This window comes from Chenopodium album, chromosome 14, assembly GCF_948465745.1.
Source record: "Chenopodium album chromosome 14, dcCheAlbu1.1, whole genome shotgun sequence".
NCBI lineage: Eukaryota > Viridiplantae > Streptophyta > Magnoliopsida > Caryophyllales > Amaranthaceae > Chenopodium > Chenopodium album.
The window spans coordinates 45,252,752-45,324,840 of record NC_137847.1 but is presented as its reverse complement, the minus strand read 5'-3'; the positions used below and the strand labels follow the sequence as shown (position 1 = coordinate 45,324,840).

Here is a 72,089-nt window from a genome sequence, read left to right as displayed (position 1 = left end):
CGCTGCCTCCACGACAGGACACACATTAGGAGTTGGGATAAACACAGCATACTTAGAAAACCGATCTACCACCACCATATAGATTTCTGCCCGTTCACGTTGGGAAACCCTGAAATAAAATCCATCGACACCGAAACCCATGGTTTCTCTGCAATGGACAACGGTTGCAACAAGCCTGCCTTTTTGCGACACTCAGTCTTATCTAACTGGTACACATGACATGGCTTCACATATACCTCCACTTACGCCTGCATTTTAGGCCAAAAATAACTACATTCTAACAATGCTTGCGTCCTTTCCCTACCAGGGTGTCCAGCCCAAACAACATTATGGACCGATCTCAACAATTCTTGACGCAATTTTCCCGATGGGACATACAAACGCCCACCTTGTGCTAGCAACAACCCGTTCTCTATCCAAAACCTTCGCACAGAACCTTCTTTCACTTGCTCACATAACTTAATATATTCCACATTGTCCTTGCACTCATCCCAAACGCGCTGTGTGAAGTCATATTGCACACTAGTTAGGGCCGAAAACACTTCTTGCGTTTTCCTACTAAGTGCATCTGGCACACTGTTATGCCGTCCCGGTTTGTGCTGCCAAGCAAAGTCGTACTCTTCGAGAAATTCTATCTATCGAGCCTGCTTTGGCGACAACGTATTTTGTGACTGAAAGAATGTATTCGCCACATTATCTGTTAAAACTGTAAATTTTGTACCCAACAGATAATGGCGCCACGTACGAAGGTAATGAACAACTGCCAGCATTTCCTTTTCATGTGCCGAGTATCTCTCCTCTGCTTCTTTGAGCTTTCGACCCTCGAAAGCAACAGGACGTCCGTCTTGGACCAGGACCCCACCAATGGCCTTGCTTGAAGCATCAGTGTGTACTTTGAACGCTTATCAAATTCTGGAAGTTTTAGCACTGGTTTGGATGAAATTGCCAACTTCAAAGTCTTGAAAGCATCCTTACACTTGTCTGACCACGCCCATACTTGACCCTTCTTCAAAAGATCAGTGAGTGGCGACACCTTTGGAGAATAGCCCTTAATATATAAACTTTCGATAATAATTGGCTAGACCCAAAAATGATCGCAACTTTGGGACAGATTTGGGCTGCTCCCAATTAACAATTGCCTTCACTTTATTCTCATCCATCCGAGCTCTACCCTTGCTAATTTTGTGACCAAGGAACATAGTCTCGGTTCTAGCGAACTCACACTTTTCCTTTTTCACATATAACTCATACTTCCGTAACTGTTCGAAAACCAACCTAAGATGATTAACATGTTCATCTAAACTGTTCGAATACACAACAATGTCGTTTAAATAAACGACACAAAAACTATCAAGATACTCCTAAAGAACGTTATTCATTAAGTTACAGAAAGTAGCCGGGGCATTGGTTAGCCTAAACGACATTATAAGAAATTCATATGAACCATATCTAGTTACACAAGTAGTTTTGGGCTCATCACCCTCCTTAATTCTAACTTGCCAATAACCAAAACATAAATCAAGCTTAGTAAAATAAGTAGCCTTTGACAATCTATCAAATAAATCTTCCGTCCTAGGAATAGGATACTTATTCTTTACCGTAACTTTGTTCAATGCGCGATAATCGACACACATCCTCATCAATCCATCGGCCTTCTTTTGAAACAGCACCGAAGCGCCGTATGGAGCCTTAGATGGTTTGATAAATCCAGTATCCAACAACCCATCAAGTTGTTTGCGCAATTCGGCCAACTCAGATGGCCCCATTCGATATGGTGCCTTATAAGGTGGCCTCGTACCGAGTTCCAATTCGATGGCATAATCCACCTCGCGCCTCGGTGGAAGCCTTTTGGGCAAATCTCAAGGCATCAGGCCTTCGAATTCCTTTAACAAAACAGCAATTTCATTGGGTACTTCGACGACTACATCCTTCTTCATTTCAACAAAAGCAGCCAAGAATGTGGGTTCCCCACGTTTAACACCCTTCTTAACCTGTATGGCTGACAATAAACTATCAGCCGAAGTAACACTTGCAGTGGATAACCTACCAGGGACAAAGCAAGGATATGCTTCATCGGTTATCATAATACCACCTAAGTGGGGCGCCACCATACACTTTGCCTGCTTGAAAAATTTGTTTCCAAGGACCAACTCATAGTCGTCCATTGCCACAGCAAGCAACTCAACCTTCCCTTTCCATGCCCCCATCTTGACATGGACATCCCTCACGATACCAACGGAATCTGCAGCGGCAGAGTTCATCGTCTTGATCATATGTGAAGATGGTTGAACTTTCAGTCCCAACTTCCGAACTAGCCCACCTTTCAGAAAATTATGGGTGGCACCAATGTCTACCATTGCCCACATCTCTGTATTATTCACAGTGACCCTACAATACATAAGGCCATTGACCGGTTCTTTTTGTTCACCCTTTATTGCACCCAATAACTTCATTATATTCATCCTTGGTGCAATGTCGTCTTCTTATTTTTGTTCCTTTTCCAAGGAATCCTCTTCATCACTTGATTCTTTGACGGAAGGTGGATTCTAGGTCGTTGGAAACTAAAATTCCTCCAATTAAACTAAATTTATGACCAAACCTACACCTAGTTTGGGTCGAACCACTAGGAATGTGGGGAACTTTGCTACGGCTAATGTCAAGCTACTTCGAAAGGTAAGATGCTAGTGTAGGTTATCTAATTCAACAAATAAAACCAAGTAAATCAATATATCAAGACACTAGGGATTTAGGATCCACATGTACTTGCAATGGACACACACTAATTGGGTTGGAGACGAGTATTGCAAGGGAAGATAGACAATGCAATCAAAAGAGCTCGACAAGCTATCTCCTAGAGGTCTAGCTAGCGCCAACTACGAAAGACTCTAACTAGGAACGTAACTAACCAAGCTCACTCGACAAATGCGAGCTACAAATCAATTGTCCGTATCAAAGTAGACTTACAATTCAATCTAGTATGACAATTAAAGTTATCTACTCTTTAACTAATCACACACATGCACAAAATCAATCAACCAATTTAATCACAATGCTAAATCAATGAAAAACCCTTAATTAGCTATGATCCATCACTCAAACATGCTTCACCACATCCCTAGCAAGTAAACTACTCACAATCCATGGAAGAAGTCAAGATCAAAACTAAGCAATTCAACAAATTCATCATCATCATTTCAATCTAAAAAATTCAATCAACTAATCAATAAACTTGAACAATCAACAAAACAATTGAAATCAAAAGCTAAAGATTGTATTAAAGTAAAAGAAATCCTTACAAACTTTGATGATTCAAAGGAAATATGCTTAGAATCAATCATCAATCATCAACCATGAGTTTCTCTCTTTGAAATATGATCTAAACTATTCTCCAATTCTTCTCTAATGAAAATCTCTAATCTCCCAAAATTCTCTAACCAAAATCTCTCTATAAAAATAGAAGAAAAATCTATATATAGTAAATCTAACAAAGAGAAGTTGGTTAGATCGTCCAAAATAGACACGTACAGGCGCGACCTTCTTCAAGAAGATGCGCGGCCGCGCAAAAAAGGGTACGGAACAGGGGGAGCAACAGGCGCGGCCGTGCCACCACACTACGCGGCCACGCCATTGTCGCGCGCGCCTGCACCTGGGAGTAGGGCAGCTCTCTTCCCCTTTAACTTGACGCTCCTTGTGCGCTCCACTTGGTGTGCTTGATGAACACAGAACATGGCAGATTCCAAACACCTTGACGGTGGGTTCAACACCAAAATTGGTGCCCCCACGGCTTGAATGCACGGGCTAAGGAAACTTGGAACTTGCACATCTCCATACTTGGGCTTAAAATAGAAGACACTAAGCATCCCAATCAATTCAAAACCCGGGAAAAAACCTCGGGAATCCTTGGACAACGATCTTAACCTGAAAATGAAAGAAAACAAACAAATAAAAGGGAAAAAGACAAAATAAACCATGAAATACACGAAAATGGAAAACCAACTAAGGAAAGTACAAACTAAAGAAATAAAGAGCAAAACTAAGGAAAAATGAATGAAAAGAGCTATAAAAGCAATCTAAAATCACCCTAAAAGAGAACAAATGAGTGCCATAAATGACACTCATCAAATTCCCCCAAGCTAAACTTTTGCTCGTCCTCGAGCAAAACCAAGCAAGCAAAAGAGGGATGAAAGACTTATTCAAAAAGGAAAAAGAAAGACATGAGAAGAGAATATACACTAAGGCTCACTATCGTAGGAATCACGGTTGTTTTTAGCTATAACAAGCCCTTTAAACCCCAAAGTCGCCTATGAGGACGAGTGAGGTCTCGTAAAGGTTTACTAAGAGCTTAACCCATAACTCTCAACAAACAAACATGAGGCAGATCACAAAAGTAAAAAAAATTAAAAGAAAAGTAAAATCAAAACCTTTACGAATTGGACTTTACAAAATGACTATACTTCAAATGAATAAATAACTTTCTTAAGCAAATAAGGGTATGCACGTTCTAAGATATCCGAGGTTGATTGAAACATAGAATATGCTAAGCGTAGAGAACTAGCAATCACAATCCACCTTCATCCCATTCAATCTTACTGCGTTCTCCCTACTAGTCTCAAATCTCCCTCTAGTGAGCATCTCAATATTTCCTCGAAGGAACCAGAAAAGAACATATTTTAGGCTACTCGACGTCTTGACTATGTATTCCCTCTCCACAGGCTATAACTCATAATTCCCTCCCCCGATATGTGACTCAACCTCTAGGTTAAAAGGACTTTCAAAGGTTGTAACATAAGGGCAAAAAGGGTGAGGATAGGCTTAAAATTTAGAATTTGGTGGTATTCCTAATTAGTGAAGCTAAAGGGTGATCAAACCTTCTCCTCATAACTAAGTAATCACCAAACAAAAACAAACTAATATCCTCAAGCTTATTCAAAGCTATACTCACAATCATACATACAAAAAGCGTAAACGCTTCTCCCCCAAGCTTAAATGAAGCATTGTCAGGACAATGCTTAAAAGGGAGAAAAGATTCACATCAAAATATTTTTGCATTTTCTCATTTTTCACTTTTATATTTTTTTGCATTTTCCAAATTCATAACAATTGTCCTCGCCTCTTTTAACTATGGACGGCTTTTTCAACTTTGCACTTGAATATCCTTTGCTTTTTTAACTATGGATGGCTTTTTCATTTATTCACTTGCCATTTTCACAAAATATACAAAATATAAGCTTGCTTACAAATAAGAACCAATACCCAAACTCATATACCACAATTTCCAATAACATGATCATTTTCACAAAAACCAAAAATGGAACAAAAATGAAACAAAGGCTCAAAATTCTAAAGATGTGGCTTGAAAAGAAGGGAAAAAGGCTCAAATGGTTAGCAAGAAGGCAAATATAAACCCAAAAACCAAAAATAATGAAGACTTTCTTAGAAAAGAAAAATTACCACCCCGAAAAGATGTCTTTGTCCTCCCTAGATGGTTCGGTCTCGGTCTTGAGAATTATGAGTCAAGATTTTAGATTAGGTCCGCAATAGTCAAGGATCCATGCCGCTCATGTAAGTAAGTGTAGAAGGTTTGAAAAATTGTAAACCTCACATGGATGTAGAAAAAACTCACTATTGGTGTCAAATCGACTATAGGAAACAACTACCAAACATGCCACAAATAAGTAGATCGAATTGGGTTTCATGATCCCCCTAGTTCTTAGACACGCTACCTTAGCATATGCCATCCTAGAATCCAACAAGCATATTCTTAAACCATGTATACCACTACCAATTAGGAAGATGTTCATTCAAAAGCAAAAGTCCATTGGTAAATAGTCCAATTCACAAGAAAGATAACAAAAAGAAAAATAAAGCCTCAAAAACTTTATACAAACCAAAACCAAAAAGAAAGAGAAGAAAAGAAAAGGAAAGAAAAATAAAGAAAAGCAAAGAAAAATAAAGAAAAGTAGAAATCAAAGATAAAGGAATAGTAGGAAAATAAAGAAAGGAACAAAGATGTAAGTATAACACGTAATTCCCAATCGTCATACAAGTGATCAATTGACAACATCGCCAATGATCCCAAACACTCTAAGGTGTTACGAGCATACATTCTCGAACCGTTCAACTTCTCCTAAAACTAATCCTAATCTATGCATCCAAGAAAAGTAAAGAAATAAAAGAAAGAATATAAGAAGGATCTCACCGGGCTTCCAAGCAATGCGAATAAAAATAAGGCGAAAGATCAACCACCTTCATTAAGCTCCAAGAAACAATAGCATCATCGTCAAAGCCAAGAGAGAAGAAAATTAGAAAATAGACCTATGAACAAAGAAAACGATTAGCAACTTCAAAACAAAATAAAAGAAAGAGAAACTAAATAAAAAGAAACTACAAAGCAAAAATCAAGTTAAAATACCAAAAAGTAAGAATAAGCAAAGAAAACTAACGGAACTATACACTAAACTAGCTACTAATCACTTAAACTACAAGATTTGGATTTAAGGAATTTGGATTCAAGGGTTTTGGATAATAGGGCTTTGGATTCATAGGAGCAAACAACCATGCATCATAGAAATCATCACAACAACAACATTATCAAGAGAGAAAGAAAAGACATGGAAAGCTCATAAAAACAACAATCAAACACCATCAATAATAGACTAAGGTATGCAATTATCCAACATCAAGGCAAAAAGTAGACAAGGCAATGCACAACAACAATATTGGCCACCGTGACAAACCCCTAATAAAATAAAGTTCCCCCAAGCTAAACATGAATACATCTCAACATCCCATCAATACAAAGCAAGCATCACATAAAATAAGAGATGGAGGAAAAAGGCACAAAATAGGGAAACTAGCTACCACTCGGCCCGGCACTATCATGGTCATCCCCGTCATAGGAGAACCCGGATGGGGGACCATAAGGATCCCGTCCCCCGGTGTAACCGGGTGGCCAACCATAGTGCCCCTTGAAGTTGTCTTGTTGCCAAGGGGCAAGGGGAGTATATTGCTCGGGCAAAGCGAGCGGTAGTGGATGATCGGGGTGAACATAGGGGTAGTTAGGATCACCCCTATAATCGCTCCCACCGGGAACACGGTAATCGTAGTTACCGTGCTCATCGGGGAATGAGCGAGTCACGGTGTTGGACCCCGGGGGTCCTTGCCAATATGGGTACCCGTTTGATGGTATAGGACCAAGTTAGGCTGGAAAGTATGGGTAGTTAACCGCGGGGGAGACCTCCCTATGGTTAACACTCGCATCATATAAATGTTGTTGTTGGAGAAACATACCTTGTTGCATCTCCGAAATGCCTCTCATTTGGTGATAAATTGCCTCGAAGTCTTGGTCGTACATGCCTTCCAATCTAATTTGCATCCCCTTTATTTGTGCACTTAGAGAATCCATATCGGGGTTAGCAAATTTGTGATGTTGTTGTTCTTGATGTTGTTGTCGTGGTTGTCATTGTTGTTGTTGTAGTAGTAGTAGTAGTTCTTCTTCTTCTTCTTCATCATCATCTTCTTCTTCTCCTATCTCCTCATCATCATCACCATAGGGGAGGAGGTTACTCAAGGGTACATGCCACACATTAGGCACATCCTCTTGGTGGATAGAAGTTAAGGAGGGGTTAGGGAGATAGCACCAATTTTTGTTCTCCCTAAGCCAATCAAACACCTCATCATCTTCATTCTTGGCCAAAAATTGCACTTGCTTCAATTGTGCAATGTTGAGGTAGAGGGTGCTCGAACTACCCACCGGAGTACAAGAGGGTAAGTAGTGGTCAAGATGAAGGTTAGTCGTGAGCCTCGTAACCATAGAACCACAAAGGATTTCCCCGGACTCCCTTTCTTACAACCCCTTGCAATATCTCAAGAACATGTACCCTAAGTTCAAATGACCCCGGTACTCCTCTCTAGTAGCCAACCAAAGTATCCGGAGCTCTAATTGACTCATCTTTTCCAATTCTTGCTTATAGATTATCGAATATCCCAAAAGCGTATGAAGAACCCTTTTACGGTTGGAATACCTTGCTTATGGAGGCATACCAAGTAATGAAATCGCCTTCCCCCGATATATTATCCCACCAAGAAATTTGGTCATACTCATTCTTGAAGAAGAACTCTGGGTGCAAGACATCCGCCCCCGGATTAAGATCGAGTGCCGCATTAAACTCGGCAAGAGAAAGATCATGATGAATGTTGAAAAGTTGAAAATGGACCCAGTAGTTATCATCCTCTACCACCTCACATGAAATCGTAGCCAAAAATTCCAAAGTTGGCTCAAGGTAGATACGGTAACACGTGCTCCCAAAGGTGCTCATGCGAAGATTGCTAAACAATTCCCTCAAATCCTCATCAATACCCAATTTGATCATGTCTTGTTGAAATTAGTGCCGAGAGGGTTTAAGGGATCGGTTCTTTTTTAGTTTGGCATATCGAGCTTTTTGGATTAGGTCATTGATTTTTATCTTAGGCAAAGGAGTAGGTTGTCGTGTTTGGGAAGTAGAGGGGTTTGAAGAAGGTTTTTTATTGTGATGTTGGTTTTCGTTTCTTAGAGGAAAAGGCTCGAGCAAGATTCGACATTGTGTTTTCCCCAAATTTATCAACTCAAAATCCAATCAATCAACACCACAAACACCATAAAAATACCACAAAACACTTCCAATCACCAATATCACAACTCCTTAACCAATAACACCAATCACACAAACAACACCTTACTACCAATATTCAAAATTTTCAACTTCTCACAATCACCACCCATTAAACCAAATTTGCTTCACAAACATACAACATCACAATGTGAGTAAAAATCAATCAACAATCAACAAAAATAATCAACCAAATATCACATTCAATCAACAAATTCATCAAAACACATACTATTACTATTCACAACCATAAACAATCAAATTCTTGCAACAATATGATATAAAAATGTAAATAAGAGTTTAAGAAGATGATTATACCATACTAGAAGCAAGATTGAACAAGAATTAGCCACCAATTCCCACCAAACCGAAAAGCCCCAAATTTAGTCTTCAATGGAGGAGAGGGATTGGAGATTGAAAATGGAATAAAGTAGTATGATTATTGTTGTTAAGGATGAATTTGTAGAAGGAAAATGTTGATTTTTGATGGATTTCCGATGAATTGATGAAGAAATATGTGAGAAATAGAGGTAAGGTCTCGGTTCTTTAGAATGACAATGAGGGTCGTGCGTGCAAGAAGGAGGTTGAGGGGAAATGAGGGAAAGAAAGAAGAAAGAAAAGAAATAGAAGTTCGGCGCTGCCCAAGTGCGCGGCCGCGCGACTTGGATGCGCTCCCGCGCCCGTGTCTCGCGCGGCCACGCCCCCTCCTGACGCGCCCGCGCCACTTAAAGCTAGGGGCATTGGGGTCAACGTTATAGTCGACCGAGGAAGTGGGTACGCCATAGGTGAAGGGTGGAGGTGGTGGGTAGTGTGGTGAATGGTGATGGGGGGAATGGTCTTGGGGAGATTGGTGGGGTTGTGGTGAAGGGTGAGGTGGTTGAACCTCACCTTGACCGTTAATCTCAAAAGCATAAGAAGGCTTCCCCTTCTCAAATTTGGTCAAGGCGGGGTTGGGTAAGGTGAAGGCTTGGTCCCTCCTACCCGATTGTCGGTGGACTATCCACCAAGTGTCACCCCCCACGGGTTGCACCCAGTTTAGACTCCCTAAATAGGCTAGGTCCATGAGGTTTGAGCCTACAACTTTCCTATGCCCATCCGGGTTCCAACCTAGGTGTTTTTTGGCAATGTGGGTCACTAACCCCCCAAAATAAATAGGTGTCTTAGACCTACTTGCTTCGGTCGCATTGGCCGCCCTTTGGAAGTGATTGGCTATCCTATGGGGTATGTTCAATTTTTCAGCGTTAGGAATTACATAGGATGCCAATAGTTCCAATTCATCTCTCCTCACATTTGCCGGTTCAAGCCTCCCAAAAATAGTGAGGCCGGCAAATCTTTGCTAAAATTTTGGGACGGGATGTTGAATCCACGTCCCTTTGGCATGTTGGAGGTTAACCAAATCCTCCCCGGTTAGCCTCTTGTAGACCACGGTAGTGTGGTCTTGAGAGGGTTCAATTGGTTTATCCGATTTTAAATCAAACAACTTTCCAAATTCTTTAAGAGTTAGTCTCACATCGTTGTTTAATAATCGGAATTGTACATTAGTGATTAATGCATTCATTTTAATAACATTAAAACTTGAAATAAATTCTAATGTTAAATAGTCATACGTATCATGGCACAATTGAAAGAAACCACTCATGCTTATACCTTTGAACAAATTTTTCACATATTTATCTAGACCTAATCTAGCTAGTGTGGGATGATGAACAAAACGGGTTGAGATTACCTGTCGATCAATGAGGTTTAGCATCCTAGCCCGTTGCTCCTCCGAGGTGATGACAACCTCCTCCCATCCCGGTATTTGAAGGTCCGGGTTGACCGTTGGTTGTGGTGCCCTCGAACTTTCACCCCTTTGTGTCCTTGAACGCTTTGAAGCCATTGTATGTGGAAAATTGGGTATTTGGAGCTTTCTCTCTCTAAGGGTTTGAAGGAAGTATGAGAGAAAGTGGGAGAAAATAGGTGGAAAATGTAGAGGAAGGTGTGAGGATTAAGAATATGTAAGAAATTTAAGGTTTGGATGGGTGAATTTGAGGAGATCTTGGGTTGAAGGTGTAGTTGAAGGTTTGAAAATGGAGGTTTTAGAGAGAGAAAGTGTGAAGGAGAAAGAAGAAGTAAGGAAGAAAAAGAAAAGAGAAAGGGAGAAGGGGGTTTAAAACCCAGGATTAAACAGGCGCGCCTGATCGGGCGAGCCTCGCCCGATCGGGCGAAGGTGGTTCAGGAGGATTTGTAAAGTGCGCGCCCGATCGGGCGCGAACTCAAACTTGGAAATCGCCCTTTGCTCGTCCGATCGGGCGAGCTTCGCCCGATATTTCTTTTTGTGGCACTCGATTTCTCCAAAATTTCGCCCGATCGGGCGAAATTTCCCTCAATTTCTTCCCTGACTTGCGCGCCTGATCGGGACTCCTCGCCCGATCGGGCGAAATTAAGCTCCGATAAAATCAATATTGTGCGCCCGATCGGGCGTCTTTGCCCGATCGGGCGAAGTTTTCTGCATTTCTAACGGTAGGAGCGCGCCCGATCGGGCGAAGCTCGCCCGATCGGGCCCGTACCCAGGCCTGGAGCTTCTCTTTCTTTGCCTAATTTTTCTTTTTTTTTTTCTCTTGAAACCTCCGTACTTTGTGATCTAAAACCTGTACAAAAACACTCATAAAAGGTAAAATTCACTCTCTTCACCTCTCTAAGAAAAAGTAAAAATAAAAAATTAGTCTAGAAAGCAAGAAATACGGGTTGCCTCCCGCAAAGCGCTGGTTTATCTAGGTCCTGCACGACCCTCTTACCACAGTGAAACTCAGAGTGAATCGGAACCGCTTAGGTGAAGTAATTCAACTGCACCGATTGTAGCCCCCTCATGATATAGCTTGAGTCTTTGGTCATTAACCTTAAACTCGTTACCATGTTCGTCGAAAACCTCCACAGAGCCGAATTTATTGGCCCTTTTTACAATAAAAGGACCCGACCACCTTGTCCTTAACTTTCATGGGAAAAGTTTAAGTCGTGAGTTGAATAGTAACACTTTATCACCCTCCTTGAATTCTCTCGGGAGGATCATCTTGTCGTGCCACTTCTTCGTCTTCTCTTTGTAGACTCGAGCACTATCATAGGCCGTCAACCTAAACGCATCGAGTTGATTAAGTTGAAGTAACCTCTTTTCTCCCGCTAGTTTGGCATCTAAATTGAGCTCCTTAATAGCCCAATATGCCTTATATTCCAATTCGACCGGGAGATGACAAGCTTTGCCGTACACGAGTCTATACGGAGTAGTACCTATAGGGGTCTTAAATGCAATTCTGTACACCCAAAGGGTGTCGTCCAACTTGTCGCTCCAATCTTTCCTTGACTTTGCCACCACCTTTTCTAAAATGGCCTTGATCTCACAGTTAGAAATAGGGCTGTACACCGGTCCAAAACCGGACCGGACCTGACCCGGACCTGAATGGACCGGGACCGGAATCATTGAATTTTGAAGACCGGAGACCGGACCTGAATTAACAGGTCCGGTTCCGGGTCAGACCTGAACAATCAGGTCCGATCCGGGTTTGGACCTGAACAGACCCGATTCTTGATTTGTGTTTTTTTTTCCCTAATAAAAAATCTGCTGGACCTATTATAAAATTAAATACAAAAAAAAGAAAAAGTGATTTCAAAAATAAAATAAAAAAAAAAAGCACCAGCAATCAACATTAAATTTTGAAAGGAAAAAGTAGTAATATTACTCCAGATCAAGGCATAGGAAATTGATACTTCGTAGCCCCTCACAATCTCTTTAACTTGATAAACCATTTAACAATCAAAGGTGGGCTATCAATATATTAAATAGATCTAAATTTCTCGCACAATTTCATACTCCTTGGCGTGAAACTAGCAGCGGGTATCTGCGAGGACGATGGTTGCTTGTGAATTCATCATACACGCTTGAAGGTGGTTGCTAGCAGGGGTAGGCGGCGGCGATCGTGACCTCTTGGTACTTGATTAGGGTGGTTGCTCGTGAGAATACGAGGGTGGTGTGGTAGATTGGGTGTTGGTGTGGTGGTCTGGTGTGCAGATCTACTGCGTGAGGGGGTGGGTGTTGGCGTGGTGTCGGCTGAGAGAGAGAGTGAGTGAGTGAGGAGTGAGTTAGGGTTAGTGGGTTACAACTTACAAGAATGAAACTGACTTGTTTTCAAATTTTGGAATTTTTTTTTTTTAATAAAAAAACGCATTTTTACCGGGTTTCAGGTCCAGACCTGAAAACCCCGGGTTTGGACCTGATCCGGACTGGGACCGGAAACCTTGATTTTCAAGGACTGGGACCGGACCTGAATCTACAGGTCCGGGTCAGGTCCGGTCCCAACAGGTCCGGATCAGGTCGGTTTTCAGGTCCGGTCCTGTTTATGTACACCCCTAGTTAGAAACCTCAACTTGGCCACTAGTTTGGGGGTCGTAGGCTAAACCTGTCCTATGGTAGACACCATACTTTTTGAGGAGGGTGTCTAACTTCCGTTCATGAAAGTGAGATCCTCCGTCACTTATTATTGCTCTAGGTACGCCAAATCTTGGAAAGATGGTCTTCTTGAAAAGTCTGTGGACCACCTTGGCATCATTGGTAGGAGTGGCGATGGCCTCAACCCACTTGGATACATAGTCGACGGCGACAAGAATATAACGGTTCCCTTTTGAAGAAGGGAACGGTCCCATGTAATCAACACCCCAGACGTAAAAAATTTCAACTTCTAAAATTCCTGTTTGGGGCATTTCATGCCTCTGCGAGATGTTGCCAGTCCTCTGGTAAGAGTCACAAGCCTGCACAAAAATGTTAGCATCTTTAAACATCGTAGGCCAATAGAATCCCGACTCATTAATCTTGGCCACCGTTTTAGTGGGGCCATGATGTCCTCCATATGGTGAGGTGTGGCAACTAGTAAGCACACCGTGGACTTCCCATTCGGGAACACACCTGTGAAACAATCCATCTGCACACTCACGAAACAAAAAAGGATCATCCCAAAAATAATGTTTAACATCAGAAAGGAATTTCTTTTTCTGTTGGTAGGACAAGTCAAGAGGTAGAGTACCGCCCACTAAATAATTAGCAAAATCCGCATACCATGGGTGTCGCTCTACAACTGCATAGAGGTTGTCATCAGGGAAAGAATCATCTATAGGTAGAGAATCCTTACCCTCATCATACCTGATACGTGACAAGTGGTCTGCCACTACGTTCTCTGCTCCCTTTTTATCTTTGATTTCGATGTTGAAGTCTTGGAGCAAGAGAACCCATCGGAGTAGCCTTGGCTTTGATTCCGCCTTAGCTATCAAGTACTTCAATGTTGCATGGTCAGTAAAAACAATGACTTTAGAACCAACAAGATATGATCTAAATTTTTCTAAAGCATAAATAACAGCAAGAAACTCCTTTTCCGTAGTGGCATAGTTAACTTGAGCTTCATCCAAAGTTTTGCTTGCATAATAAATAGCATGCAAAACCTTGTCCTTTCTCTGTCCAAGCACGGCTCCTAGCGCAAAGTCGCTTGCATCACACATGATCTCGAAAGGAAGATTCCAATCGGGAGCACATATGATCGGTGCCGATATCAAAGCCTGCTTAATCCTGTTGAAAGCCTCAAGACACTCGTCAGTAAAAATGAAAGGAGCATCCTTGAGCAAAATCTGAGTCAGTGGTTTAGCAATTTTAGAAAAATCTTTGATAAAACGGCGATAAAACCCCGCATGACCCAAGAAACTTCTAACTCCCTTAACATTAACTGGGTGAGGTAATTGCTCAATCACTGAAATCTTAGCTTTGTCTACTTGTATGCCCTTATCAGATACAATATGACCTAGAACTACTCCCTTTGTCACCATAAAGTGACATTTTTCCCAATTTAGAACTAAATTGCACTCTTCACATCTTTTCAAAATTTTAGCGAGATTAATTAAGCATGAATCAAATGAGGAACCATACACGCTAAAATCATCCATAAATACTTCCATAATAGACTCTATGAAATAGGAAAAAATGCTCATCATACAACGTTGAAAGGTAGCGGGTGCATTACATAAACCAAAGGGCATTCTACGATATGCAAAAGTGCCATAGGGGCATGTAAAAGTAGTCTTTTCCTGATCTTCAGGGTGAATCGGAATTTGGAAAAATCCCGAATACCCATCCAAATAGCAAAAGAATTTATGATTAGCTAACCTCTCAAGCATTTGATCTATAAAGGGAAGAGGGAAGTGGTCCTTTTTAGTGGCGATATTTAATCTACGATAATCAATGCACATACGCCACCCTATTACAGTTCTAGTGGGAATTAATTCATTTTTTTCATTGGTTATCACAGTCATCCCACACTTTTTAGGCACTACCTGCACAGGACTTACTCATTTGGAGTCAGAAATAGGATAGATAATACCTGCATCAAGTAATTTCATAACCTCCTTCTTGACTACTTCCTGCATGTTGGGATTTAATCTTCGTTGGGGTTGAATGCAGGGCTTATAGTTGTCCTCTAGATGTATCTTGTGCATACAAAAATCAGGGCTAATACCCTTGAGATCATCAATACTGTACCCGATAGCCTTCTTATGGGTTTTGAGAACCCCTAGAAGTTGGGAAGTTTGTAGGTCAGTAAGTGCAGTACTGATGATCACGGTGTATAGTTCCTGTTCATCAAGAAAAATATATTTTAAATAAGAAGGGAGAGGTTTTAGCTCAGGTTTCTTGACCTCTGCAGGTTTTGATTCCTGAACTAAATTTACTACCTTCATTGTTTCCTTGGGGCTTAACTCTTTTAAGGAAAGAGCCTTTTCAATATCTTGTACTTCATTACCCCAAACGCTTACATTGTCTTTAGATAAATTCCGGCAGAGAACTTCCTCTAGGGGATCCCTCGCAAGAACCTGTGGCAAGCTATCATCACAAATATCATCCATTATATCAACTACATCAATATAACAACAATTTTCCTCCAGCATAGGCCCCTTCAAAACCTTCCCTAAATTAAAAGTAACATTGTCGTCACCTACAGAAAGGGTTAGTTTGCCATTTTTAACATCAATAATTGCTCCTGCAGTATGGAGAAAAGGCCTACCTAATATAATGGGTATTTGTGTATCCTCTGCCATGTCTAACACAACAAAATCAACAGGAATAAAAAATTTATCAACTCTGACAGGGACGTCCTCTAAAATACCTAAAGGGTATTTTACCGAATGATCTGCCATTTGCAAAATTATATTAGTAACTTTTAATTCTCCCATATTAAGTTTAGCACAGACAGACGATGGCATGACACTGACACTAGCACCCAAATCACACAAAAGCTTTATCAATAAAAACATTCCATATATGACAAGGGATAGAAAAACTACCGGGATCCTTTAGTTTAGGAGGGGATTTGTTTTGCAATAAAGCGCTACACTCCTCTGTGAAAGATACAGTTTCTACTTCATTAAAGGCCCTTTTCCTAGTCCGAATGTCTTTCATAAATTTAGCATAAGCAGGAACTTGAGTGATTAAGTCAGTGAAAGGAACTGTTACCTGCAGGTTTTTCACAACCTCTAAAAACTTACCGAATTTTTTATCGAACTTACTCTTCAATTGTCTATTAAGGAATGAAAGTTTGATAACCGGGCTCTGCACATCTCCTCCCTTATCCTGCGATTTACCCTACACAGAAACATTAGTAGAGTTAGTATCTATTTGTAGCCCTATAGGGCTAGCAGGATTAGCGTTTGGTATAGAGGAATCTAGATCAGGAACTGGTCTATCTCCCTTTGGCATAGGAGGTCCATCATAATGTGAACCACTTCTTAGAGTGATTGCATTGGCATGATCTGTAGGATGGATAGGTTGTGATGGTAGAGCTCGCTGCTGACGGGATTGTAGGGTAGATGAAAGTTGTGCAATTTGATTGTCCATGATTTTATTATGGGCTAGGATGGAATTTTGCGCATCCCTACTCTCCATATGCTTTTGCATATTGGCAAGCATTGCTCTAATTTCTGCTTTTGCATATTGGCAAGCATTGCTTTAATTTCTGTCATGGCAGGGTCGGAAGATGATGAGGGTGATGCTTGGCTTTTCTGGCCGGAATTAGGATGATAATATTTTTGCTGTGGTGGGGTTTGCTGTTGTGGTTGTTTTGGAGATGGAGGATTTTGTACATTGGTGCTCCGGTATGAGAGATATGGATGGTTCTTATAACCGGCATTGTAGGAATTGGAATATGGGTTATTCTGCCTATAGGTTTGAAAGACATTAACTTGTTCCATAGAGCTCCTATAATCTTGCTCCCAATGCCCTAAAATTCCACAATTTTCACAAAAAGCTTCATTGTTAGCAACAGCAGAAACATTAGCTACAGAGCTAGGAGCAACAGTAAGATTATCTAATTTTTGACAAATAGACGTTAATTGAGCTTGCAAAAAGGATACGGAATCGACATTATGTTTTCCTTTATTTGCAAACCCTCTCGGATTCCCGTATTGGGAATTGTGTATTGCCATGTCTTCAATAACCTGTCATGCATCGTCCACATTTAAATTCATGAACCTCCCACTGGCTGCAGAATCTAGCACTAATCTAGAAGAATTTCCAAGTCCATTGTAGAATGCTTGGATTAATTGCCATTGTGCTAGATTGTGGTGGGGGCACTCTCTCTGTAGATCCTTGTACCTCTCCCAAGCCTCATATAGAGTTTCGTCGGCCTCTTGAGTGAAGTTTTGAATAGCACTCCTTAGTACCGCTGTTCTCTCTGAAGGATAGTATTTATCATAAAAATTCAAAGCAAGAGTTTCCCAATCAGTAATACCAAGTGCAGTTCTATTCAAACCATTAAACCATAATTTAGCTTTGCCACATAAAGAAAAGGGAAAAAGAATCTCCCTGATTTGGTCTTGCGTGACCCCGGCTTGTCTAATGGTGTTACAATATTGGCAGAAATCTGCGATGTGAAGATTAGGATCTTCACCCTTAGCTCCACTGAATTGCTTCCTCTCTATCATAGTGATAAATTGGGGCTTGATTTCGAACTGAACTCCATCTAGTGCCGGAGTGGGAGTAAGGTGCGGGAAATCTGTGAGCTTCGGCTGCGAGTAGTCACTGAGTTTCTTCTGGGTCGTCATCTCTAATTCGGAGTCTGAAGGAATATCTGTGTCACTAGAATCAGAGGGAGGATCTCTTCGACTGTTGTCCTCCTCGGAACCCGCCAGAATTTGTCTATAGATTTTCCTTTGCCTATGAAAAGAGCGCTCGATCTCAGGATCGAATGGGATGTAACCTGATTTGGAACACCTGGGCATAAACAAGGAACTAAAAGACAAATATGAGAATTGCCTCAAAGAACTAACGTTCTCTGAGATAAAAGGGGATAATCTAGACTACAAAAAATAATCTGAAAATAAAAATAAAACCGTTTCCCCGGCAACGACACCAAATTTTGACAGGGTAAAGTCGTATCCCCTAATCAAAAGTAAATACCTAAGTCCTCTAACTAAAGTAGAGAGGGAAGTAGGGTCGAACTCCACAGGGAAACAAGTCTTTCTACTCCTAATTAATTATTATAATCTAAATTATCTAAGTAACCAATATTTTTGGGAATAAATTCTATACTACGAAGAATAAGGTCGAAAGAAATAAAGTAGGGGAAAATCAAATATTAAAAGACCTAGGGCATAGGTTCACTAATAAGCAATAATCCAAGGCAAATCATAATAAGCAATCATCAAGAATTGATCAATCAGATTATAAAGGGCTTTCGCTACGTATTATAATCACAGAGTTAATTTACCGGTATTAAATCTCATCTGTCGAATCTCGACTTAACCATTTATAAATTAGTCCGCCTATTGAAACTAAGCCTAAACATCAATTCTCATCTTTCGAATCTCGAATTAATATTGCTAAACTCATACAATTAAATCTGTCCAAACCTAATTGCATAGCATTAAATCAATTAATAGGAAATTAACCAAGCATTGATAATTAACAATCACAAAATTACCCCTTCATATCATTTATTAGATCCCCATAAACCCTAGAAATAAAACTACTCAAGCATCATCATAACCAAACTAATCAAATAAATAAAGCAAAGCATAATCAAAGAAGTAAATAAAATAGCTGAAATTAAAAGAGAAGAAATTGTTACCAAAAGAAATCTGGATTAAAGAAAGTAATTAAGAACAAAAGTTGAGAGAGAATTTAAGAGAGAGAAATATCCTAAGTAGAGAGAGAAAATCTAAAGAAGAAGGTAATCCAAAATTACGTACATAATTCATACTTAAACATTCCTCAAAACAAAAATTAAAACTAATCTAATCAGCTCTGAGAAAAACACGCGCCCGATCGGGCGAAGGGCCGCCCGATCGGGCCCGCCTTTTTTGCCTTGCCCGCTGCTGGTGTGCCGTGCCCGATCGGGCGCGCCTCTTCCTTGAGGGTCTTTATGCACGCAGCCGCCCGATCAGGCGTATGCTTGCCTGATCAGGCCCGGTCTTCTTCTTCGATGCTTGGATTTCGATTGGGCTAAATTCCTCAGCCCAATCTAAGTTTCCTTATCGGGTCTTGATTAATCGATCTAATAGCCCCGGTATCTCATACCGAGCCCTTAATCATCGGCTCTCACCGATCCTGGGCTTCAAGAGTGGTCGTGTCCTTCTAGCTTCCGTAGTTGATCCATAAAAACCCGCGAAAATGCTCCAAAAGTGCAATTTCCTGTAAAATACAACTAAAACTACGCAAACACTAGAAAACACAAATTAGTAATAAAAGTGGCTCTAAAGAGCCAAAAACACCACTAATTATGACCGTGGGACGGGGGTAAAACACTATATAAATTGGATATATCAGGGGCCCTATGTAAAATATCAATTACAAAATACTAATATTATAAATAATAATAAGTCATCACATTACACTCCAAATACAAAATAAAAAGCAATATTTCAATTACAAAATACTAATATTATTATAAGTAATAATAAGTCATCAGGACTCATCACATTACACTCCAAATACAAAAAGAAAAAGAGTAGCAGTCACTTGAAAAGTGCAACTCTATTAGCATGTTTTAAGACAAAATCATCAACAACACTTTCAAACTTCTTCCATCAGATCACTTTCAATTGCCATCAAAGCAAGCCCATTTAGCCTTTCTTGTGACATAGTTGTCCTTAGATACGACTTCAGCAATTTCAGCTTTGAAAAGCTCCGTTTTGCAGAAGCAACAGTTATAGGAATAGTCAACAATACTCTATATGCAATTATTATATTAGGGAAGCAATTAAAGCGTTTTAAAAACTTCAATAAATCCATTGCAGCCATTTTCCCCTTAGGTAAAAGCTCCCTGAATAACTTTAGCTCAATAAAAAGTTCCTGACCATTAATATCATAATGTTCCCCATTCTTAAGAGCATTTTCAAAATGGCTAGAAGAAGATTGTAGTCTAGCATCATCCATAGCAAGTAGCTTATCAGAATTGAACAAAAAACCAAACACTTTTTCATACGATTCATATTTCTCAAATCTCTTATCTAGTGATGCGATAGCCTGATCAACAGTGTATATAAAGTATTGTGTTCTAAATGTTTCCTCCGGTGATAAAGATGTTTCATCATCATCATCAATCTCATCAAAATGCTTTTTTCTACGTACCACACGCGTTTGAGGAAACACGGGATCAATTCTTATTTTTGTGGCTATTTCTTTTGCAGTTTCCATAACACTTGAAAAACCATTTTCACGATATTTATGAAAAAAAGAAATCAGCCTTTTTATCTCAGTAATAGCAACATCAATAAGCATGTCTTTAGATTGCAATTGTTTGCTAACCAAGTTTACAACATATAAGATTTCATACCAAATAATTGAAGCAAGCAAAAATTCAAAACTACCAAGCTCATTTTTTGCCAAGGATTTTGCTTCACTTTGTATCTTAGAATCATTGTCTACACGGGCTACTTGAAGTAAGCTTGCCTGTAATTCAACAATTTGAAATCTTATTGCCTTAATACTTTCAACACGACTTTCCCACAATGTAGCCGACAACGATTTAACATTTAAGCCTTTAACATTTTGTCTTAGAATATGCCACCTCTTTGTAGAATTAGCAAATATAGTATAAATATGTTGCACTATGCCAAAAAAGACTCTTGCTTTCATTGAAGTGTTTGCAATATCACACAAAACTAAATTTAGACTATGACATCCACATGGAGTATAAAAGGCTCTAGGATTCAAATCCAAAAGTCTTTTTTGCACACCTTGATTCTTACCTTTCATATTAGACCCATTATCATATCCTTGGCCTCTAACATTATCAATATCAAGATAATAAGAATGCAAAACATTTTCTAACACTTGAAAAAGTCCTTGGCCACTTGAATCATCAACTTGTAAAAATTCTGTAAAAAACTCATATATTTCATTAGAAGAACCATCAACACACCTTAATATTAAAGACATTTGTTCTAGCTTGATGACTAGCATCGGGTGTGCAATCTAACATCACAGAAAAATACTTGGCTTGTTTGATTTTCAAAATAATATTGGATCTAATTCTAGAAGAAAGTAAGAGAATCAATTCATTTTGAATATCATGAGTCAAGTAATGATGATGAATCTTGCCACTATTAATACGCTCAACATGCTCTTTCATTACCAGATCAAACTCGGCCAACATCTCAACCAAACCTAAAAAGTTGCCATTACTATTTTCAAATAACCTATCTTTTTTTCCACGAAAGGCAAGATTATATTTAGCTAGGTACTTCATAATTGCAATGATTCTTATAATAACATTTTTCCAATATTGCTTTTCTTTCCTTAGTTGATCTTGGGCAACTTTGTAAATTATTTCATTTACTTGCAATCTATGACGTAATTCACACCAAGTTGCCATATTCAATACATGATCAACACTTGTTTCATATTCTTTAAGTCTAGAGCTAAGATGTGACCAATATTATTGAAGCCTTCACTTACTAAACTACTTTTACCAGGGCCTTTTTTAAAATTTTACAACAAAAACAAAATACTCTATCGAGCTCTTTTGAATAAACAAGTCATTCTCTATCACAAGTTTCAACATTAGACATATATCTTGTATAAAAAGAAGAAGAGAATCTACGAGAAACACTATCTTTAGGGCCTTTGACAATACTTAAGTCTCTTTTGGGACCATTTACTGCTAATTCATCAATCATATGCACATCAAGAGAATCCCAATTTCTAGGATCATAAATATCAATAAAGAAAGATCGATCATGTTCAACATTGTGATTAATTTTATCAGAATTATCGCAATGTTCACCATTACTATCATTATCATTATCCCTGTTAACATCATCATTATCATCCTCCCTGTTAACATCATTATCATCATTCTTAATTTCTTGTTCAACATTCTCACAATCAACATTACCATCATATAATTCTTCATCAGGATTAACAGAATTTTCACTTTCTTTAGGTTCCTTTAAGAAGAATTTTCTAAAGCACCTTTTTGAGATTTAAAAAATTGCTCTATTCTTTCTTTTTTTTTTCGGTTTATTATGCCCAGATTGGTATTTGCAAAACATAATGAATAATAAACAGATACAAAGATAATTAAAATTTTAAAAATAAATGTAGAGAGGTAAGAAAACACCAAGAGTTGAAGATTGCAAATTTGCCATATATCCCAATAATTCTGCAAATTAATTATGCTTTTTTCGACAACCTGTTTTAACAAAAAAAAAATTACTCCATCAATTAAAATTACACATATAATTATATAAATATATAATAAAAAGAAAAAAACAATATTTACCTACAAACTTGTTGAATAATTGCTGAGATTAACTTGAGGCTTCAGCAAAGTTTATGTGAAAAAAATGAAAAACCTTGAATGAGAGAGAAATTAGATCTAAACAAGAGAGGAAAGAAAAGCAAATATACAAAATAGAGTTAGAAAGAGAGTAAAAAAGGTAAAAAGTAGTGAATAAAAAAATATTCTCCGGAATTTTCTATATTGTAATCTGTGAAAGTTAACAAAAATATTAAATTAAAAAAAAATGTTAACGTTTTCCTCCAAAAAAATAAAATAAAATAAAATAAAAGTTAACGTTTAGAATTTTACAGCTAGCAAGACATGGGATACAGCTGGCGTCAATTATGACCTTTATTCAAAAATTTTGGCAGTTACAAGATTCAAAACCTTGACCCTCTGTTCCATATATGTACGTCCTTACCAGTGAACCAAGGAAATTATTCTTACTCATTTTACTCAGAATAAACCTATATATAATTTTGGGGCCCCCTTAATTACGGGGCCCTGTGCGGTCGCCCAACGTGCACCGTGCCAGCGCCGCCCCCGGCGCCGATACAAAATCTCATACCTCCCCCGTAAGCCATGAAATGTTTAGATGCTCCATTTATTTCTCCTCCCTTTATGCCAATATAGTTCGTGCTTTATTAATATTGTCATAAGCTTTCTAATAAATGACAGTAAGAATTTGGTACATGTATGGTACGTACCTCCCATCTCCATGGATTGAAGTCGAGGGGATTTTCGTAAATATCAGGATTTAAGTGTACTGCTGGGGGACAAACCATCACAGCCCAACCTGCCGGAATTGTATAGCCTAAGTACAACCAATCAACTACCCTTCATCATCATATATTCCAATAAGAAAAATAAGGCTTAAATGATACAAAGTACAAATCATATTTAATTATAATTATGTTGAAAAGGATATTCGATGACAAAGTTATGTAACTGAATATTTCGATTAGCCTGTATTAGTACATTTTATCTACTCCCTCCATCCCTTTATTAGATGTCTATTTCTAGCATTTATTACTTACATAATAAAGAGAAGTAGACATCTAATTAAGGGACGGAGGGAGTAATTACTAATGGAGGTAGGTAGATTTGAACATGTGACCTATTGTTTGTAGTGTTTTTGGGTGAATATACATATTAGGCATGCAAATTAGTTACTGAATTATAATCAATCTCACAAATTTTAATTGAACAAGTACAAAACATTTCAGAAACATACCCTTGAAGCTCACATCTTTTAGAGCTTTTCTGAAAATTCCCGGAACTATGTTTCCATGCCTTACTGTTTCATTGATGAACTGCAAATAAAACATTCAGCCAATCTAATACGAAGTATGTTTTATTAGTCTTTCATATTTTAAAATGATGGAAATTATAGCATGTTTCAAATAAAATTAAGAGGCCTTAAACAAACCTTAAAAGTGAAAGTCATTGACTTGTACTCTTTCCATGAGAGTTGAGAATCCGAATTTCGACGACTCTTCAGAATTGATTCATGTTCTTCCTGTTAATTCATTTGATGACATGTGAATATAGTTTTTACTTCTAAATATTTAATTAAATTAGATTAGAGTGAAAAAATAGAATAATAAGATTACCGTTAATGTTTGCAGCACTAAAGGGTTGTCTGTAAGATATTTCATAGCTAATGTGAGAGCATGAGATGTCGTTTCGTAGCTTGCAAAGAGGAGAACAAACATAGGATCTAAAGCGATCCCCTCGGTTAGTGAGGTTCCTTCCTTAGATAATTCCTCAAGGACAAAATCAAAGAAGTCCTCATTCTGTTTTCTTGGGTTCATCCTTCTTTGTTGAAGCAACTGTTTCAACATTTTCATTGCCTTCTTTCTTCCCTATAATATAAACATGTAAGTTTATTTTAAAGTTTGTAAGTATTAATAATTTGTTTAGTTGGATTGAAAGAAATTTTGTGAAATGTAAAATTACTTGTAAGCACTTGTGGTATGCTGTGCCAGGAATGTTTATGGGAAAGGATACTAATCCCTACATAAAATCGACAAAGTTCTCCCTTAAATCCTCTGAAGAACTTTTGGGATCATGACTGATTAGCTTCTCCGCTGTCAGATTAAATATCATCTGCATACATAATACAAAGCACAAACATAAATTGATAGAGAATATCTATAGAATATTCTCCTCCTAGGTTTAGGATATATTTGGTTCAGTATTCACGTGCACTTGGAAGTTACAAGGTGAATCCCGAACCAACTACACTAAGCTTCCTTGGTCATGTTTCTCAAATTGGAAAATGAAATTTGTTTCTCGTGGTGGCATTTTCGTGAATAAATCAACAACTTTTTCATTATTGTGGACTCTACAATTGAATAAAGTTGAATAACAACTTTTTCATTATTGTGGACTCTACAATTGAATAAAGTTGAATAAAGTTGTTGGTTTATTTACGAAAATGCCAAGTGAGAAATAATTTGTTTCTCACTATGAGAAATTGGGGCATCCCTGTTATAATATGACAACTTAATTAATTACCCTCGCTGTTGCATCTTTGAGCTCAACAGAGTCCATTCTGCACCACTGATGTATATATTTAAGTACCGCAACTTCAACTTCAGATATCATATTTGATAGATATTATATTTAGGATAATATTTGTCGCAGATTAGGATAGATTTAATGTATATTTTATATCCTTATCGTACTAGGTTTCCTAACGTGATTAGGCCTAGCGATTGTAAACTCTATATAATGAATCAATGGTACACACTCCAATCTTGAGGAGTTTTCCCAAAATCTAACATGGTATCACAGCCTTAGTTTTTCGATCTAGCTTCCGCAATTTTTTATTTTTTTTATTCAATCCCTTCATAGTTCCTTTTTAAGTTGATTAATCACATTATATTTCTCTTTTCTTCCCACGATTTGCCCACCAAGTCAGTACTCTTGCTGCATTACTTTTAGGCAAATCACTTTATCTTTTACTTTTAGGCAACTTGATAATAATATTTGATTAATCAGCTACCATTCTTAGTCTGCTACATCATGACGAAGGATACTCCGCCTCCATCTACTGAGTTTCACCCTGCACTTTCCGTCACTAATATCAAGAATTGTGTTCCCCTAATTCTTGATCGGGAATCTGTTAGATACTCAAACTGGGAGGAATTGTTTTGCACTCACGCTGAGGCTTATAATGTACTCGATCACATCGATACAAAGACCACAAAACCTACGGATATTTCTGAAACTTTGTGGAAACGACTCGACGCGATCGTAAGACAATGGATATACGGAACTATTTCATCGGATCTTCTTGACACCATCCTTTGCAAAGGAGACACCGCACAACAGGTTTGGGATAAACTCAAGAACATCTTCCAGGACAACAAAACCACCAGGGCCCTTTACCTAGAAAACCAGTTCAATGATCTCCACTTGTCCGCTTTCTCTGATGTTTCTTCCTATTGCAAGCAACTTAAGAGTTTGAAAGATCAACTAGCAAACGTTGATCAACCTATTTCGGACCAAAAGCTTGTTCTACGCCTCATTGCAGGTCTCCGTAATACGGACTATGACACAGTGGCGGCAATATTGGCTCAGACGGAACCTTTACCGTCCTTTGAATCTGCCCGATCCCGACTACTACTCGAGGAAACTAGGTGCTCCAGTGATAAAGGCACGCAATCCTCTAGTTTTGTGGCTCAACAATCTTCCTCAACCCCTCCCGGAAATTCAACACAACAACAACGGGCACCGACCAGTGGTGGCGGTGGTGGTAGGGGAGGTGGCAGAGGACGCGGTCGGGGCGGAAAGAATGGTGGCAAGGGACGTGGTCGCGGCGCCACACCTAGCCAGCAGCAGTAGAACACGCAACAACCGCAACAACAAGGATGTCAACCTCAACAGCAGAACACGCAGGCCCCTTCTAATGTTCAAAATTGGGCCAATCAGCCTCAATGGCCCAATTTCAACCAGCCTTATTGGCCACACGGCTGGGCAATACCCCCTGCACCTTTCCCTACGTCTGGACAGTACCAACAAAGGTCCAGTTTTAATCGTGGACCACCTCAACAAGCTTACACAATGGGGTCATCCAATTACGGGCCTCCTATGTCTCCAACGGAGTTTAACAGTGCTTATTCCTCCATGACTCTCCCAAATCCGGACAACGGATGGTACATGGACTCCGGAGCTACGTCTCATATGACAAATAACACCGGTACACTTCTACCCCTTTTTAATTTAAGCACTCATAATCATATCTTAGTAGGTAATGGTCACCGCATTCCAATAACGGGTTATGGTCATACCACCCTCCCTAACAATAATTCCCTTAGCCTTAAAAATGTTCTACTTGCACCTCAAATTATTAAAAATTTAATTTCTGTCCGTAAATTTACTTCTGATAATAAGGTGTCTATAGAATTTGACCCTAATGGTTTTACTGTGAAGGATCTTCGCACGGGGAGGGTAATAACGAGATGCAATAGTACCGGAGACCTCTATCCAGTCACCCCAAGCTCACCAAGCACTTGCCTAGCCACTACTTTCACTGCAGTCACCCCATGGCATGATCGTTTAGGACATCCAGGAGCCTCTTCTTTAAGTTTTCTTAGGAGCAATAATTTTATTTCTTGTAATAAGGAACATGATTCCTCTTTTTGCAATTCTTGTCAAATAGGAAAACATGTTAGACTACCTTTTTATAATTCAAATAATAATACTCTCACTGCTTTTGACATTATTCATGCCGATTTATGGACTTCTCCTATTCGAAGTATTAATGGTCACAAATACTATTTAGTACTTCTCGATGATTTCACTCATTATGTGTGGGCCATACCCCTTGCTTATAAATCCCAAGCCTACCAATCTTTCATTCATTTTAGACAATATGTGCAAACACAATTCGAACGGCCTATTAAATCCTTTCAAAGTGATCATGGTCGAGAATTTGACAATGATCCATTTAAAAAGTTTTGTGTTGACAATGGTTTGGTTTTTAGATTTTCTTGTCCCCACACATCATCACAAAATGGAAAAGCCGAACGTATGATTCGAACAATAAATAATGTCAAGCGCACCTTGTTATTTCATGCCTCATTGCCCCCTTCTTATTGGTCACATGCTCTTGAGACGGCCATATATCTTCTTAATATTCTACCAACCAAATCTCTTAAGCAAATGACCTCGGCTCAGGCTTTGTTTCGTAGAAACCCATCATATGACCACTTACGGGTTTTTGGTTGTCTATGTTTTCCTAATCTTTCGGCAACTGCTCCTAATAAACTTGCTCCTAGATCCACTCCTTGCGTATTTTTGGGGTACCCCTCCAACCATCGTGGCTATAAATGTTTGGACCTTGCAACCCGCAAAATAATCATCTCACGTCACGTCACCTTTGATGAGTCTACTTTTCCCTTTAAAAATTTGGAACATTACACTTTAAAGGAGTATGACTTTTTGGGATTTGACGAGAATTCCCCACTTTTGACTCACCATTTCTTACGCATCCAATCCCCTAAGGCCCACGTGCATCCAAGCCCAACCCCAAATGCACATCAAGCCCACACCCCACCAACTTCACCATCCCACAATTCTGCACAGCAGAATAGTCCGCAAGGGACTTGCGGCCCTTTCTCATCAGCCGCAGCCACCTTGCGGACCCCACTGCCCCACCATCTCTCGGCCACCACCCCGGCTCAGTCAACCACAACATATTCCCCGCCACCCTTACGTGGCATACCGCCCATACAACCAACTCGGCCACCACCTCCTTCTCCCCGAGTCACCCGTAGTCAACGGGGTATTTTTAAGCCTAACCCGAAATATTGTAACCTCACCGTTCAACCTTCGGGTCCCCATCATTATAAATCACCCCTTCCAAAGTCCTATAAACAAGCTTTAAATGACCATAATTGGAATGCGGCGATGAATGATGAGTATAGTGCTTTAATTAAAACAGGGACATGGGAATTGGTGCCTAGGCCTGCGGGGGTGAATATTGTTAACTGTATGTGGCTCTTTAAGCATAAGTACAAGTCTAATGGTGACCTTGAAAGGCACAAAGCTCGTCTTGTATGTGATGGCAGGTCGCAGGAAATTGGTGTGGATTGTGATGAGACGTTCAGTCCGGTAGTTAAACCGGCCACTATTCGCACTGTTCTCAGCTTAGCTATGGCTAAAAAGTGGTCGATACATCAATTAGATGTCAAAAATGCCTTTTTACATGGTGATTTGCAGGAAACTGTTTACATGCATCAACCCCCGGGATTTATCGATCGGAGTGCTCCTTCTCATGTTTGCCGACTCCGAAAGGCTCTATATGGTTTGAAACAAGCTCCTAGAGCTTGGTACCAGCGTTTTGCAAATTTTCTGATCAAATTGGGTTTTGTCATTGCTAAGAGTGACAACTCTCTTTTTACTTTCCGGCAGGGTGATGATATGGCATATTTGCTTCTATATGTTGACGATATTATTTTAGCTACCTCATCTGACAGGTTGCGTACAGGGATTATATCTCAGTTGCAAACTGAGTTTCCTATGTCTGACTTGGGGCCTCTGAGTTATTTTTTAGGGATTGCAGTGACCCGAAAATCTTCTTATCTGCTACTTTCCCAGGAAAAGTATGCACAGGAGATTTTAGAGCGTGCAGGTATGGCCTCTTGTAAACCTGCAGCCACTCCAGTTGATACTAAGTCCAAACTTAGTGCAGATGCAGGACCACCTTTTCGGGATCCTACTTTGTATCGCAGTTTAGCAGGTGCTCTTCAGTATCTCACTTTTACCAGGCCAGATATATCTTATGCGGTACAACAGGTGTGTCTTTTTATGCATGATCCCCGGGAACCTCATTATGAGGCATTGAAACGCATTCTGCGTTATGTTCAGGGTACCATTGATCACGGCTTACATATATATCCTACTGCTTCTCATCGCTTGATTACTTACACTGACGCTGACTGGGGAGGTTGTCCCGATACCCGGCGTTCCACTTCGGGCTATTGTTGTTTTCTTGGGGACAACCTCGTGTCTTGGTCATCTAAGCGTCAACATACCTTGTCTAAGTCGAGTGCAGAAGCTGAATATCGAGGTGTCGCAAATGTTGTCTCTGAGGCGTGTTGGCTTCGTAATCTTTTACTTGAGTTACATTGTCCTCTACGGCAGGCTACTATTGTTTATTGTGATAATGTTAGTGCTATCTACCTTTCTGGCAACCCGGTACAACACCAACGCACCAAACATGTGGAGATGGATATTCATTTTGTTCGAGAAAAGGTTGCTTTGGGGCAAGTTCGGGTTCTCCATGTTCCTTCAAGATATCAGTTTGCGGACATTTTCACTAAAGGCCTACCACGAGAGTTATTTCTGGATTTCAGATCCAGTCTTAGCGTACGACCTCCTCCCGCTACGACTGTGGGGGTGTGATAGATATTATATTTAGGATAATATTTGTCGCAGATTAGGATAGATTTAATGTATATTTTATATCCTTATCGTACTAGGTTTCCTAACGTGATTAGGCCTAGCGATTGTAAACTCTATATAATGAATCAATGGTACACACTCCAATCTTGAGGAGTTTTCCCAAAATCTAACAATATTCTTTAGGCTTTCTGTACCAAACAGACTCAACACCATGTTTTTCAGATATCTGTACATAAATCCATCCAAAGAACCAATATTTCGGAGTCCGGAGATCTCGTTAAATGTGTCTGGATACCAACTTTGGAAAGATCGACCCTCTTGCTGGAATATAATGTAGTTCAGCTCTTGATCTGCAGACACTATAAGTGGGTTACCCACTATACTGGTTTTGAATATTGGTCCGTAGCTGAATATGACATAGTTTAGTAATAAAATACGGAGGGAGTATGTCATTTAGCAAAGGATGCAATATTACTGAAACGGAGAAAGTATAATTAAGTTTAGTGTTTGCGTTGATATGTGTACCTGATCATCCGTTGTTTGACAAAAGGAGGTATGTCATAGGAAGAATCAGGGCTAAAAAATTGTAAACTTTCACCAATAAGAGGCCATCCCATCGAACCGGGTGGTAGATTGGCTTTGTTTTTGGGTTCCACCATTTGTATAGCAGCAGATTTGTGATGCTAATGATGATTACTGTCAACAGGCTAAGTGCAAACAGAGAAGGAAGATTAATTATTTGTGGTTGATTGACTGTGAAACTTGAGAGCTTTAAATTTATCTTTTTTTTTTTTTTTTTTTTTTTTTTTTTTTTTTTTGAGAGAGGACTAATAGAGAGTTCGTTTAATTCACCAAACATACAAGCCTTATATATAAAGGCTTGTTGATAATGTTTGTTTTTTTTAGTTATTATCGGAGAAAAAATGGAATAATTCGATGAAACATGAAATTTGTTCATTCAGTTGAGTTTAGAAGAGCAACTCCAAAGGTACTGAAACTACTGATAAAGGACCAAATTCAATTAAGAAAAAATTGTAACTTTGAGGTTATAGCTTAAACAGGCTATATACTAACTTGATTAAAGAATAAAAAAAACCTACCTTCACTTGGAGTGTGACATTATTTGTAACATAAAATTAATGTTATGAATTTTAAATTGTTGACATGCTACATTATCTAAAGCTTACAATTAAAATACTTTGTTCTGGGTGCCCCTGGACGACAACCGAGGTTCTGGGAAGTATTTGTAATTTAAAAGTAGACGGAGCAAGGTAAGCAACAATACCTTATAACTTACCGTTTAAAATGTTTTAGTAATTAAGTTCAATAAAAGAATAAGAAAAATTAATAAGCTCATATTGTGATTATTGTCCTATTATTTTTTCCCAAACTAGATCATTTGATAGTTGTGAATTGAGTCATATACACTAAAAGAGTATGTAGTTAGTTGTAGTATAACTTCAAGTACAATTGTTACCCCACAATTTTCTCATTCATTGGTTTCTCGCTTTGTTCAATTTTTGAGTAAGCTGAACGGAACTTACTAACAATTCCAACACAAGATAAACATGATACTGGAAACTTGGATAATTGTTACTTGAATCCGTTCAATTTTCCAAAATTGTTTTGGTAATTAAGTTGTTTTTATTTTTTATTTTTTTTTAACTAGATAATCACAAAGTACTAAGTTGTTAACCTCGGAATAGCTCTTATTTATCCTTTTAGGTATTTTATCCTTATTATATCTTTATAAACTTTATGCAAGGAGCAAGCTAAGTACACTCATGTTCTTCATCCAATTTTAAAACCTAATCAAATGGCGAACACTCAAAATCACCCTCTTCACCATTGCCATGTTTACAAACTAAGGGCAATCCTTAATTGAACGTACATCATTTTTCATATCATAGCCTTAATAGCCATTTTCTACTATAGAACAACCTGTTTTTTTCAACAAAAATGGTGGACCAACGTTACCATGGATTGTTATATTTTCAGCCGAGATTATGTTCTCATTCATGTGGATTCTCAGGCAACCCTTTTACTGGCGGCCAGTTACTCGAACAGTCTTTCCCGAGAAGTTGCCTAAGGATGAGGACTTACCTAGACTCGACGTGTCCATATGTACGGCTGATCATAATAGAGAGCCTACTTTTAAGGTTATGAACACCGTTGTATCGGCTATGTGCTTAGATTATCCTAGTCAAAATTTGAGTGTGTATTTATCTGATGATGGAGGTGCATCTGTAACTTTGAATGGTATGAAGGCTTGGGTTTTCACGACTTGGTGGTTACCATTTTGTAAGAGGTATAATATTAAGCAAATATGTCCTCAAGCTTATTTTGACGATTCACAAGAAGTAAGTCAAAGTAAGGAGTTTATTGAAGATAGAAATATAATTAAGGTTAGTTCTTTATTTTAGGGTTAATTATAATTTTAAGTTTTCTTCACTAATAAAAAAGAACTATATTATTATATATGATGATGATGAGAGTGAGGGATAGCTCAAGTGATTAGAGTTCCCCTTTCGGGTTTCAGGTGATCCTGGGATCGATTATAATATGATGTTGATAATTATTATGATATGATGATATGTATATGTAGGATAAACATGAGAGTTTCAAGCAGCGAGTGGTCAACTGGAAGGAAAGAGGTGACAATGATGCTAAGGGAAATGCATTCGATCATCCTGCCGTTATAAAGGTTTTAATTTATCGTCTTTTCCTTTAGATCATTTAGCCCTTATATATATACTTGGCAAATATGATGGTGGACTGGTGGTGGCATATGCACAGTGCTCATTATGTATGAAGATCAAGGCTAAAATTAAAGAACATGAAAACTAACAAAAACTCCAATGAACATAAGAATAATAGCGTGGCTAAGTTTATGTTATGTTCATTGGAGTTTATGTTGTACATGTTCATCAGATGTGCATTGTGCTTTAAACATGGACCGTCTCAAAATTCATGACAAAGTTTCAAATTGTAAATCTTAATTTGGAGAAAAATTGGAATGTCAGGTAATAAATGAGAATATTTTAGAAGATGATGCTTTAACAATAAGTCCAGAAAGTATACGCATGCCTCTACTTGTTTACCTTGCTCGAGAAAAAAGACCAACTCAACCACATCACTTCAAAGCTGGAGCTCTTAATTCTCTGGTAAAATAGCATTTTACTTTCTTATTGAATTGTTACTTGCATGATTATAATAACAATAATATATATCAATGCATTTTACACAATTTTTTTTGTGTTTGTGCATGAATTAAAGCTAAGGGTTTCAAGCACATTGAGTCATTCTCCCTACATCTTGGTTCTAGACTGTGACATGTACTGCAATGACCCCATTTCAGCCCGCCAAGCAATGTGTTTTCACCTTGATCCTAAGAGTTCTTCTTGGTTAGGTTGGGTTCAATATCCTCAGAAGTTCCATAACATCAGTCAGAGTGACATCTATGATAGTCAGATGAGAGTAGCATGGCCGGTAAGTACATCGATCTAAATTGACCTTTTAATTGCTCCCTTGATTTTTTGGTTATGTAGATCACTTACAATTCATGGAGTCAAATTTATGACCATATTTTGTAATTTACATATTGTATGCCAGTATTATGTAAGATCTTGTTAGATTGATCCATTTAAATTTAATCGAGCTCAATGGTATAATATTATAGGTACATTGGTCAGGGATGGATGGACTTCAAGGGCCAACTCTATCTGGTTCAAATTTTTACATTAAGAGGAAGGCCTTGTTTGGCGATGACATTGATGTAATACATGGTGTGTTTGTTATTTAATTTCTTCATCTTTGTCAAAATTCGTGATATTGTTTACCATTATAAGAATACCCATCTACAAGGTGGTCTTATGATGATAAAACAGTCTCATTTAAAATTTGTACATTATTGTTCAAAAACATGACAGTATTGTTTATTTCTTAAAGGTAATGACATCAAAGAACTGAGAGAGACTTTTGGTCCTTCAAATGAGTTCCTTAAATCTCTTGGAAAAAACTGCAAGCCAAATGCAATCAATCAAAAAGAGCAAATTTCCTCTGCCTATCCACAAGAAGCTCAATCCTTAGCCTCTTCCACTTATGAAGAGAGCACACAATGGGGTAAAAAGGTAAGTTATGTCACCATAAAATGTATTAGTAAAATTTTAAAAGTATAGAAACTTTATTTTATTCCGATCCTATTAATCATCCTTACATGTTTGATCCATTCGGAATCAGTTGTCACATTGTCCAACTTGATTACTCCATAGTTGTGATAAATGCATTGAATTCTTTCATTAATGTTACATGCATACATGTGGAAAACATAATAACATAAATAAGCTCAATGTTCATTGACAAACTTATGCTATTTGGCTTTATCGTCGTGTGCAGATTGGGTTCAACTATGAGTCAGTAGTAGAAGATGTGATGACTTCTTTTACGCTACAAAGCAAAGGATGGAGGTCTGTTTACTTGAATCCATCAAGGCCTCAGTTCTTAGGTTCCGCTACAACGAATCTCGATCAAGCATTAATTCAACTCTCCAGATGGACTGCAGGGCTTCTTCAACTTGGTCTGTCCAAGTATTGTCCTCTATTATACAGTACATCAAGAATGCATATTTTTCAGCAGATGCTGTACTCGTCGATTTCATTCTTGTCCCTTGAATTTCTGCCGGTTTTATGTTTTGCTATCGTTCCTCCTACTTGTTTCTTCTTTGGAATCCCTTTATACCCTAAGGTAATTTAGCAGACAAATTAAATTTAACATATTACCTCAACTTCATATTATTTGCAACGATTTGATGACATAAAGTGTGAGTAAAATATGTCTAATCGTTGCAAATAATAAGAAACTGAGGTATATTACTAAATATCTTAGGTAGAACACACCAATATACTCATTTTGATTGCTCATATCATATGTGAATGTAGGTTTCAGATCCATTCTTCGTAGCGTTTGCTTATATTTTCATATCATAACAACTGAAGCACCTATATGAGGTTGTTTTCCTAAGCGGAGGCTCAATAAGCTCTTGGCTCAATGAGCAAAGGATATCGATTATAAAAAATGTAACAAGCTATGCTTACGGAACTCTAGAGTGTGTCATGGCAAAGCCGGGAATCCGAGAGGCAAGTTTTATACCAACAAATAAAGTTGGAGATGATGATACAACTAAATGGTATCAACTTGGCAAGTATGACTTTCGTACATCATGCATGTTTCTTGTTCCGATTGTGACCTTAGTTACATTAAATCTCTTCTGTTTTGTTGGTGGACTAGCAAGAGTCATTGTTGCTCGAAGTTGGGATGCATTGTTTGCTCAAGTGTTCTTCTCATCGTACGTGTTGATCATGAGTTTTCCGGTGATTGAGGGTATGTTGTTAAGGATGGACAATGCTAGTGTTCCTATATCGGCTACTTTGATATCAACTTCATTGTCTTGGATTGTCTTGAGTTTAGGATGCTTCATTTTTTTGCATTAGAAGGATGGACTTTAGCTTTTAATACTGCCTCTTTTATTAGGTCTATGATTTGTTGAAGCTTTTCTTGAAATTTGTTTTGTTATTAGTCTTAATAATTAGGATGGTAATGTTACGTAAGTCCATCATCACTAACTACAAACTTTGTACATAAATTGAGTTTTCTTGAATTTGTGTACAACCTTGTTTGATCATTTACTATCATGGAGATTCTTTTATATTATAATGATTTCTGGCCTAGATTTATAAAAACTAGATACTTCATTTATCGATCAATGATTACCTTAAACTTTTTCCATAATTGAACTTGCAACAATTTCTTGACGCGGCCGACCATTGAACTAGATAATGAGATTAATTCTTTGTTTTTTTTTTACATAATGAATTCAATAATGAGATTTTTGTTTATTTATTTATTTATTTATTTTTTTTTAACATAACTTTAATTTTCAATTTGAACTAGATAGAAAAATAAATTAACCATCCTAATGGAATGATGATCACTGATATCCAGATATGATAATTATAGACAATAAATTTCATAGTCAAACCATATTTTAAAAAATTAAAGTAGATATAAAAAACGATAATCAAATCAATCTTTATCTTTGATAATTTCATGGTCATCAAACAAACATATTTACAAGATTAATCCAACAAAATTGAAAGGCCAGGCTAAGATTTACCCCTATAACAATGGCTACATTTTTTAATATGAAGGTTGACCTTTTACTCTTTTACTAAGTCGTAACCAAACCCATATTTTACTCTCCCTAAACTCTTCTTATTCTCACATACGGAGTAGAGCACTCCATATCTCAATTTTCCTCTCTCATTCACTCTATATTATCTCTACAAAAACACCACCATGGATTCCACAACACTACTTTGCACAGCCGGGCTCGTCTTCGGAGCACTCTACTGGTTCATACACATCCATGGAGCAGCTGAACAGAAAGGCAAACGACTCATCCATCTCACCGGCGGCGCAATCTCTGAAGAAAAGATCCAAGAGAAGTACCGCCAATACTGGTTTTTCATCCGCTCTCCTAAGGAGATCGATACCGTTGAAAAGGTTCCTGATTTTGTCGACACATTCTACAACCTCGTAACGGATATTTACCAGTGGGGCTGGGGACAGAGTTTCCATTTCTCCCCTTCTATCCCCGGAAAGTCTCACCGGGAAGCCACTCGGGTACATGAAGAGATGGCTGTGGATCTAATCAAGGTTTCCCCTGGGAAAAAAATCCTTGATGTTGGGTGCGGGGTGGGCGGACCTATGCGGGCGATAGCCGCCCACTCCCGTGCTAATGTGGTTGGGATAACGTACTATTAATGAGTACCAAGTTAATCGTGCTAAAATGCATAATAAAAAAGCCGGACTTGACTCACTTTGTGAGGTAGTCCTTGGCAATTTCTTAGAAATGCCTTTTAATGATAATAGCTTTGATGGAGCGTACTCCATCGAAGCTACATGTCACGCACCAAAATTAGAAGACGTGTACGCTGAGGTATTCCGGGTTTTAAATCCCGGATCCCTCTACGTGTCGTACGAGTGGGTCACTACTAAAAAATTCAATGCTAACAATAGTGAACACCGTGACATTATCCAAGGGATCGAGAGAGGTGACGCGTTGCCGGGGCTTAGGAGCTACACCGACATCGCGGCTATAGCAAAAAAGGTGGGGTTCGAGGTGGTGGATGAAAGAGATTTGGCTACAAAGCACCTGTGGTGGAACCGGCTTAAAATGGGTCGGATCGCGTATTGGAGGAACCATATTATGGTAACGGTTCTTGCTGCCCTAGGAGTAGCACCAAAAGGAACGGTGGATGTGCATGATATGTTGTGTAAGACCGCTGATTATCTTACACGTGGCGGCGAGGCTGGTATATTTAGTCCCATGCATATGATCTTATGCAGAAAGCCTATTGATGCTAATGGTGTGGACAAGTCGGATGCTTGATTAATGTACTAGTATGTTTAATTTCATTTTTGTTTATGATCGGTAGATTATTTCAAATAATAAGGCTTTTAGGTGGCTAAGTTAGCTATATTAAAGTTGTTTAATTTAATTATCAAAGTTGTTTTTAAATTGTTCTTTAAATTAGTTTAATTTGAGTTTTATTTATATGTTTAGCGTGATTGATTGGTTAATCAAAATACGGAGTATCAAATTTTAGAATGGCAATATAGTCTTGTAAAATTTGATGTTGATTCCTTAATTTTAAGATCTTTTCATTGAAGCTGTTTGTGAGTTGTTACATTGCTACACCCTACACCAGTAAAATCTCGTTGTGGATTACCTTTTTTTTTTTTTTTAATATAATATAATCCATCAAGTTAGATACAAGTCATTTAACTGATTGGAAGAACAGATGACAAAAAAGGCTAGGGGGGCAATTGCTCAAAATCCGGCCTAAGGTGTAATCTGGCAATAAAAATTAACTTAAGTGCAAAATTATAATAATAATTTAAAGGAAAATGCTATACATAACCCTTAGGGCTACATATAAGTATTAAAAATACTTTTGAAAACTGTTTAAATTTAGAAAATCATGACAAATTCACACTAATTAGACTGATCTATGCATGTTTTTGTCATTAATTTCTAATTTATACAATTTCTAAGTATTTTTTTAATGCTTATATATAGGATATAGCCCTAAGGGCTATGTATAGCATTACCCTAATTTAAAAGGTGGTTTCTAGCAAATTTTCCATTTTAGTAAAAATTATTAAAAGTTGTCATTTTGTCCAACGTATAAATCACTAAGTTGATTAAAATAGTTAGTGAATAGTGCAAAACTCTAAACATTATGATTTAAAAAGAACATAAGTTTTCTCAAAAAAAAAAAAAAAAAAAAAAAAAAAAAAAAAAAAAGTAGTATATTAGTGTAGGAAAATTTATTCAAAAAAACCTTTTAAAGTGACCTTTTTGTTCAGAAAAACCTTTTAAAAAAATTTTGGCCATGAAAAACCAGTTTTAAATTTTTTTTTTTGTTCAAGACAATCAAGTCCCACTTTCCGACGTAGACGGATGTTTTTCCGATATTGACCACGTGTTTTCCCACATGTGCGTGTCACGTGATTACTCATTTCCTGATGACACCCCTTTTTTCCTAAATCCACTCTCTTTTCCCTCCAATTAAACACTCTCTCTCCTTCTCTCTATTCTCTCTGTGAACAAGCAACAAGGTCATAACTCTTCTCTGCCATGGCAGCAACATCACTAATGAGGAATTGAAGCTGCATTGAATTTTCACCAACGCAAACACAGTAAGTTTTCTTTTAAAAATCGATTCTTTAATTTGTTTCTTTAAAATTTACATGCAATGAATTTCCTCCAAGGATTATCATGGGTCCATGAAGTCCTCTTCGCAACAGGAAAGCCACACTCACACCTCATAACAGCTCCTCGAACCATAATTGTTGCATAATTGAGAAACTTTTAAAGGGGGGGATACCCTAATTTCTATTCAAGTATCGAAAAACTCAAAGATGGACAAAATAAACACTTACTTTGGTCGAAACTTGTTGGGAAAGCCTTCTATTGCTTGAATTAACTGTACTTCAAAAAGGGTGTGAGAACACAGAGCAGAGAAAGAGGGGAAATAGGACACAGAGAAGGAGAGAGAGATAGAGAGAGAGTGAGTAGGAGAGAGTGTTTAATTGGAGGGAAAAGATAATTGATTTAGGAAAAGGGGATGTAATTAGAAAATTAGAAGTTATGTGACACGCACATGTGGGAAAAACACGTGGTTAATGCCGAAAAAATATCAGTCAGTGTCGGAAAGTGGAACTTGGATGTCTTGAACAAAAAAAAAAAAAATTTAATTGGTTTCTCCTGACCAAAAAAATTTTAAAAGGTTTTTTAAAATAAAAAGGTCATTTTAAAAAAGAATTCTGAACAAATTTTCCATTAGTTTATAAAGATAAAGTCGGACTCGAATCCTAAGTAGAATCTGAGCCCGAGCCTTCTTTGAATCGGAGTTGGATTCAGATTATTCTTTCTCTGATTCGGTTGGAATATTTTCTCCATATCGGATCAAACTATGATGCATATTTGATGTTTGTGAATGTAGAAATTATACCAACATAGACTATACATCTCATTGTACCCCCATATCAAAATTGGCCCAATTTATGAGAATTGAAAACACAAAACTTGACAAACCCAAATATTAAAGCCCACCTATAATAAACTCGATAAGGTTCCCTCTTCTCATCCATTCTTACAAAGATAAGAAACATTTCAATAACAAGAAAAGCGAAAATGGCGACGCTTTCATTGCTATCAACTGGTGCAGGAGCAGCCATAACCAAGCGTAGTCCTTCAGCTTCCCTCACTTTTCTCACTGGTTCAAGAACACCCACAAAAGCTGTTTCCTTTAATGGCGGTTCAACTCGTTCTGGGTCACTCCATTGCTCCTTTTTGGCTCCTTCATCTTCACTCTCTTCCTCCTTCTCAGGTGTTTATACTTGCCTTTTTCTGTATTATTTCATATTTATAACTATATTTTGTTTCAATTAACCAAGAATTTGTTAAATGGGTGTGTAATTTTTTTTTGGGTGCTTTTGTTTGTGAATTAGGAATTGTGGGTAGACTTTGATGTATTGTTAAATGGATATCTGCTAGCATAGATTGTATAATTTAGGCCTTTAAGGTAGTATCGAGGATTGAATTCCGTCTACATTATTATCTTTTGTGACTCTCTATACTCCAACAAAAGGTGTTGTTATCTTTGTGTTTTAGCAGGTTTGGCCTAAAATGTAGTAGCGAAAATGTGACTTTGTTTTGAATTTTTGGGTACTTTAAAACCCTGAATTTTATAATTGCATTTTTTAGCCTTGCAAATGATTGTTGTCTCACTTATATGTGTTGAAAGATGGGGGTTTAAGAGTTTCTTTGCATATTATAAACTACACTATGGCTAAAAGCTAAAATTGCAATGTCACTAATTTATACCTTTTGCCTTTATTGCAAGAGTGTGAACTGGTGGTTAGGTTTAGGAGAAAGAGCATGAGATTATGGGTATAAATAGGAGGATGGATTGAGCATGGCCGTCTTCTTGGATCAATTTGAATTGTTTGAGTGTCATATGATAAGTTTGAGAGTTTTGGGTGTTATTGTAGCAGGTTGCAATTAAGAAATCAAATAGCAATGCAATTCTTTAGAAGTGTAAACTATTCTTGAAGTCTTTTATTCGACAATTTACAGGCTTGTTTGATAATACTATATTCTTGAAAGAGGTGGTGAGAATCTCACTTTCTTACTAGTTTCCCCAGCTGATTACTTTGCTTGTATGAAAGTCGCTATTATAGCGTATTTGATTGACATCCTGTTCCTCACGGGGACACTTATGCGGTGAGGTCCTCGATGGATGCCACAGCCGGCCAAAAACAAGTACATTTGGATTATTTGGGGAGGGTTTCCTCATTTTGTCACCCCTCAATCAAATGCAGGGTTATTTCTCTTTTTGGGTTGTGTGGATAGGTGCTTCAAGAGCGCTCATGTCTCATACTAAAATCAAAACGTCTTCTTCAAATCAATTCATTCATAAAGCAAGAAATATGTGATCGCTAAATGAATGTTGAAGTATGTAAGGATTGGCTTTTTAGTGGATCGTATTCAAATAATTTTGATTTGTTTGTTTACTGAACAAATGTCTCCTACTTACCGCCAGAGATGGCTTAGTACCAACCTCACAGGCAGCAAACTAAAAAGTTTAGCTATGCCTGACAAATCTTCTGCATTACCCTACTTAGAAAAAGGTTGTCTGTGTAAGAAGACTTAGTGTTAGTATCCATTTCTATAAAAAGATCCATCTTCTCTTTCAATTGGATCAATTACTGGTTTGTTGTTTCAGACAGGATTAAAATCCATGGCCATCATTTTATTAAGAAGGTTCACTTGGGACATTAGGAAAGTTAAAGCAGCCTTCAAAAGATAGAGCTATCTAGTCTGCTTTCGCCATTTGGAACTGTCTACTTGATGTGGCACATTGCTTAGCTTCTCTGGTTTGTTCAAATTTTCAATTGACCAAAATGTGCTTAGAATTACACTTTTAATGTCAATTTATTGAGTTAATGCACATCCATGTTTTGCCTGCATTCAATGGGATGATTAACTATGAGTGGCTTTTTGCTAATTACAGGATTGTCCTTGGGATTGGACTTAGCATCAAACACTGGAGTCGGTACTGATAGATGCCGCAGATTCGTGGTGAGAGCTGGGAAGGCAGCTCTTTGTCAAACCAAGAGGAACAGATCTAGGAAGTCATTGGCTCGGACACATGGTTTTCGACTGCGAATGAGCACTACTAGTGGAAGAGCTATTCTAAAGCGTAGACGTGCCAAGGGACGCAAAATTCTCTGCACCAAGACAAACCCAAGCAGCGGGAAACGAGTCAGTACTTAAATATAAGAACTGAAGGATGTAAATTTTTGTGCCTGTAAACTTTTCTCAAATTATTTCTTGTAAACTTGTCCTTTGAATATGAAGCTTTTTGTTTTCCTTCCTTGTAAGTTCATGCTTCCCTTATTCTTAGAATCGTGTTAATTTTTTTAAAAAACAAATTATAAGGAATTTGTTAAATTCAATTAGCGCTTTACACCTCGATGTTTATTACTGTTAACCATAAATCTCTTCTTTTTTTCATCCAAAAAAAAAAAAAAAAAAAAAAAAAAAAAAAAAAAAAAACTCTACCTTGTCACACAATTAGTATAGATGAAGTAAAGATATATCACATGTATCAGAGAGGGCCTCAGTTTATCTTTTATTTAGGGGCAATTTTGTAAATAAATCAACAAAATTCACAATCAACACAATATTTTCGTCAATAAATCTACATTTGTAGGATCCTTATTTAATAAAAGTTGTTGACTTATTTAAAAATGCTTCTTGATAAACATCTATTTTGTTTATCATAAAGATCAACTTGCATTTTCTCTAGGTATTTTGGTAAATTTTTGCATATAAAATGCTATATATATATATTAAAAAAAAAAAATTGCAATTATTTACAAGTTTGTCATTGGATATGTAAAGTACAACTACATAAATTTTAGTTATATTCTAGGACTTTCTCGACATCTAATGCAGATATATAAACAAAGTTTTATTACAATATTCTTTCTAGTCTTAGGCCCTTGGCACCATCATACTAAATCAACTTATTCGAGTAACAAGCAAAGGACAATCACCTATCACTGAATTGAGCACTTATTATGCAAATAAATATACCAAGTACCCTGTAAAAATTATCAAGCAAACTAATAGCTTGCATCAAGAATTCAAAGGTAAAGGGAGATGATCATTACATACAAGAATGAACATCCTAATTACAACAAATGGTACTTTATAAAGTTGCACTTTTCCATGGGATAGCCTATATGGCGTTGCAGATTTACTGGCTCACTGCTTGCGAAGTTGGGATCTAGCTTGCCAGTTGCTCAGACGGTCCCTGATTAGCTGTTATCCGTACAATTTAAAAGCTGGGAGGCCTGGAAAAAAAAATGTATCCTTCTCTAAAAGCTTCTCACTTAAATGCATACCAAAAAATAAAGATAGCAACTTGTAGCTCAAACAATGCCATTGCAACCTGTATATTAGTCATGATCAAAGATATATCAGCAGAATTACTGAACAGGAAATGAGCAAACTAATTTTCATGGACTTAATAAAACTAAACCTCGTTGATGAATGATGCATACCTCAGTAAGCCCTCCAACTAACGGGGTTAAATTTTACTTCTTATAACATTTGATCTAGGGCCTAAGTATATCAGCCAATGTTTGAATTAATGAGTTGGGGTCAAAGGTTATACCAACTTTTGGATCCTCCAACGAATCAACGGTGACCTGCCAAAAATAAAAGAATAAAAACCTAATCTAGGATTGCACAAGAGATCTTAAGGTAAACATATTCCAGCAGTAGCAAATAACAGATATGAGTAATTGGCATGCTTAAAGCTACCCTTGACTCGAACCCTCAATTTTGCAAGACGGGATGATAAATGTACAGTTAATATACCAGTGTACTAGCAGAAGCACTTTGGATGCCGTGAGCCAACAAAGGCTACATACCACTTCAAAAAAATTTAACAACTGCTCCACACGTAGTAACATTTTCCTCATGATTAAAGATCCAGCATAAACCTGCACCATTAAGGCAACCTTTGCAAGATAGAAGTCGCCTGCTATAGAATTATGATAAACAATGTATTGGGGATTTGTGATGGATCCTCATATACTCGGAATCAATTTTACAAAATAATTCTATTCAATTTAGTGGTACATCATCCCTTTACTCATACTCCGTCCCTTTTTGTTTGCCTTGCTTTCTTTTTTGGACCATCCCTTTTGAGTTTTCCCGATACTCCTATCACTTTCACTAAATTGGTCCCACTAATTTTGTGTCTCATCAGCTACACCCAACCAAAAGTAAAACAGTAATAAAACCCCAATGGGGCAAACAAAAAGGGAAGGAGGGAGTAATTTTGGATAACACACGATTGAAAGAACCTTTATTATACTCGGCCATACTCACACTCTCTACTACTCGATATTTAAAAAACCATCTTCTACAATAATTTAAAACTTAAACTGTTCAGCAGAAAATGGCAATTTTTTATGGACATCCCAAAAAAGTATATGTAGATAGTGTTTTGGTGTTTCTGTTTCCAGCTTCCATAAAGGAGAGGCAAATAGCAAAGATACTGCAGCTAGAAAAAGGTAAAATAACTTTGACGATAAGTTCCCACAATGTGATGATACACAGGCCTAACTAATAATCTAGATCAATGAATTTGTCAAATCTTGGAAATCTCTCAGATAAATAAGCTAATATACTCTGGGGCAGCTTCTTCATATGTGTGCAAGATTTTGAAGCACCGTCATCTTTTGGGGGGGCAGGGAGAGTGAGGAGGGGAGGGAGAGGGAAAAATATCAATTAGAAACCAGTACATTGCAAGTGGGCCTACTGTAAATGCTACAATCTGCTTAGTGCTCACTGCAAGATGCTTTAATAATATATAATAACTCACCACATTTAATATTCCTTGGTCCTTCAAGGCATTTAAATCCACTGGAATTTTACCATTTCTGGGCACCAAAATTGTATTTACATATGCACTTGGCTGCACAAAAGAAACAATGTACCAATTTTGAAATCTAATTAGTACAAGAGAGTAGTTTCAAGGGTATATGACCATATATTACATAAATATTTGTAGGTTATTATAGATCAAGTAGTCACCTGTGAACCAAAAACATCATATTTGTGTTTATTTTAATGTCCAGCAAAAATGAACTTTCAGATACCATATATGATTCCAATAAAGCAGGACTGAACAACAAATTCTATAAGAAATATTAAATAATTTCTTTTTGTTCACAAATTCATATTATTATTTCATATTTCTTCAACCAACACAGATACGGTATGGAAATGATACTGCACACTCATAGGGAACAATCTTTTCTATACTTATCTCACTGAGAGAGAAAGTTGTTCAAGAAAAGGTTTAGAACTTCATATCAATGAAAAGACTACACAAATGTTCCTTCAAGTTGAGGGAAACATGGTTGGTCAAGATGAGGTGCGACAACGGTCTGCACAACAATTGTTTCAATTCTCAAATAGTCATGTCACAGTCATCTTATCAAAACAACCTTGTAGAACATTCAAGACTTACCATATAAGAGAAAGTTTGTTACATGCATATGCTCAATCATGTATTTGAAAATATCTTAGTATGGAAGTGTTGATGATTTTTATCATATTATTTGGTCTTAGCTTAAGTCAAAACAATGAAACCTAAGAGAAATCTCCTATTATTCTGTAAAATCCCACATAGTCCTATGATATCATATTTGTATCAAACTTCTCCTAATTAATCAATTCTTGAAAATATTAAGTTTTAGTGGCAACTCTAGTTATTCTGTAATGCCCTACCTAATCCCATGATTGAAAGCTAAAAGGTAGACATATGCAAACCAAAAAGGTTGAACAACTTAATTTTAAACCTATTGACAGAGCTTGTACTGATGCCAAAAAATAATTAAGGAACAACAATAATACGTAATGTTGATCCTTTTGACTTTCACCAAACTATGACTAAGCAATAAAAGAGAATAAGTAATAATGTTGTATACCCCATTCACTCACTTACAAGATTATTAAGACTATATTTGGAATTTCCATGAGTTCTATTAAGAGCATCAGTGATTGCAGTCACAAAGCATGAAGCTGAGAATCCACTTGTTTCTCGATCATGTGTCCCATTTAAAAAAAGTATCTGCACACAAATAACAAAATTCAGCACCTAAACTAAAATGTACAGCCAGCATCAACAGTTGATCAATCCAATAGACCAATACTCCCGCGGGGGTGGACACCACAATTGCTCTAATTTCTTACATTACTGCATGTTGTTAGAGGTATCAATTTTGAGATGAATCATACCTTAGGACAAGCTCTTGAGGAAATGATTTCCCCTATCCCATTTAAAACCTACATAAAGCAATGCCTGATATAAGAGAAGAGATCAGAAATCTGACACCAAAAGTGAAAATAAACTCCTCAACAGCATATAAGAGAATAACCATGTAGAATATTGCTTCTTTTTCTGGCATTTTCATTGATGCAGGAAATTATTGTATATACTGGACTTTTAGTGTCCTTTTTACCAAGACAAGACTACATGTTTAATATTAAAAAATCAGTATCATCAGTCAGTTCATTAACAGTACCAAAGGACACTACAATATATAGCTGACTGTCAGCATCATAGCCACCATCCCAATTTATAAAAATAAAAAAAAGATGGAAAATGCAACACGAATTTCATGTACTTGGAAATTGGAACCAAATAAAAAGCAGAAGAAATGAGCCAAAATACCACCACGTTTAGTGGAAGCTTGAAGATAACATCATGTAAGAACTGACAATAACAATAAAACAATCAGATATTCTTTTGGTTCAAGGCACAATTTTTTAGCATCATATAAGCTCAGACATGGTGACCAATGGGAAACATATCAGCAAAAACTAGCAAAAGGTTCTTAATAGGCAACATACAGCAGATTCTCCATGTTCTGGCTTACTCCATGCTATGCATTTAATACTACTGAATAAGAAACTTGGAACGCATAACACCACAAACTGACAGCAGTAAAATGCAATTGTATGTGTATATTAGTTATTAACATGGACATCAAATATCACAAACAAGCTGAAGCTTATGTAAATAATTTACCAATGAAGGGCAGATTGATGTAAAAAGGGATCCCATGGCATAAACGATGCAATTAACACTGCATAACTGAGCGAGGACAGCTGGATTTGGTGGAGGGAAGACCTGCCCTATACCAAGTAAATATCATTACAATAGTACCTTGCACTTCCATGGCTCAAAAGATATGCACGAGCCACTTATAATAAAATTTACTGGATAAAAAAAATTAAAATCCATTTCCATTTCTGCAAATAGTTGAATATCAAAAGTTAACAGAAAAGTAGTTGAATCTTCTGGTCAAAATAATGTAAAACCGGGAAAATTGAATGACGACAACAGTATCAATCACAGATGGAAGAATTTATGGGAAATTTTAAGAAAAGATAGCACAAAGTTTATCATATGGAAATTGGAAACCAATCACTGAACCGACATAAAATCCCCTTCATAAGCAGGCAGTGTAGTATAATAAGAGTAGCAGTTACCTCATGCAACAAATTTTGCCCCTCACTTGACATGTAGAATACCCGCTTTATTTTTGATGGAAGTGCTTGAGCAGAGCAGTAATTCTATACACAAATAACAATAGTTGACAAAAATAAGTTTTAGACAGTCTTCCGTAGCATAAAAGTAATCATGACTATTTACAGCAAGTATTTTCAGCAGCTTTCTCTGTTTAAGCATTTTATATATTAAGTCTAGTGCTAACAGACATCAAGATTACTGCCTTAATTGGCGTAATGTATCAAACTAAGATCGCAAATTAACTAAACCTCACCTATTTGACATTGTATGTCTTCTGTTTATTCTTAAGATATTCTGTCTAGGGATTCAGGTCAATCTTTTTATAAAATATCCGTTAACTAGAAAAAACACTAAAATTGGTTAAAGTGCAGAGAACTGAGAAACAAAGAAATCTCTGGCATATACATTTCATTTATGATGCGACAAGCATTTGATAAGAGCCAATCCGCATCTAAGCATTGAATCAAAAGACATGTTAACAAACTAGACAGTCCTGTTTCTTAAGGTTATGTAACTATAGCTTTTTCTGTTTTCGAACTACTTGTACAAGGGATGGAAATAAAAGTAAAGACAAAAAATCTAACTAAATCAGATATAAAGCAAAAATTCATATTCATATGACCACCAATATAAGGTTGGTAGGTTAACAATTTTGTTTTCATCTTTTTTCTTTTTTTCTTTGAAGGAGGCAAGGTTGAAACATTATATTGATCAATCACTGAGCATTAAGCATTTTACATACTTTAATTAAGCACACATCTACTTCCAAAAACAAAAGAAACAGTTTACCCATAATAACATTGTATACCTTATTTACAGGATCCAATAGTCCATTGGTTGGATGAGATATTTCATTTTGACCACGAATCGTTCTTCCATCCTTGTAACAAACATGAGAAAAATTGAGAGCCATAGAACAAAATTATGTTAAAAAGGACCAACACCTTATAGGTTAATGCATACATATTACAGCATCAAATCTGTTTCAAATAATCAATTTAATGCCTTGTTTAACTTACCTCCAACAAATCAGTAGATATCACTTTAAATTAGTATTTAAAATGTTCTATCAGACTAGCCAGTCACTTTCTTACTCTCACTACTTTGACATACAAACATGTCAAAGTGCCAGTGAATTCTGTCACAATCCAAAAACAAGCATATGCCTGCCCCCGTACTAAGCAAAAAAGGAAGCCAAAGACTCAAAAAGGGTGGGCAGACATAATATAAGACCATATGAGATATAACTTTACAACTTGATTCAATAGGTATAGGATATACTACCTCCATTAAATGTTATATGCAACTTTGGTGTATTATTTGTGAGATATAAAATATTCTAAAGTTGCACATAACATTTAACGGAGGTAGTAAGATATAAGGGTGGCTCTTATAATGGTCTTATATTGGCCTTGTTTGGTAAATGACTTTTTGATGGTTTTTCTGGTTAGCTTTTGGCTTTTGGCTTTTTTATGTGGTCAAACAGCCAAAAAATGTGTTTGGTAATTGGCTTTTTAGTCAGCGAAAAAGCTGGCTTTTAAGCCAAAATGAAAAAGCTGCTTTGAGTAGCTTTTTTTGTTGGCTTTTGGCTTGTTGGCGCATAAATTATCTAATAAACAGCCAACAGCCAACAATTAATTTACCAAACACTTTTATAAACAGCCAATTTCAAAAGCCATTATAAACAGCTAAACATTCCATCTGGTCAAACAAGCCAAGTGAACCAGCCAACAGCCATTTGCCAAACAAGGCCATTATGTCTGCCCACCCTTATCCGCATCTAAGCATTGAATCAACATATCCAACTTGATCTTCGTCAAAAAAAAAAAAAAAAAAAAATATCCAACTTGATCAACAGGTGTAGGATATAACTTTTTTAGGTTTCAATTATCTTGAGTTCTCTCTTCAGGAATTAGGATTCCGTGTATAATTAAAATTTTGTACCCTTAGACAATCGCATGCTCAAATTTACACTAGGCCCACCAAAAATGAAAGTAGAATTTCTCAATTCATGCGACAAATCCAACAGAGAGGAGATCCCCGCTACAAAATGAGGAAATCATATAACCCAAACTAGGAAAAACAAACCAAGCATTTTTTATGATCATACCCACAGCTCACAGCCCAGTGTCAATCTGTCATTGGTGGATATGACAGGGAGAACAAGACTTTCTTTAGGAATCTCTGAAACACGGGAAAACAAAAATATCGCTGACTCTAGCGACTGGAAGAATATCCGGGCTCCCGCGAAGAAAAAATTTCCAATGCTGCAGCAAAAAAAAAAAAAAAAATCAGCTGAGTAAGATATCATATGGATCAACTTAAACATAAACCATCAGTCGCCATGTTGTAAAACAACAATCAAACTGTACGGAGCTATATATCCGCAAAAAATTAATCAACCAAAGGTATAGTATAAACTGTCAACATTCAATCTCTTGTTGAGAATTTAATTTTTTTGGCAGAATTCTGAATTTCAAATTTACCAAAAATAATGACCCGATAGATATTGTTAAATGTACAAGCATACCATATATATATTGCTCTAGTCAACAAATGTTGTCTATGTTACAACATCAAAGTGGCAACACATAGATTGAAACCCCCCACCCCCCAAAAAAAATCAAAAAAAATTATCAAAACAGGAGATATAGAAAACTGAGAAATACGATGCTTTCATATATGTCTCAAGGAATAACAAACATCAATGATCAAACATGCTTGCCAAAAAACAGATTGGAAGAAATAAACAGAACATAACTTTACAACCACAAGTGATTCAAGTAATTGTACAGCAAAAGTCATGACTTACATAGTTACATGTTAATTCTAATTCCCAATAAGGGGAGGGGACTAATAAATGAGGCAGAATTGCAGAAATGAGAATCTGGGATAGATGTCACATAAACATGGACAAAGATTAGAAAGATTCCTTGAACAGAAACATTTGGTATGCTTTTTTTTTTTTTTTTTTTTTTTTCCCCTTTTTCTGTGTAGGTCTACAAGGAACACTTAATATCTGATCATGATTTTGTTTTAACAAGAAGAAAGAAGCTTCCTCAGTTGCACTTTCAGTGAAATTGCATATTTATTCCCTTATGCCACAGATACTGAGCAGAAAAAAGCTTAAAAATCTATGTCACTACTAAAGGAAAACTCGTACCTGCCATTGCTGAAACAGAATTTCACTTCAGATCTCATGAGAATCTGCAAACATATTTTAAGAAATTTGAAACTGTATCGTCATTAAAATATGAATGAATAACTACATCAATGTGTGTCATCGGAAAACTTTGACAAATCAGTACAGGTGCTACAGAGATATCAAACAAATCAAATGTAATATCCACATATTTACCAACGGTAGGGATATGCAGTAGCCTGAATAATACAATATTTCAACAGACAATAAAATTATCACACACTAGATATCATGTTAAAGAAACTCTAAGTACTGCTATGTTTACTCTTATACATGATTGGTGTTCTTACTATTAACATCATTTTTGTTGGAATAGATGAAGAAAGAGAAACTTATCAAAAAATACATAAATTAACAAATTAAGGAAATTCATAGAAGATAGTAGTATTGATGCATCTAAATCATCAAACCAACATTATGTTATTTATTTTCTCATAGATCATTTTAGTAACGTCCCTTAAGATGTTATTATACTCTTTTACCAAAAAAGAAAATACAATGGGATCATTTCTATTATAATAGTCAATTCAATAATATCAAAAAAAAAAAAGAAAAGTGTATTTCATTCGAATATTATACAGACAAATTCAATTTCAAAATATCCACAATTCGGAAAATGAGTTTCTAGATGAAGCATTGTGTTCTAACAGATAAAATAAAAATAACTCTGTACTCAGTAGAAGAGTTTCTCCTGGTGATATATTATACCAAATGCAATGTCCTCTATGTATTTTATATCTATAACACTAATACTTCGCTTCGCACTTCAATATTATATACATGCCCTGTTACTGACAGCATGGAAAGTGAAATGAATCATGGGAAATTGTGAATTGTAAGAAGTGGAGCACCGTGCGGGGGCTGCCAACAAGATTGGAGGCAATTACCAACCTCAGTTATGAACTAAATTCTCAATAAGGTTGTGTAGATAAGCATTCATTCTACCTGTTGCTGAAAGTAAACTAGAAAGGCTCGAATTGTTTCCCTATATGGTACCGATACTTCCTCCCATAGTGAATGCTCCCCTTCAACAATGTCATACCTGTTAAATACTCCAATTAGCATACTTATTGCTCCTATTATAGAAGATCCAAGAAAATAATTGAGATCGACTTCAAAATAAAACAAGAGACCCTGTGTATACTAGACAGCCACTCAATAGCAGAATACTAGGAAACATTAAAGTCAGGTTGCAGAAGACAAAACATAGAAAATATAACGAATTAAAGGATTTATTCTAAAAAAAACCATAGATGTTCAATTTATCAGCTATCACAATATGAAGCAACTGGCGTAAATCAAAGGCTTAGGATTTTCAACAAGAGACTCTTTATGAATAAATATCAGTAATAACTGATAAAAAGAAATGCATTAGCAAGAGAAATAACATGCATCACAGCTGATGATTCTACTGAAAAACTATCCATCATACCATTCTGATTTTGCATCTTTAGCATGTAGAGGTAAACGGTGACCTAATAATTGTCTAACAGCAAGAGCCTCTGCAGTACTTTCATCAGAGAGCCTCAAACATCTCGATCTTATGTCTCCAACGGCTGGACCACCTACATTACATTTTTTATCTTAACATAAGAGAGATAATGATTTGACAAGTATAGATTTAATTTCATAATTATACAAGCAACCATTACCCAACATCAACTCATTTTACTTATCGCATTACATGTATACACTGCTGATCACAAAAATGAAAATGCATATGGACATGTTGAGAATTTACCGATCTTTCTTTGACCTCAAATCCTGATAATAAAAACCAATCAGAACCTTTTTTCTCCATGGAAATTAATAGGACTTTTTACTTGATCTTGTAAGTTAATTAGCATAAGTTACTGTTTTACAAACAAATGGCAACCATAAGCTGAACCTCATGATTCTAGATTGAGTCTAATGTATTAGATATTCACTTTGCAAGTAAAAATCTCATTTGAAATAGGAATATAACAACTTGGAATAATTGCAGCTATGAGCTGAAAACCATACCAAGCACACGGACAATCTCAGCTGTACTTCCTCCATCATCAGAAACAGGAAGAACGTGCGCAACACAAGTTGTCAGCTTTTTCAGCTCCTCCACTACCCCATTAAAGGCAGTGCCCCCTACAGCATTTCAAAAGACAATAAAAGAAAAAAAAAAAAAAAAAAAACGACATTTAAGAAGAAGCAGACATTTAACGGATAAACATGTGCACATCAAATATGTACAGAAGTAACATATGATCCTAGCATTAATCCTAATGCATCTAGTAAGGCTCCCAGCTAGGGTAGGATAAGGTTGTTAAGATGTACACAAGCTAAACCCCTACAATTGCAAGTAAGTTCTTTAACATTCACCTTATATATAAAATAAAAAAGAGCATAATTCCATGAAACTGTTGATTTACAAGACGATCTTCGTACTATATCACAAAAATTAAATTGAGTGGTGGCTTAGAAGGATATTTGATAATGACTTTTACTGTCCAAAGTTGAAAAACTATCAACTCAGACTCCTTTCAATTATGTGGAAGATGGGCAGGCAAAAGATGAATTGTATTGGCCACAAATGTCTTGATGTAAAATAGTTGATAATGTGACTTTCTAGAAAATAGATAGATAGCCAACTGCATTAGAAACTGGAAACACTGCAATAGAACTAACGCTAAAGAGCAAGAACCCTCAAAATCAGTAGAAAAAGCTCGACTTTATACCATTAGCCATGTCCAGACAAATACTAACATTCAACAGTCAAGTCATTCATAAACTTGTTTACGTGCAAGATCTAAACTAGGTGTAGTTGTATAATTGTGATTCAAAAAATCCCTAAAAGTCTTTCAGCCACATAAAGTACAATGATATCAAAAAGCTCACACATCTATAGTTTTGAACTTTTGACTAGACAAGATAATAAAATCATATACTAATGCCGTGATCCGAACACTTACAATCAAATAAGACCAAACCTAAGCGCATTTCATTATCAATATCACTCTAATTAAAAAGTGTTTACTTGATATGCAGCTACTTCCATGGCACTTTGGACGTCAATTCACTATTGTGGACAAAAAATCCACAAAATGCTTTTTTTTTCATTAAATCTTACTTCAACTGATCCAATAATACCTTTTGCCACTAGATACCAGAGAAGAACACCCAGATTGTGGATTGAAGGGTATAGGGTAAAGCTTAAGCTGATGAAGGTTGTGGAGAGGCAAAGTTAGACTAGTTGCTAGGAGGAAAAGGGGGGTGGACTGTGGACATAAAAGATTATCACAGTTTTTGTTTTTACCTATACGATAAGAAATATTATTGCTCTAGGTTTTGTAACAGCAGGAAGTTGCATCAGTACGACATATCAAAGCTGTTAAGTATGCCAACCTCCGAATATTTTTTTAATCTAGCCAGCAAGGTATAATCTTCAGACAGTGTTTTAGCAAATTACTATATAAGGTGATGCATTGAAGTCCTTGGATATCAACAACCAAGAAAAGACTACTATGCAGAGTCAATTAGCTTTGCAGTTAATAAACAAAATTGGCCCAGTTTGGCAATTAGTATTAGCTGATTATGTTAGTTGTTTGTGCAAAAGGGTTGGGTTAATAGATGTACTTTGATAATAACTTTATTGTGTAAAATTACCAACAATCCTCTCTTCCAATCCTCTCTTAACCAAATACCCCTATCAAAGGCTTGGACTAGTGAAACTTCTCTTTTGTCTCAGAACCTCTAATGTTGCCCCAAACCTCTTTCTGTTCACCACTAATAATTGCCAGGATTTGGGAGAACTTCATTACTTCCTTAGTAACACTCCTTAGAAAATTAGTCTTGCCTAGAGATGTTAACAATTCACAATACTCCATTTATCTTAAGACTAGGCAAACCATTCGAAAGTTGCACCGAAAATTTTAAGTTTCAAGTGACTAATGATACATAATTAGAAAACTCAATGAAGCGGATAGATAGTATGGGTGTATTCTTTTCCTCAATCAACCCAACACCATTACACCAACAACAAACAATCAACCAAAGTGGTAAAATTAGGAATGTTACGAATCGATCCTTGGCGATAAAAGCAAGCAACAAAACCCTTGAGAAGCTGAATTTTCTCAAAATTCAGTACATATACAAATTCATACAACACTAGTGAGGCTCCTAGCTCCTTCTAAATTCCAATACTATGAAAATGGGTCATACATCAATGAGAATAATCACACAAATCCCAAAAAATTTCATGGAAAATTACAATCCTAAATCAAATTACTCATAACATCAACTGTATTAAAGCAAGATAACATTACAAAGCGCAATAACTATATACTCCATCAATCAATCCTAATATAATTGTTCGCATTACTAGTTCAAATTACACGATCAATGTATCTATAAATCCCGTAAAAGGGAGTAATCAACAAATTACGAAGAGAAAAGGGGAGAGAATTCTTACCAGAAAAAACAAGTAGAGAAGGTGGAGAAGTGGTAGAAGATTGGGAAGGAGAAGGAAAAGTTGAGGAGGAAGCCATTAATGGAGGAAATTGAGAATTACAAGAGAAAGTGCATTTGAATCTAATGGGATTGCTATAAATGGTGGATTTGAAGTTTAAGGAAGAAGGTAGGAAAGGTAAAGGATTGCAAAGGAGAGAGAATGAAGGGGAGGGTCCTAACATAGTGTCCGCCATTTTTATGTGAAAATTAAGGTTGGTTCACTTGAATAGTTTTGCATACCCCAACAATTTGGGAGCTTGGATAACGCTCTTGTCCTATACTCGTTCACGGTCATGTTCCTTTTAGGGTAGAGATGTCAAAAACGGATCCGAGTTAAGAATCTAAGAATCTGTTTAATTTTGATAAAGATTTGTATCCACTCCATGCTTGATTAATGGACGGGTGAAATTGGTGACATGTATTCTAAATTGAGTCTGGCCCAATTCTAATCAGTAATTGATTTGACCTGATACTTTATGATTAACCTGCAGTCGACCTTGAGTTAAAAAAACAATTGATTTCACCAAACATGTTATGGTTGTTGTTTTAATTAATTTGAAATATAAACATTATGAATCAGACGGAAAATGTTGGATTTAATTGGTTTTTTTTTTATATGCTATTTAAAGATTAGAGCGTTGGTTGAATTCAACTCTAATTAACATAAGGTCATGCGTTTTTTTCTTGAAAGAAAGTAGGGGAGAGCTCAACAAGGTTGAGGACACCCACAAGGTCATGTGTTTAATGATTGATTGATGCTCATAATTGTTAATTTTTTGTGAGAAAATAATACACGTAATCAAAAATACTATGACATAGTACCACATCGTAATAACGACAGGTGACGGGATGAATTAAGAATACTATAGTTAATATTTTGTATAATCAAAGTTTAATTCATAAATAGTAAAAATTCCACATGTTGCAATCAACATATATAGAACGAATTGAAGAAAATATATTTTAATTTTTTTTTTTATCATATCAACAATTCAATTTACAGCCAAAATAATACACAAGTCCTCTTCAATACAAATTAAACTATATCCTCTGCCCTATATTAAGTTTCTCTGAGCAAGAGAAACAAACTGAGGTTTTAAAAACTATGTGCAAATTGAGCCATTCTTGAATCCCAAAATTTCATTCTAAAAACACTTTGAAAATTAATCTCTTAATCAATAAGGCAAGCTCTTAGAACTTGAACTAATGACTAAGGACTTAAGCTTATAAGTCTCCCCTGTAGCATTTGCTCTTCTAGTAATCACCTCCATATTTTTATGTAAGCTTTGTTGTACCATCTTCTTCATCAACCTCTTCCCTTCACTAGTTTCGCCTTCACTCATAGGCGATCCCGGTGCAACGAACCTTGTTTGTGGCCCGGAGTGCGGTCCAACCCTAACTTGTCTCTCATCTTTGAACCATTGTAACAATTTTAGGGCTCTTTTTTGAGCTAAAGGGCTACCCAACAAGGCAAGTTCTAGTAAAGTATGTACAATTCCTGATTTCGCCATCTTATCTCTTTGTTTCGAGCTTTGGTGAGCTAAGATCATTAATATATATGCTGAGAACTCTTGACATTTAGGCATGCTATCCCATGTTAGTATCTCTATCAAACTCTCTGGCATCATCGCGCTATCTTCTAAGGCCTTTTTGCCCATCATAGTTACCACTAAGTTTCCCATCGTTGCTAGAGCTTGCTCCGAAATAATTTCCCTAGATGAGGATAGTAGGCTTAAGAGAATGTCCACGACTCGATTTGAGATCAATGGTCCTGAGTTCTCCAATACGGTAGAGAGGTTGTGTAGGGTGCCAAGGCATGCTTCTTTCGAATTTTCGGAGGTTATCTTGGATTGGAGAACGTTTAGTAAGAACGAAAAAAGTGTGGATTGGTTGAAAGGGAATTGAGAGTTTAGTAGTGAGGATATGGACAAGAGTAGTAGGGAAAAATCATGGCTAAATTGTTCATGTATTTCTTCAATATTTGTTGGTAGTTTTGTTATGATTCCTGCCTCTAATATCAAAGCTTTGTTCCTGCAAATACAGCTCAAATTCGTTAGCATTCATGCAAAAGAATAGGTCATTTAATTTTACCTTTTAAACCCAAATATATGACTTAGCTTAATACTTGCTTACAATACATGCACTTTAAAAATTCTACAATATGTTGGATGGTTAATAAAGAAAAAATTATCAATAAATACATGACATGTATAGGAAAAATGATTGTGTGGCTAATGTATATACTGAATTCTCAACTCTCAAATCCTAAGTGATAAGTCTTAATTGTTTTCGATCATTAGCATGCATGGTTGGTTTACATAGTTGTCAGAAAGAGAGAATCCTAAGAGCATCTCCAATGTCAAGCTACAATGTTTTGTAACTTGCTTTTCCACATCAATTTCTAAGCTACAACACTTTTTAAGCAACAAATTGTTCCAACGGTAAGCCACAACATATTGTAGTTTGCAAAAAATAAAATTTTAAAAAATAATAGATAATTATACACATGTTACAATATGAGTGGAGATTATTTGTCTCTTTTTCAATCAAGCATGTAGCTTGGTTGGGCTACAGTTGCTTGCATGTTGCTCAATTTTTTGTTCTCCAATGGTAAGCATGTAGCTAGGAACTTTATTTAATTGCAACCAAGTCCTTATAATTGAACCATTAGAGATGTTCTAAGTCCTTAATTAAAAACTAATAAAGTGTTCATGACAATATATCCTTCCTATGTTTCAACCATCTTTAGGAATAATAATAATTTTTTTTTTTTTTTTGGTAATGTATATTCTAATTATTCTTGTGTTTGTTCTTTATTTTATGCATATACTTGTATATTTAATATTTTTCAAGTCATCATCATCCTTTAAAAAGTTAAGTGTGAAATTTTTGTTTAATATATATATATATATATATATATATATATATATATATATATATATATATATATATATATATATATATATATATATTTCATTTAAATTTCAAATATTTACTTTATTTTATTATTATTATTACTAATATTATCATCAAATCCTGGATATTTGTATTTTGGTTTGAGCTCTTTTTGGACTAAAGTAAAGCAAAGATAATAAAATGTCTTTAAAGAAATTAAATCCAAACACATGAGACAAAATTCAAATCCAAAAGCATTAAACACCACAAAAATACAAAAGTGAATAAAAAGATGGATCTATACCCTACATTAATCTACTACATACAAATTAATATTTTAATACAATATTATCAACTTACATAATTGAAATTTGAAATGGACCATTAAGTCCACAACCATTATATTGGTGTGGAATGATATAAGGTCATGTGTGACGGTTAAATAGTATGATCTTTCTTGGAATTATACATATTTTGATCCATAAGTCAACTTTATGCCCACAATTAAGTGACTTTAAGAGATCAAGATCAGAAAATTCATGTACACAAATGACCCGTCATCAGATCATATGATAAAGTTATTAATGATTAAATTAATTAGTGCCCTAACTTAATGATACTAGTTAAGTATGAATGATAGATATAATTATGTATGTGCTTGTTGGAGTGTGCAAATGTCAGCCTGGTGGGTGTCATTCCACCACCCCAACTATTCCAACCACATTAGGTCCTGGTGGACAGCAGCCTCACCTTCCGGTTCCTGTCATTATTCTAAATATTTCATCTCATTCTCTCTTTAAATCTTGGTGGCATAAAAGCCGACAATATAGACGAAATTCAATCCCTGATTTTGAATACCTCACATCAACTTATTAAGGTAGTTAATATTCACACATTATTGACTTCAATTCACGGGCTTAGATACTTTATTTATGCTTTATAGTTTTTAATACAACAATATCGTTTATTTACTAATTAATAAGCATCAATTTTTAGACCATGTATATACTGAAATTAGATAATAACAACAAAATTTTTCTTACTGATTTTTTTCAATTAAAACATGCATCAAAACTATTTATTTTTTTACTTAAAACTATTACTTACATAACACAGACATTATATCAAATTACCAATGAACATCGGTACACTTTCATTACAACTATCTTTATGCATGCAAAAAAATCACAAACAAAATACCAATAGGGTTTATTTATTTATTTAAGGTAAGTCACGAGGTGAGTTCTCCACCAAGTCTACCAAGCAAAGCTTGATTTTAATTTAACATACAGAATACCATCAATAAACAAAATACTCGTATACATGACTATTATTCCGATGTATTATACTTGGAAAAAGAGATAAATCTCAATTAATTGAGAAGAATGAATTGAACTAAATCATCTTTCACCATCAATTATGCAATTTGTACGTTAGTGGTACAAAATTCTTTGTGATATCAACATCATTTATCGACCATTACTAAACATATGAAAAAGGGGGTCAAACGAAGTGTCTTTGAATTTCACTATATTTTAAGTAGTGCTTTGTTTATCATCAGTTTATATCTTGACAACCTAGCAAAAATGTGTTTCGTACGTCGGTGCTACAAATTTCCACTTAAAAAAAAAAAACTTTGATTTTCGTACCTCTTAATTGAAGTCCTAATTAATTTAAACTCTAAATTACTGTCATTACCTAACTTGTCAGTAATTTTTGGTGATTATAAGATGGAGTATAATAGTATATGGTGGATTTGTTCTTAAATGAATTTTGTTTAATACTAACATCATCTACTCATAGTACCTAAAAGATAGTACTAGTAGAAAATTAACCAATTATTAGGCAATTTCTATTTCAATATAGAATTATAGACTATATAGTTCTCATATTTGATTTTGATTGTTAAGTTGCTAATGATTAGGTGGATTTCCACTATATCATCTAATGCGATATTCACCAATAAGATTAGAATTTTGAATGTGTCAAATTAGTGTTTGATGATGAAACCTAATCACATAATCGAAGGAATATCCCCAAAATTGAGTTTTTATTGGGTAATCTTATAACACCTTTTGTGAAACTTGGATGTACATCGATTTTACTTTAATGCTTGTCTTTGGGTTATGTAGGTTTTTTTTTTTTAAAAAAAAAACATTTAAAACTTGTTTTCTTTACCTTATTCTTGCTGAATAAAAATTATTTTTGTTGAACAAAAGTTATTTTTATTAAATTGAAATTATTTTTTACTAATTAAAGCTTATTTTTACTAATTCTCAATTATATTTGTTCTTTGAAAAAACAGAATTTTACTGAATAAAAATTATTCCCACTAAACTAAAATTATTTTTGCAGACTGAACTTCAACTGTCTTTAAACTAAATATTACTCCTATATTTAAGGTGAAGAGGCCTTCGAGGAGCTTTCACATTATTTTGACTATAGTTTCTATTTTTGGAATTGATTTTTTATGGATAATTTCTGTAACAAGTAATGTCTTACCTTTATACTTTACAAGTGATTTTTAATGAGTGCAGTTTTGTAAAGAGAGCAACCTTTATCAATGAATAGTTAAATAACTTATATTTTGGCCGAGTGACTTTTGATCATAGTTAAAGTAAATTTACACATTACACCCATCTTTTTTGAAAGATGTGATCTTACACGGAGTAATATTATGAAATTAGCATCAAACAATTTCAAGAGACAGAGAGAATATTAATAGATTAGGACCTTTATTGTTATGGATAATATCTCTCCAAAACATTTGCAATTTCTATTTGTTATTAAAAAAAATGAAATTACATTCTCTTGGAGTCTTGATAGCAACTATTATCCTTCAAATGTACTACGCATTTTCATTTTAAAAGTGCAATTTAACAAAAATAGCATTCAAAGCAAATTGTATATAACCCCACATCATAATTATAATTTGGTTACATAAAAAAAAGAACTACTAAAAGCCAATGACCCACTTTCTTCTTGAAACAAATAATGGAAAGGGAAATAGAACAACAAGCCAAATAGAGCAAGCGCACTACCATGCCTTATTGCTCACTACCATGTCATATTCTCAAGCTACACAACTTGCTCCAACTTTGGATATTTTCCATTTTCATTAGGAGGATGAAAAGCCCTATATTTGTGTAATAAGTTAATCAAACTAATTTAGTTTCTTCTCGTACATAATATACGACAGATAGTGGATAGATAGATGTCATCTAGTTTAGTTTTTCGTATCATGTTATCTACGATACTATCATTTGTGGCCATATATACACACAACATACTAAAATTCTAATTATTTTCAAATCATCTTATAACTAATCACAACTCGAGTTTTGGTTTTAGACAAATATATCAACGGACATGTTACATGATAAAATACCCGATCATCAAGTAACGTACAAAATTTAAGTATTTCTCTAAGAATTAAGAAGAATATAAATATCATGTGTACGTTAATCATCAGGTATTAACATTCAAATTATCTCATGAAAATAATATAGGTAATAAGAATCGAAAAATGATATATGCAACTCTAAGGGTTGAAATGAAAGCCAAGAAGACTTACGTAAAAGTGCCATCAGCAAGGTGAATCAAGGCTTGAACAGCCAACAAGCGTCGAGAAATAACGTCAGAACCAACCATAGAAACCAAAGGAGGAATAACACCCAACTCAGCTAAACACTTTATATTTTTAACGGCGCTTTCTTTTTCCTCCCACTTCCCGAATAATAGCTCCTTCACTGCCCTTTGCAACACCGCGCTTTCGACCCGATCATCATCATCCTTTTCTACTTCCATCACAACCTCTTCTGCTTCCTCCGCTTTCACTTCTAATAACAATTCGTCATTTGTATTAGTAGGCTTATCAAAATCACAAGCGAAAGCTGGTTTCTTGGTGGGTTTTTTTGGTTGAGTGAAAAACCGACACATTTTGAGAAAATAACGGAGTTTCGATGAATAAATGATGACCCATTTAGTTGAAGAAGAAGAGGGTTTCATTTTTTCTTGCATGTTTTCAATCTTTTTATTTACTTTTGTGGGTTTTTCTGGCATGTTTGAAAGCTTGAATTGAATTAAAGTTAGGTGATATATATACTGAGGAAAATGAGAAATAAATAAAAGTGTCGAAAATAATAGAAATAAGGGAAGGTGGGGGAATTAATTTGAGGGGCACATGCAAGGGAACAACAGTGTCGCAGTCTGAATCGATGAAAGTGTGACATTGAAGGATTTTTAATAATTAATCTATTTTTTTAATTTAATTAATCTATTTAATTATAAAGAATTATTCAGAATTGGAAGTTATAGCTCGTTTTTCGGTATTGCCTCACGTGGAATTCCATTGTATTTCAATTTTGTTTCGTCAGATGTTGATACTTCTTTCTGGATTGTTGATTCTCATAATCACTTACTTAATGTCCTATTAATTAACCAATAATTTTTAGTTATCTCTCGAAATTATCTTATTTGAACTTATTAGGCTAAAGATAAATGAAGTGTTGTGTGACACTATTATTGATCTAAACTTATTTTGTTAGAAGTTAATATACTCTAAGGACCTTTTCACTTCAGCTTAATTTCTGTTCGATTAAGTTAAGTTCTATTCAGTTCAGTTAAGCTCCAATCAGACAGTTCACTTCACTTCAGCTCCTAATTTCCTTCTGTCATATAATAATCATTTCAGCTCTATTTAGTTCAGTTCAGTTCAGCTCCAATCAATTCAGTTCAGTTCAGCTCAATTTTATAACAGTGTGTTTGGATAAAGAAAGGGGAAGGAAAAGAAGGGGAGGGAGGAGAAGAGGAGGGGAGGGAAAGGGAAGGGAGGGAAGAATGGTGAGTTTTCCTTTCAAATCTCTCCATTGTTGGAGAGATTAATTTCCTACAATTTAATCCCTTCATTTCTCCCCCCCCCCCCCCCAATTCCCTTCCTTCCTAATTTGTTATCCAAATGAAAGATACCCCATCTCTCCATTTCTCTTCCCTTCATTTCCTTCCATTTCCTTCTATCCAAACACACCATAAATGTGAACAAGCCCTAAGTGAATAAAGTGTGGTAATTGAAGCTCTGAACTTACAAATCCTAAACATTCTAGCTATATATAAACTTCGTATTTTATATTTAAGGTAAAGAGAACAAGAACTTAATTGAGCTTAATTATGAAATTAGGCTGGCAAAAGCCGGAAAAAGTATCGTAATTGATACAAAGTGGGCAGGGAGTTAGCTGTGCAGACTGGATTGAAGAGCCTACAGTGTAATGAGTGTATCCTCAAGATAAATAGTGGCAGCAAACAACCTGGCAACACTTACTAAGCTGTGTAACTTGAATCTCCTAATTAATTTCTCGTATCTTTAAGTAGCTTATGTTTAACTATCGCAATATTCCTGACATTTATAGTTCCTTTAAACTCTGAAATAATGGATGCATGATGTAATTTTTAGCACCAATATGATTTATGCTTAATCTGAAAAAAAGTGTTGGGTGTATAAATGTATAATGTTATGATTAATGTAGAACTTTTAGAAAGAGAGTGGACATGGTCTCTATTTGATAAGTTTACAAGGGCAATTTTATAACCTAATAATTTTGTAGAAAAAAAATAGTCCAGATGATTATGCCCATTTAGGTTTGCAAAAACTTGCATATATACCTATTTTTTCGTTCTCATTTAATTACGTAGTATTTTATTTTAATTGGAAAGATACACAAATCTAACTGTCCCCTATCTCAGAGATATCTCATTTAGTTAATATAGTTAATCTTTAAGCAATGAGAATATGTATGTGTAATTGTGTATTATACAATAAAATACGAGTAATAAATTAGTAATAAAACTATTTTTGTCCCCTTATTGGAAAATAGCTGAGTTTTAGAGGTGATATGTGCCGACTAGGTGAGCATTGTAAATTTACTTGTAAGTGATACTCGTATAGTCGTATTAAGCTAAAGACACAACAATAGATAACACTAAGCTAAAGAGACCGCAATAGAGCATTGTAAAATTTTCTCATTTATTTATGCAAAAGTGGAATAGGTACATGATGAGCAAAGTGAGTAATGTTTTGAAACTCCTTTCATAAATCTGCTTGAATACAAATGTATACTCGTCCATACATGAACGAATTGTTTGATTATATGGATGATGAACTACTTATTTTATACTGTTTTGATACAAACTACTTCATCTTATATACGCTTTTTGATTAAATATTTGTACTCATATAACATACTAAACTAATTGAGATAACAAACTATTTATGAGCTGAGCTTGCTTGAAAACTTGAGGTCATCATGCTTGAATTGAACATGGCTAAATTATAAAAAAAAAAATAATAAAAAAAAAAAAAAAAAAAAAAACGAAGTACTTGATTAGCTCGTCTTGTACACCCCCTATTAAAAGTTATCTTTATTAATTAGCCTAAATTGAACTCCAATATAATCCAAGCACGGACCAAATATGGAAATGACATTATCTTACTAAAATATCAATCTCCACTTCTTAGTGTTCTCACTCACCCCACTCTAATCCTCATAAGCTATCCTACAAGCCAAACACCCATATAATTCCAAACACCCATATAATTAAGGAGTTACTAAATGCAACCAAAAAAATTACTCAAATCACCATATCTATAATCTATAATATTATTAAAACCCAAGGGAACAACATGGTCACACCATGTGTCACCCTTCCCACAACATATATGACTAGGCAACACATGTGTGTGAGGTGACATCCTACGTGTCACGTCTTTCCCCAATATAAATTGATTCCATCGGCATTAATTAAAACTCAAAAAAAAAAAAAAAAAAAAAAATTCATATGTATAACCTCCAAATTTAATTCCATAACTTTAATTCTCTATAATAATGTTTAATTTTCATCAAAAACTCTTAATATGCATAACCTCCAAATTTAAATTTGACATGCTTATTTTAAATATATGTTAATGAAAGATCATATAGATTATTACTCCGTATATATTTCACTCACTTATTAATAATCCATATTGTTTAACATTAATCCTTTTTATTAATTTTGATCAAATTCAATTATAAATTTACGATGTATCGGGACATCGTCCGGGCCAATAACTAGTTACATGATCAAAACATCTTTACCTAACGCCGTACCATAGTCCTTACACCCCTATCTTCACAAAACGGCAGCCTTACACCCTCAATTTGTCACCGAACCACCACTTTCCGTCTTTCCCCCACCTCCGTCACTGTTACAACAAGCCAGGGAGATGGCATGAGTATTTTTTTGATGGCAAATAACAATCACATAAAGTAGTCCGTAGAAGCTAAGATTCACGTGGTAATATAACTGTAATGTCACGATAAAGTTGGATATCTTTTGCAACGATATGTAGATGATGCCATCATATTGCTGTCGACGTTAACTTGTCTTATTTGTTGCCCAAAATTTTTCATGACATAGTGCTACTATGAGGTGTGCCATAGTATTGTAACTGTTGTGATGCACAATACCTTATGAAACAAGAATTAATTTTTAAAATATACCGAATTTTATATTATTTTCCTAGATACAACTAATTTATCAATACAATTAGTGGGCAAATTATATTATTTTCCTAAATACAGCTAATTTATTAATACAATTAGTGGGCAAATTAGAGGAGCATAGTAGTACCATTGCCATCGGTGTATTAATGAGAGATTATACAACTATGAGGCGCAAATCATACAAGAGTTATTTGTTAGAATTGTAGCTCCCTAAGTGTATCAATACTATATATATAGTAAGCAATAATAATGAAGAAATTAGTGCAAGAACAGACAAAACAACAAAAATACAAAGTCAAGTGAGTTCAATCTTAAAATTATGTGTCGTTAGAAAAAGTAGTCCACAAAACTTACAAGTCTTAATTTCTTTCCAAACGCATGGAAAATTCCTAATACTCGGTATTATCTTCGAGATAGATGTAAGAAATGGGAGAAATGTAGACAGAAAGATAATTGATTTCAATAGGACATTAGACAGGGGTGACGAGGGTCTATCTCTATATTATTAATGAAAAAGGAAGTAACTGTTTTTTTTTTTTCCTAAAAATCCAAATTAGTATAAATGACCAATATTTGCAGATGGAAAGAGATTAGTACAGGTTATTTTCGTTTCTTTACAACATTTGCTAAGAAAACAAACTTGTGGTCGTGATCAAGCGACATTAACATCCTTTTCATAAAGGTAATGCTTTGTATTTCCTTTAAAATTACAGAGAATACAAACTACACTGCTAAAGGAAAACAAAAGAAGTGGGGATTTCAACTTCCAATTTTGACACAATCATCATCATTAAGTTCATCTTCAATATCCTAGTCTACATCAAATGAGTTAGCCGACTTCTGTAACTCTGTTAGTCCAGTGAGATCTTCCAAATATGTGGGGTGGTTAATAGCCTTCAAAATGGAATCCATTCCATTCTTCTGAAATTCTGATACTATCTGAAATTTTCAATTTACAGAAAGCAACATTTAGATTAGCAACATACAAACACAGAGATACTTTCTGTTAAATACTACACGTATATGATAATTAAGATTCAGAGACTGTTTGCTGTTGATGATGATGTTAGTTTCCAGTAAAGAAAATATTTGAGAATTTTATAATGGAAATTCTAATTTAGATGATGCAAAATATCAATCATCCCAAGTTCATAATGGCACCTAAAATCCTAACAAAAGTAGCTCATAACATGGCTTTACCTATATCATAGAATACGAAACATCTATCCTAGTCACTCCGCATGCATTTGTTCAATGGACTCACCCTTTCACACCCCGAATCGGTTGAGCATAAGTGCCTAATTGGTATGCTCATAATCATGATCAAACTGAACTGCTAGTTTTCGAATAAGAGATATCCTTAATCATTAGTCTCATAACAGGCGTATATGTTCAATCATCAACAGTTCAACACACCTAAGAAGAATGCAAATTTCTAATAACTCATACCAAACCATGTTCTCTGCGGAAAGTCAAATAACTTTTTTTTTTTTTTGAAATAACACCATCCATTCAACAAAATCAAACACTAACAATTATACTAAAGGAAAAATTGAAAAGAATAATGTCATATTTGCTCAACCTGCTCAAAACAAGTCAACCTTTGCATTCTGGGAAAGGGTCAACCTTTGCCCCCTATTTTCTCAAAACAAGTCTTTAACCGATTTTATAATTTAGTAATCGGTTTTAGAAGGTGACTTGCCACGTGTCACCTTCTAATTGGTTATTAGCTTAAATAATTAAAAAAAACCCAAAAAAAAATAAAAAAAGAACCACCTCCTTCCTCCCGACTCAGCCCCCACCACCACCATAGCTACCCCTTTCCCATCGGCCGACCCATCACCAGCAATCAACAAAGCCGCACAACCACCGAGCCTATCGACCACCGCTTCCAGCAGCTTCCCATCACCACGCAACCTCCTTCCTCTCACAAAAGCAAGCCACCAGCCCATCACCAGCAATCAACAAAGCCATACAGAATAACTCATCCACCTTACCCCCCGGACCGAAACCACCCCCAACCCTTCCTCGCCGTTAAAAACCCACCTCGAAGCAAGCAATTTTAATTCTGGAATTTGGCCATGGCGAAGCGATCTAATTACACAACCAAAGTTTATACCAAATCTCTCCATATTTTCTGTTTTTGAGTACTTAGGAAATCAAATTGAGTCTTTCTTTAAACTCTCAGGCACCTTCAATTTCAATTATGATAGAATATTCTCTATCTTATGTTTAGGATATATTTTGTATAAGATTATCTATGATATCTGTACATATCTTCTGTTACCTAATATGATTAGGTTTCTCATTGTAACCCTATAAATATTGATCAATCACTCTAGTTTTATATTATCTAATATGATATCACAGATTAGGTGAGATCTTGGGATCATATATAAAAATTCTCACCCTGCCGGTGGGTTAGAAAATTAAACCCACCGGCGGGATATACACAAATTTTTTATGCTTCCGCAAACACACACATATAGATTTTTTTTTTCTTTTCTTAAAGTTTTTTTTTAGAATCTTTATGTAACCTTGCGCCTCCCACCGACAGTAGCAACCGCGAAAGCCGCCTCCGTCATTGGTGGCAATCGCATACACTACCGCCTCCCACTACTGACAGTAATCACATCTGCCAACCTACTCCATGTGCCGCACTCTATTTCCATCTCCTCATGACCAACAATGATTTTTACATTGCCCCATTGGTTTTTCTACATATAATCACGTAGATTTTGTTTTGGTGGTGGTATACCAGAATAAGGTCAACTTTTGCACATCTCTTTTGCTATCAAGTTGGCTCCTCTTATTGTTGCAGCACTTGGAATCTTTGTGGAGTATTGATTCTTGCTACCTAGGTTTCTCTTTTGAGAATTGATTAATTTCAAGCGGGAATTTAATCTTTTCTTGCGCAATTTTATTTGTTTTTCTTCAACTGTGATTTCACGTAATAGTGTAGTGTCTTTTCCCCGATGATGGTTTGATCCCTTAGCTTCTTCTTCTCTGGATCTGCAACTTAGCCCAAGTCTATGTGCGGCTCTTCTCCTTCTCCTCCGGCCTAGTAGTGTTTATCTCTACTCTACGTAGGTCGTGGTTGTTGCTTCTCATCGTCATCACCCGCACATGTCTACTACTTCCCTTTTGATCATGGGTTACCATACTATCCTTACCGCTCGATGCGTGATTCAAATCTAGTCTGAGCATTCGATTTTCTCCCGCTCCAACTGCGGGGGTGTTATAGAGAATATCCATAAAATATTCTCATCTTAGATTTAGGATATATTTTGTATTAGATTATCTTTGATATCTATACATATCTTATGTTACCTAATATGATTAGGTTTCTCATTGTAACCATATAAATATTGATCAATGGAAATCACTCTAATAAAGGAGTTTTATATTATCTGACAGGTGGGGTGGAGCTCTGGTCAACGCGGTGGATTTTGGGGCGGGATAAATTTTAGTTAAGGGGGTTGTGGTGGTCACTGGTTAGTGGTGGGGCACTGATTGTGGGCCGGGTGTGGAAGTCAGTTTGGTTCAACAGTGGAGGTGGTGGTGTGGTGGTTATGGTGAATGGTGCTGGTGATTAGAGCATCTCCAATGGTTTATTTAAGGGACTTACTTGCAAGTTTGAAAAGTATCAAAGCAGTAGCTTGACCGTTGGAACAACTTTGGCAGACTTGCTTCATTGAGCAACACTGCTTGAAATTTTGAAGAAGGTATAATTTTATTTTTTTAAAAATAAAATATTGCATATTAATTTATACCAATTGGAATACTACTGTGTGAGATAAATACAAGTAGTTTGGCATGCAAACCGCTAGATAAATGTACTTCGTATATGTTTTGGTATTATTGGATCCATCTCCTTCACTCTCTTTTTTAATATTTTAAGTTTTCTTAATCATTTTTTTTAAAATATTTATGGTAGGTTTTTTTTTTTGGAAACCTTTTTGGTAGTATTATTTGTAGACTAAAATGTAAACATATTATTTAATAAATATTCACAATTCATCAACTATCCAATAATTATACAAGTAGTAAGAAAGAATCATTATACAATCCAATAATTTTAATAAAATATTAAACATAAAAATAAAAACAATAAAAAAGCAAATTACAAGGTATTGTAGCCAACCAATGAGGAACTTTGTAGCTTGAAACCCTTGTAATTTGAAAATTTGATGTGGCAAGACAAGCTACACTATGTTGTAGCTTGCCATTGGAGATGCTCTTATGGTGGTGAAGATGATTAAAGAAAAAAAAAAAGTTAACCTGCTCATCAGGTAACCTGTAAAAGGGACCGTTTAAAGAAAATAAAGGGTAAAGGTTGGCCCGGCCCATTCCCAGAATACGCAAAGGTTGGCTTGTTTTGAGTAGATAGAGCAAAGGTGAGATTATTCTTTTCAATTTTTCCTATATTAAAACCATTAGAAAATTTGGGTAACAATAATCTTACAAAATTACATTGAATCCTTCATTCAATTTAACTTCCCACCACATAAAATCAAATCAGTGACATGTTCGTCCCAACTGTTAATTTGCTTAATTTCATAATGAATTAAACAATACACAACAAAAAGCCCAAAATTATTTCCAGAAGATTGAAAAGTATGATTTACCAGAAATCAAAACAGCTGATTCATCAGTTTTCCAGTGATTGAGCTTGAAAGAACAAAGACAATGCCAAGAACCCTCATCAATTGAACTTTGAAGAGGTGCAAATTGCAAGATTGATCCGCTTTTAGATTTATGAATCGTTTGATTTTCCATTACAAAATTCAAACTTGTTTATTTGATCATAAACCTTCTCCTTCTTCCTTTTCTCCTTTCTTTTTCAAGTATACTTGATTTTTTTTATTTTTTAAATTTTGTTTTTTGGTAGGAAAAAATCAATTAAAAGTCAATCGGTGTTCATGTACATCAGGCAAAGAACCAGGATCGATTCCTATTGGCTTCTAGCTTCTTAGACCAAGTTCAATACTCCGTCGGCCCGTCCCAATTTAATTTGGATACTCCGTACTCCCTCCGTTTCACTCTAAATTAGTTGTGGACTGAATGAGCATTATACTATAACGTGACGTTTGGTATGTGAAATAGGGATAAGAAGGATAAGAACAAAGGATAATACATGACTAATATAAACAATCCTTTTTTTTGTTTAAAAAAACGAAAAATATTGTGTAGACATAGTCCGTTCTATTATTCGGCCCGCTCGTGGCCCGTTTACTTAAAGTTTGGCCCGTGTGCGACCCATCATTTAAATATCCATGAAATTTTTTTTAAGACTACTCTCAGCCAAGCACGCTTAATTATATTGTATCTAAGCATATGAGCTTTTTAAAAGGAAGATGCATCTTGTTGGTATGAGTAGTATATTAAACTTATTTAAAGCAATCATGAAGGATATTACATTCGATTTGTAGGGATCATTCTGAAGCTGCATTGAAAAAGCGTGGTCCTAAGCCTGGTTCTAAATGAAGTCGAGCTGTTAGGTTTGAAATTCTATTCTATTTATTTCGCAAAAAGTATTGTTTGGATAGAGTATTTGTTGTTTGATAATAGAATATTTTTGTTAAGAAACATAGCCATTCTAGTTTGACGCAGAATATTCTTGTCTGGAATTAGCTTATTGTTGTTGAAATTATATTGTTGTAATTTGATAATAGTGTTATAAAATAAAGGGAATAGGATAAAAATTGTGGAGAGAATAGTTCAGTCTATTATTCCATTGAGTAGGGGATATATATATAGAAATACAATATAATTAGGATTTGCTTGGATATCAATAAACCTTAGATCTAGAATAATCCGAAAATATACAAAGAGGATAATAGAACTTTGTAGGGCTGGATATTTAAATACGTGACTTGTAGGGCTGGATATTTGTGTGGAATTGTGTGGAAATATACAAAGAGGACATCCAAGGGGGAATGACATGAAATATTGTGTAGACATAGGATAATACATGACTAATAGTTACATACACTTTTTAAGAGTTCGATAATAATTGCAATATTCAAGATATAAACTTTGTAGGACTGGATATTTAAATACGACGTATATAAGTTCTTCAGGAACTCGTCTACATGATTCATAACGTTGCAATTAAATCGGTGTCATCAATAATTTCATCACAATTATGAACCCGTTGGAATATAAATATCTTTTTCTAATATTCCATCAAAGTTGTAAATATGCCTTACCATACTTTGAATGAACATTCACATACACCACAATTATTGTATAGAAATTAATGCATGCAATATGAGATATAGAAAACATGATAACATATTAAACAAAATATGCAATGAGTAATGCATTTAACAACTTCTTACACATGCAATAAATAATCCATTAACCTATGACTCACACATGCTCATAAACATAAGACTCAAAATAATGCATGACAATGTATAGTGTGGATTTAAAATCCATATTTTATTGAACTTCTGGTCCATGATAAACTTATGATCATTATTATTATGTCGACATCAATATGGACATATATTTCAGATCCCTTATTCACTAGTCCACTATTATGCATATGCATATTATTTATCGGTTCCATTGTGTACCGGTATCATAAAATTCCTTTTATGTATATTTCGCATGCTATTTTACTATGATATTTGAATACATTTCTTATTGGTACCATCATAACTTTCTTACATCATAGGCCATCTATTGTAATAATTCAGATATCTATACCACTTTTAAGGTATTTCATACACTATGGTATCTATATACTATAACACTATTAGTGTTAATAGCACTATCTTGCCATATATCATATCTATTAGACATATCTTTGTTTTGGAACCGATCATACAACCAACACTTCAAGTGTAGTGATTCAAGTATAA

At 35.9% G+C, this 72,089-nt stretch overlaps 4 protein-coding genes and 3 pseudogenes across 4 annotated transcripts; 3 read left to right on the top strand and 4 right to left on the bottom strand.

The window, feature by feature from the left end:
• Positions 1-19,722: 19,722 nt before the first annotated feature.
• Positions 19,723-21,090, bottom strand: LOC145578149 (uncharacterized). The gene has a single exon (XM_081635526.1). It carries the CDS (start codon positions 21,088-21,090, stop codon positions 19,723-19,725), a length of 1,368 nt encoding a protein of 455 aa, XP_081491652.1.
• A 1,815-nt stretch (positions 21,091-22,905) lies between these two features.
• Positions 22,906-31,344, bottom strand: LOC145578148 (cytochrome P450 87A3-like; annotated as a pseudogene).
• A 323-nt stretch (positions 31,345-31,667) lies between these two features.
• Positions 31,668-35,340, top strand: LOC145578147 (quillaic acid 3-O-glycosyltransferase CSL1-like; annotated as a pseudogene).
• Positions 35,341-36,205: 865 nt separating this feature from the next.
• LOC145579325 (24-methylenesterol C-methyltransferase 2 pseudogene) lies at positions 36,206-37,301 on the top strand (annotated as a pseudogene).
• Positions 37,302-39,565: 2,264 nt separating this feature from the next.
• LOC145580289 (large ribosomal subunit protein bL34c) lies at positions 39,566-41,856 on the top strand. Its single transcript, XM_081637713.1, has 2 exons — positions 39,566-39,807; positions 41,494-41,856. The coding sequence occupies exons 1-2, from the start codon at positions 39,612-39,614 to the stop codon at positions 41,754-41,756; spliced, it is 459 nt and encodes a 152-aa protein (XP_081493839.1). The 5' UTR covers positions 39,566-39,611; the 3' UTR covers positions 41,757-41,856.
• Positions 41,857-42,544: 688 nt separating this feature from the next.
• Positions 42,545-55,038, bottom strand: LOC145580290 (uncharacterized protein YNL011C-like). Its single transcript, XM_081637714.1, has 14 exons — positions 54,747-55,038; positions 52,307-52,423; positions 51,735-51,867; positions 51,248-51,344; positions 50,264-50,307; positions 49,211-49,367; positions 47,909-47,980; positions 47,061-47,144; positions 46,597-46,698; positions 45,804-45,851; positions 45,511-45,636; positions 44,383-44,475; positions 43,052-43,198; positions 42,545-42,939 (listed from the first exon to the last, which is right to left on the bottom strand). Exons 1-13 carry the CDS (start codon positions 54,976-54,978, stop codon positions 43,106-43,108), a joined length of 1,398 nt encoding a protein of 465 aa, XP_081493840.1. The 5' UTR covers positions 54,979-55,038; the 3' UTR covers positions 42,545-42,939; positions 43,052-43,105.
• Positions 55,039-55,731: 693 nt separating this feature from the next.
• On the bottom strand, positions 55,732-61,731 carry LOC145580291 (uncharacterized). The gene is made up of 2 exons (XM_081637715.1): positions 61,254-61,731; positions 55,732-56,815 (listed from the first exon to the last, which is right to left on the bottom strand). Exons 1-2 carry the CDS (start codon positions 61,697-61,699, stop codon positions 55,960-55,962), a joined length of 1,302 nt encoding a protein of 433 aa, XP_081493841.1. The 5' UTR covers positions 61,700-61,731; the 3' UTR covers positions 55,732-55,959.
• Positions 61,732-72,089: the final 10,358 nt, after the last annotated feature.

Coding starts and splice junctions, on each gene's coding strand:
- LOC145578149 (XM_081635526.1), bottom strand. CDS start 21,090: ATGTCTTTAATATTAAGGTGTGTTGATGGTTCTTCTAATGAAATATAT.
- LOC145580289 (XM_081637713.1), top strand. CDS start 39,612: ATGGCGACGCTTTCATTGCTATCAACTGGTGCAGGAGCAGCCATAACC. Junction 39,808..41,493: donor ACTCTCTTCCTCCTTCTCAG/GTGTTTATACTT, acceptor TGCTAATTACAG/GATTGTCCTTGGGATTGGAC.
- LOC145580290 (XM_081637714.1), bottom strand. CDS start 54,978: ATGGCGGACACTATGTTAGGACCCTCCCCTTCATTCTCTCTCCTTTGC. Junction 51,345..51,734: donor AAAGATGCAAAATCAGAATG/GTATGATGGATA, acceptor AGTATTTAACAG/GTATGACATTGTTGAAGGGG. Junction 50,308..51,247: donor TAGTTTACTTTCAGCAACAG/GTAGAATGAATG, acceptor ATATGTTTGCAG/ATTCTCATGAGATCTGAAGT.
- LOC145580291 (XM_081637715.1), bottom strand. CDS start 61,699: ATGCAAGAAAAAATGAAACCCTCTTCTTCTTCAACTAAATGGGTCATC. Junction 56,816..61,253: donor CTTGCTGATGGCACTTTTAC/GTAAGTCTTCTT, acceptor CTGTATTTGCAG/GAACAAAGCTTTGATATTAG.